The sequence below is a fragment of the Heteronotia binoei genome, chromosome 8 (assembly GCF_032191835.1).
Source record: "Heteronotia binoei isolate CCM8104 ecotype False Entrance Well chromosome 8, APGP_CSIRO_Hbin_v1, whole genome shotgun sequence".
In the NCBI taxonomy this organism is placed as follows: Eukaryota; Metazoa; Chordata; class Lepidosauria; order Squamata; family Gekkonidae; genus Heteronotia; species Heteronotia binoei.
In genome coordinates this window covers 130,877,111-130,947,577 of record NC_083230.1, presented here as the reverse complement: position 1 = coordinate 130,947,577, position 70,467 = coordinate 130,877,111, and the positions used below count along the sequence as shown (strand labels likewise).

At 48.3% G+C, this 70,467-nt stretch overlaps 5 protein-coding genes and 1 non-coding gene across 6 annotated transcripts; 5 read left to right on the top strand and 1 right to left on the bottom strand.

Moving 5' to 3' along the window:
• Positions 1–7,416: 7,416 nt before the first annotated feature.
• LOC132575835 (olfactory receptor 5V1-like) lies at positions 7,417–8,187 on the top strand. Its single transcript, XM_060244523.1, has one exon. It carries the CDS (start codon positions 7,429–7,431, stop codon positions 8,185–8,187), a length of 759 nt encoding a protein of 252 aa, XP_060100506.1. The 5' UTR covers positions 7,417–7,428.
• A 9,343-nt stretch (positions 8,188–17,530) lies between these two features.
• Positions 17,531–18,454, top strand: LOC132575834 (olfactory receptor 5V1-like). The gene has a single exon (XM_060244521.1). It carries the CDS (start codon positions 17,531–17,533, stop codon positions 18,452–18,454), a length of 924 nt encoding a protein of 307 aa, XP_060100504.1.
• Positions 18,455–26,220: 7,766 nt separating this feature from the next.
• On the top strand, positions 26,221–49,603 carry LOC132575833 (uncharacterized). The gene is made up of 5 exons (XM_060244520.1): positions 26,221–27,149; positions 37,483–37,513; positions 40,563–41,492; positions 46,275–46,309; positions 49,432–49,603. Exons 1-5 carry the CDS (start codon positions 26,221–26,223, stop codon positions 49,601–49,603), a joined length of 2,097 nt encoding a protein of 698 aa, XP_060100503.1.
• On the bottom strand, positions 43,867–43,935 carry TRNAT-AGU (transfer RNA threonine (anticodon AGU)). The gene has a single exon. It is a non-coding gene; the product is annotated as a tRNA-Thr (tRNA).
• Positions 49,604–56,438: 6,835 nt separating the features above from the next.
• On the top strand, positions 56,439–57,407 carry LOC132575832 (olfactory receptor 5AP2-like). Its single transcript, XM_060244519.1, has one exon. It carries the CDS (start codon positions 56,439–56,441, stop codon positions 57,405–57,407), a length of 969 nt encoding a protein of 322 aa, XP_060100502.1.
• Positions 57,408–68,849: 11,442 nt separating this feature from the next.
• Positions 68,850–69,820, top strand: LOC132575830 (olfactory receptor 1F1-like). Its single transcript, XM_060244518.1, has one exon. It carries the CDS (start codon positions 68,852–68,854, stop codon positions 69,818–69,820), a length of 969 nt encoding a protein of 322 aa, XP_060100501.1. The 5' UTR covers positions 68,850–68,851.
• Positions 69,821–70,467: the final 647 nt, after the last annotated feature.

Genomic DNA, 70,467 nt, shown 5'->3' with positions numbered 1-70,467 from the left:
GAATAGTGCTGAACAGCTTGTAGCCGATTTCATAAGAGACCCAGCCCAAATGAAATTCTGCCACATTCTTTTGCTGCTCCAATCGCACAGAGCTGAGAAAGAATGCTCGGCGCAGCCCCTGCTCAGCTGTCTCTGGCATCCTTCTGGAGCTAAGAAAAAAACAACGCGGAGTATCAGGGTCGGCGCAAGCGGGACAGGGAGGACCCTTTGATGAGGTGGCGCTCTAGATGGCTGCCTACATTGCCTACTCCCATGCGCCGGCCCTGCCTGCCTCTGCGTAGCAACCCTGGGCTTCCTTGGTGGTCTTCCAGCTGAGTTACTGTCCTGCTTGGTGTAGTGGTTAAGCGTGTGGACTCTTATCTGGGAGAACCGGGTTTGATTCCCCACTCCTCCACTTGCAGCTGCTGGAATGGTCTTGGGTCAGCCATAGCTCTGGCAGAGGTTGTCCTTGAAAGGGCAGCTGCTGTGAGAGCCCTCTCAGCCCCACCCACCTCACAGAGTGTCTGTTGTGGGGGAGGAAGGTAAAGGAGATTGTGAGCCGCTCTGAGACTCTTCGGAGTGGAGGGCGGGATATAAATCCAATATCTTCTTCTTCTTCTTTAATGGGCATTAATACCCTGTACTAGCCTAGCATTAGCATTTCCTGAGAAATTTTTTAAAGGCTGTTAATAATATTTAAAAAGAGATTCTCAAAGAAGTGTGCAAAGTTTTTTTTTTAAATCATTATTTTAAAAATAAAATAAAATTTTAGAGCTCCGGGGGGGGGACATTTGTAGGGGGTAGCAACAAATATGGCAGAAGAGAAACGACGTGCACTGTTGACGTTCTGGATGTCCACCATTTATACCAGAGGTGTCGAATTCCTTTCTTACGAGGGCTGGAACTGACATAAATGAGATCTTTTGGGGCCAGGCTGTGTCAGGCTGGGTCATGTGTGTACCTATTTAAGATTAGGTACCAGAGATATAAACTTTTTAAAGACACAAACATGACTAAAGATATATATTTTTAAAAAACCTTTAAAAGAACATGATTAAAACATTTAGCACTTGTTGGTCTGAAAGGTGCTTGTTTTGTATTTCTCCCATGGGATCCAGGGAACTGGGCAAAGGAATCTCTGGCTCTTTCCTTCCTTCTCCAGAGGACAAGGAGGGCGAGGAGTCTCAGCCAATAGTTAGAAGAGAGGCGTGGCTCAGCAGCTCTGCTGTGTGATTGAGAGAGCCTGGCAAAGCACGCTGAGATGCAAAAGGAAGCAAGAGAGAGAGAGAGAAGGAAGCAGACAAGAGCCTGTTACTCAGGGGGGCCTGATGCGGCCCCTGGGCCACATGTTTGACACCCCTTATTTATGCAAAGCCAAATGCTTCAGCATTGCATCTTGGGGTCTTTTGAGAGGCACTTTTTTTTTGTCTGATGTCCCTGTCTAAGTGGAATGCATTTGGGTCTTCTTACGCTAGAATGGATCCCCTTCCTTCTGTAGTTTCTGCAACTAGAGAACAATGGTGCATAATGGCATGGCAATACTAATATCATCCGTTTTCAAATCAAGATTGCAAAAGTTGTAGAAACTGGAAATAAAATCTTCCTTATTTTATTTTATTTTTATTTATTTTTGTACATTTATAGCCCGCCCTTTTCCGGGAAAGGCTCGGGGCGGATTCCAACAATGGGGGAGATCTGTGGCTCAGGGGTAGAGCCTCTGCTTGGTAAACAGAATGTCCCAGTGTCAGAGTCTGTTCATTGATACTATTGCTAATGGCTGATTACTAATCATATTGATCAATGCATACATATGTTCACTAACCCATGTCAGTAGAATTGTAGAGGGGGCGCCCGAGTAGGTAATAGCCGAAGAATAGCTTCCCAGGAATATCAAAGGCTGTTAGGCAGTCTTTGAAGTAGAGAGTGCCTGCCAGATCCTCACCTCCTCCCTAGAGGCAGCAAGGACATTGCCGCCGGGAAATGTAACCACCAACTGAAAAGATAAGGGGGGAGTCATGTGAAAACTCTCACATGCAAAAAGCAGCCTTTCTTTTGGGAATTGGGGTGTAGATGCAATTGCTTTGATGTAGAATGTTAAATACCAATTATTTGGACTGCTCGCCATCAGTTCCAATACCTATCATGTTGGAGTAACTTTGAAGTATACAATAAATGCAACTTTGTTTCAAATAACAAGTTTGCTCATTTGGAAACTTCAATGAACCTTCGCTGACACCCAGGTTCAGTCCCCGGCATCTCCAACTAAAAAAGGTCCAGGCAAATAGGTGTGAAAAACCTCAGCTGGAGACCCTGGAGAGCGGCTGCAAGTTTGCTTGCCTCAACCATAGACCTGGTGGAAAAGCTCCGTTTTACAGGCCCTCCGGAATGGTAACAAATCCAGAAGGGCTCAAATCTCTGTAGGGAGCTGATTCCACCAGGTCGGCCCTGGCCTTGGTTGAGGCAAGCCAGACGTCCTTTCGTCCAGGGATGGTCAAAAGATGTTGGCCAGCTGATTGCAATGGCCTTCAGGGCTCATATTGGGTGAGACGGTCCTGCAGGTATGCCGGTCCCAGGCCACGCAAGGCTTTAAACGTTAATACTAAAAGCTTGAAGCGGATCTGGTACTCGATAGGTAGCCAGTGCAGATGGCGCGGCATTGGCCGACTGCTTACCCATAAAGGCAGTTCAGTAAGCAGTCATACTGCTGCATTCTGCACCAGCTGGAGTTTCCAGATCAGTCTCAAGGGCAAGCCTGCGCAGAGTGAGTTATGGTAGTCCAACCTGGAAGTGACTGTTGCATGTATCACTGTAGCTAAGTCCTGAGGAGCCAGATAGGGTGCTAGTTATTTGGCCTGCCAAAGATGGTAGAAAGCAGATCGTGCAACAGCTGTGACCTGGGCCTTCATAGAAAGGGTGGCATCCAGTATCATACCCAGACTCCTCACCTTCTGAGCTGGCACCAGAGGTGCGCCATCCAGGGTGGGGAGCCGGATGCCCAAACTTGGCCCCCAGAGACTCATGAACAAGACCTCCATCTTAGTTGGATTAAGCTTCAGTTAGCTCAGTTGTAGCCAACAAGCCACTGCTTCCAATGCCCTGGTCAGATGGTCTGGAGCAGAGTCTGACTGGCCGTCCATCATCAGATAGAGCTGGGTGTCATCTGCATAGTGGCGACAACCCAGCCCAAACCCTCTGGCAATCTGAGCAAGGGGGCGCATGTAGATGTTAAACATCATTGGCGAGAGATTAGCTCCCTGTTGTACACCGCATTCTAGTGGACAACGCAGGGAGGTCTTCTCGCCGATTGCCACCCTTTGTCCCCGACCATGGAGGAAGGAGGAAAACCAATGTAAGGCTGACCCCTGAACTCTAGTGTTGGCAAGGCGGTGGGTCATTAGATCGTAATCGACCCTGTCGAATGCTGCTGTAAGATCTAGAAGCAACAGCAGCACTGATCCGCCTTGATCCAGATGCCTTCTAAGGTCATCTGTGAGGGCGACCAGAGCAGTCTCCATCGCATGACCAGGATGGAAGCCGGGCTGGTAGGGGTCATGGACGGATGTATCTTCCAAGAAAGCTTGGAACTGCTCTGCCACTGCTTTCTCAATTATCTTGCCCAGAAACGGTAAGTTTGAAACTCATCGATAATTGGCAAGGACTGTCAGGTCCAAAGATGGCTTTTTAAAAAGCGGCCGAACCACTGCCTCCTTAAGTTGGGCTGGGAATACCTCTGATGACAGGGATAAATTGACAATCTCAGCCAGGAGACCCTGAATGTCATCTCCAGCTACTTTAACAAGCCAAGATGGACATGGATCCAGAGGACAAGTGGTGGGCTTCACTGCAGCCAAGATCCTGTCCACATCCTCCTGGGAGAGACAACTGAAGTGGTCCAACACGGGACCTAAAGACGGGCAACAGGCTTCCGGTTCTTTATGGAAGACTTGGGCTGTGAAGGGGACATTTGCATCGGACCAACTGACAGATTACGGGAATGAGTTTTTGTCATTTTCTGAGCTGCGGTCTAGATTGACAACTGGCCAATCAAAATGGATCCTCCGTGTCCTCCAGCTAAAAGGCACATATCAAAACATTGGAAAGATAAAAGCCCATCTCTGGTCAATAATGGGTCCTCATTGCCCTTATTACATCTAAAAGACTCATTTCACAACACTTGCTCTGGCCACTACTGGGCCAGCTGCTCCTGAACTTTCTTCACATCTCTGAGAATCCACTGGGTTACCTGGTCCTCTTCATTTCAAAGGTTACTCATGTTGATCTGGAGTAGAATAGCTAGATTTGCGTCCAGGAGCATCTTTGAGACCCATGAGGATTTGGGGGGGCGGGGGGGGTAGGAGCAGTTAAGAGACAAGCTGGAACAGGTCCAGAGGAGGGCAATGAAGCTGGTGAGGGGTCTGGAGACCAAGTCCTATGAAGAAAGGCTGAAGGAGCTGGGCCTGTTTAGCCTGGAGAGGCCTTGGGTCAGCCATAACTCTTATCTGGGAGAACCGGGTTTGATTCCCCCCTCCTCCACTTTCACCTGCTGGAATGGCCTTGGGTCAGCCAGAGCTCTCTTATCTGGGAGAACCGGGTTTGATTCCCCACTCCTCCACTTGCAGCTGCTGGAATGGCCTTGGGTCAGCCATAGCTCTCTTATCTGGGAGAACTGGGTTTGATTCCCCCCTCCTCCACTTGCAGGTGCTGGAATGGCCTTGGGTCAGCCAGAGCTCTCTTATCTGGGAGAACCGGGTTTGATTCCCCACTCCTCCACTTGCACCTGCTGGAATGGCCTTGGGTCAGCAAAAGCTCTCTTATCTGGGAGAACTAGGTTTGATTCCCCACTCCTCCACTTGCAGCTGCTGGAATGGCCTTGGGTCAGCCATTGCTCTCTAATCTGGGAGAACCAGGTTTGATTCCCCACTCCTCCACTTGCAGCTGCTGGAATGGCCTTGGGTCAGCCTCAGCTCTCACAGAGTTGTCCTTGAAAGGGCAGCTTCTGGGAGAACTCTCTTAGCCCCACCCACCTCACAGGGTGTCTATTGTGGGGGAGGAAGGTAAAGAAGATTGGGAGCTACTCTGAGACTCTAATTCAGAGAGAAGGGCAGGGTATAAACCTACATCCGTCTTCTTCTTTCTTCTTCCAAGGGCTGAGCAATGTAGTATGGGGAAGAGTTGTAATCACAGGAGATCTCCAGGTTCCACCTGCGGGTTGGCAACCCAAGATGCCAGACACCCAGACCACTTTGTCAGCCGAGGCTGGGAAAAGCATCCTGGGCATGCAATTGGACCAGAGAGTTGATTCACTTCCATCCAGGGTGGGGTACGTCTGTTTTACAGAAGGTCCTCCCATGGATGGATGCCCAGTAGGGCCTGGTTGAAGGGGCAGCCTCTCCCCATTGTGTTTGGCTCCATCTTTTGGCTCCATGTCGCAGCCACATGGGAGACAGCCCTTCTCTGGGCTCTTCCTCCGTAAACCTGGCTCTCTGCGGGTTTCACAGCACTGAAGAGTCTCCAGGGCCCACTTACTGCATAAACCCTTCTCTCTTCCAAGTCACCTCACCCACAGCATGAGGCAGGCAGACAGGCAGCAGGTGCCCTCTTGCTCATGGAGGGACACCATTAAGACTTTCCTTGGTATGACGTTTAGCAGCTCAGAGGGGTCTCAGATCCTGCAGGCTTCCCCCTAAGCCTGATGCCTTGGGTCTCAGCCAGCAGAGGAGATTTCTGCCACATAAAGAGCCACAGATTTCTACAAGGATGGATCAGAGCTGAATGTTGCCAGTTCCTGATGTGGGTTGAAGAAATCCTTCCATGGCCAACCTGAGTAACTGATACTTCGTAGAAAGGTGAGTCCTATTAGAATCTGTTGGTAGAGATGGTACAAAATAATTCAAAATAAACTGGGGGGTAGAGAGAGAAGCATTAAAAGGATGCATTTAAACTAGGAAAATGGAGTTTATTTTTTAAAATGATACACGTGGGGGGGGCAAAATGTTTCTATTGGCAGGGAGTGACCTACCAGTGGCTGCCAGAAAAGACATTTTGGAACTGTACTGGAAAGCTCAATGAAAATAGAGCCATACATAAACCCATACATAGTAATGGGTGTATGTATAAGAGATAAGAGCTCTCTTATCTGGGAGAACCGGGTTTGATTCCCCACTCCTCCACTTGCAGCTGCTGGAATGGCCTTGGGTCAGCCAGAGCTCTCTTATCTGGGAGAACCGGGTTTGATTCCCCACTCCTCCGCTTGCAGCTGCTGGAATGGCCTTGGGTCAGCCAGAGCTCTCTTATCTGGGAGAACCGGGTTTGATTCCCCCCTCCTCCACTTGCTGCTGCTGGAATGTCCTTGGGTCAGCCATAGCTATCGCAAGAGTTGTCCTTGAAAGGGCAGCTTCTGTCAGAGCTCTCTCAACCCCACCTACCTCACAGGGTGTCTGTTGTGGGGGGAGGGGAAGGTAAAGGAGATTGTGACTGCTCTGAGACTCTGATATTCAGAGTATAGAGCAGGATGTAAATCCAATATCTTCTTCTTCATCATCATCTCTGTCTTCTGCGTCGGTTCTCAATGAGTATGTAGCATTCTCTTAGCTGTAAGCCACCCCACGGAGGTCTCTGGAGAGCCAGCATAAAACATTCCTGAACAAAGAAATAAATACAATCATATTAGAATGAATAGAATAACGTCGCTGAGTTTCTGGAAAGGCTTTTTATAAATAGAAATGTTTCAGGATAAAAGTTACTGTTCAGAAGAGCCATTTGGCTCTGTTAATGATTAGTTTCAGTCCCATAATATAAGTAAACAGTAATAAAAAGCAGAAGATGAAATAAAGTTTGGCAGCAGATGAAAGCATGACATTCATGCAGAAAGTGACACGAAGTAAGTGTGAACAAGGAGTGTGCCAACCTCTGGAAATCAAGGTATTAGCATTCATTTCAGCATGGGTTTGGGGTGGAAGGTGAGTCAGGGGTCATGCTGCCTCCCAATCCCAGTTGTATTTCCCTCCCCCCTTTGGGCAGGTTTGCTTATTATATTTCCATCTAGGCCTTCCATCACAGAGCTAAGGGCAGGATACACAGTTCTTCTCTCCCTTCAATATTACATTCACCACAATCCAGGGAGGTGACCCAGTCTTTGGCCATGAGTGGCCCAGGGTAACCACCGGAATTCAGGGGAGAGTGGGGATTTGAATCCAAATCGTGTCCTCTAACTCCTGCACCAAACTGTATCTCACGGAGCTCCCTTTCTCTCCTTACAGAGGCCTCCTCTTTGCCATGGCTGCAGTAAACGACACGCAGGTGAGAGAGTTCATCTTTATGGGCTTTGCCGGCCTCCCAAACCACCCGGCCTTTCTCTTTGTCGTGTTTCTGGCTGCCTACCTGGCCATTCTTATGGGCAACCTCATGATACTCCTCCTGGTCCTTGTGGATTCCAGCCTCCATACCCCCATGTACTTCTTCCTCAGCCACCTCTCCTGCTTGGACATTTGCGTCTCCACCGTCGTCATCCCTAAGATCCTCCACAACTTCCTGTGCCAACGGAACACAATTTCATACAAGGAATGCCTGCTGCAAACGTTCTTCCTTGTTGGCTTTGCGGGCTGTGAGCCATCCCTGATGGCCGTCATGGCCTACGACCGCTACGCCGCCATCTGCAGGCCCCTACACTACTCTCTCCTCATGAGCAAGAGGGTGTGCATCCATCTAGCCTCTGCCACTTGGGTCTGGGGCTTCCTGGACTCGGCGGTTCATGCTGCCTTGGCTTCGCAGTTGTCCTTTTGTGGAGTCAACCAGATCCCTCACATCTTCTGTGACGTCCCACCGCTGTTACAAATCGCCTGCAGCGACACACGTGTCAACGAATTGGCAAGTCATATCTCAAGTCTCTTTGTGGGTCTGGGCCCTTTCCTCTTCATCATCCTCTCCTATGTCTTCATCTTGACCTCTGTTCTGCGGATTCACTCCAAAGGCGGCAGGCGCAAAGCCTTCTCCACGTGCGCTTCTCACCTCATCGTTGTCATTCTCTGTCTTGGAAATGGCATCCTGAACTACAACTTGCCAAGTTTTGGCTCTTCCCTAGAAATAGACACGCTGGTCTCTACCATGTTCTGCATCGTCACCCCCATGCTGAACCCCCTCATCTACAGCCTCCGCAACAAGGAGGTCAAGGGGGCCTTCAGGAAGGTTCTGAAGAAGTGGACAGATTAAGTGTCACTTTCGATGACAAACTTCACTGACCTCTGCTGAGAACAGTGCTCCTCAGTCGGGGGGGGGGGGGGCGTGCATTCAGAATTCAGAGCCAAGCATGCCTTAGCTGTTGTTATACTGAGAAGGGCAACAAATCTGAAGGAAATTTCCTCTACTTGTTAACTTTGGGACTAACTAGGTCCCATCCAATATTCCCTCTACGCTGTAGAGTCTTGTGAGCAAAAATTCTACTTCGGGACTTACTGGAATTAAAGTTGTGAGCCACTGCATAAATTAGCTTGCTTTGGGGCCATATTTCCTGAACTAAAACCTAAAATGTGTAAGCTGGAGACTAAAAACTGTGAACTAGTTCACACTAAGCCAGCATAGAGTGAACTCTGGTCCCATCCGATCATCATTTTTGACAGTCCCACGAGGTCTGTAGTTTCCTTTACTTTCTATTTTGCCCGTCATCTTTAAGATTTCACTTTCTTGGTGTGGAGTGAGTTTGGTGTAGTGGTTAAGAGTGGTGGATTTTAATCTGGGAGAATCGGGTTTGATTCCCTACTAATTCACATACAGCTGCTGGGTGACCTTGGGGTCAGTCAGTCTTCTCACAGCTGTTCTCTCAAGAGCAGTTTTCTCAGAGCTCTCTCAGCCCCACCTATCTCAGAAGGTGTCTGTTGTGGGGAGAGGAAGGGAAAGATGTTGTAAACCACTCTGAGACTCCAAGTGAAGGGCAGGGAATAAATCCAATCCCTTATTAACTTCTCTTCTTCTTCTTCTTCTTGGGCAGTTAGCAGGAAGAACAGCTCAGCAGATCTATGCCTGACAGAGACCTTATCCAACCAGAACACTTATCCCATTTTTATGCCAGACCAAATCGTTCTGGTTGGCGTTTCTCTGCATGGCCTGCATTTCCTTGAATTGCTGCACTTGATGAGGGCTTGGGAGGAGGGGGCTTTCTAGAGGAGGTGTGTTTGCTGTATTTGATCAGGCTAATGCCACTGAGCTCTGCAAGCCATGGAATTATTTCAGGGACTTGAATGACATCCCTGCCTGGGTGTATCATTGGAAGGACTCATGAATGCGTTTTTCGGTTTCTGTGTTCATGAGAATTGCTGTTGAATTTATAATGAATATTATCGTGTGTCCTATGATATTTATAAAAATATTAAATTATGTTTGATTGGAAGTTAATATTAGTGATTTGGTCTTGGTTATTCATTCTAACGTAACATCTAGGCTATGGCTGGGAATCTCCTGGGATTTCAACTGATCTCCAGTTCCCCTGGAGAAAATGGCTGCTTTGGAGGGAGGACTCTCTGGCATGATGCCCTGTGGCAGAATGTGCCCCTGCTCTGGCCTGCAGGCCTTGTTCCACCCCGGCCTCCTAGGGGTTCTCAACTCCCTGGTACTACTAGGGTAGCTACTACCACCTCCTGTCCTTTTGCAAGGAATTGCCTGCTGGAAGAGACAGGACACCCAGCTTCCCTTCCAGGTTCTGAGGCCTCTCAGAGCTGGCAACCCGCTTTGTGGTGCAAACAGGGGTAGGATTGCCAAGTCCAATTCAAGAAATATCTGGGCACTTTGGGGGCGGAGCCAGGAGACATTGGGGGTGGAGCCAGAAACAAGGGTGTGACAAGCATAATTGAACTCCAAAGGGAGTTCTGGCCCTCACATTTAAAGGGACAGTACACCTTTTTAAATGTCTTCCTTCCATAGGAAATAATGAAGGATAGGGGCACCTTCTTTTGGGGCTCATAGAATTGGACTCCCTAGTCCAATCGTTTTCAACATGGGGGTTACTTTGGGGAGAGGCACTAGATACTATATTGAAAATTTGGTGCCTCTACCTCAAAAAACAGCTCCCCCAGAGCCCCCGAAACCTCCTAATCAATTCCCCATTATACCCTATGAGAATCGATCTCCACATAGGGAATAATGAAGACATTTCTGTCTCCTCCCCCCTTCCCCCCCCCCCCCCCGTTTCTGGCAAATCTGATGAAGGGATTGGCCTCTCTACTCACGAGTTGCTGCCAGCTTCTTCACAGCAACACAGACACCCCATCCCAAGTTGAAGCCTTTCAGTCAAGCCTCCGGAGGAGCAAAGGCACATGGCTCCCCCCCCTCCACCGGCCAGCTGACTGGGGGCGGGAAGCAGCCTGGGAAAACGGAAGAATGGCTGCTGCGATCAGGGCTGGGTGGGAAGGAAAGGGCAAGGAGAAGCTGCTGCGATCCGGGGTCGGAAGGGAAGGGAAGGGATGAGGAGAAGCATCGAGGATCGGTGGGAAGCAAAGGGGCGAGGAGAAGCTGCTGCAATCCGGGGGGGGGGGGGAAGGGAAGGGACGAGGAAAAGCTGCTAGGATCAAGGCTGGGTGGGAACGGCCGCCATCCCCCTCCCCCCCACTTTTCAGATTTTGGCGAGCGGGGGTAGGAGGCTCCAAATTGGGGGTCCCCCACCCAGGCAGGGGATATGGGAAGCCTAAAGAGGGGCCAATTGATCTGTCACTGAGCTGCATTTGTGCTGAGGCGCTTCCTCCCATGGTTACACTCTGAATCTCAAAGTCGGCTCACAATCTCCTTTGCCTTCCTCCCCCACGATAGACACCCTGTGAAGTGGGTGGGGCTAAGAAAGCTCTCTCAGAAGCTGCCCTTTCAGGGACAACTCTGCAAGAGCTATGGCTGACCCAAGGCCATTCCAGCAGCTGCAAGTGGAGGAGGGGGGAATCAAACCCGGTTCTCCCAGATAAGAGAGCTCTGGCTGACCCAAGGCCATTCCAGCAGCTGCAAGTGGAGGAGGGGGGAATCCAACCCAGTTCTCCCAGATAAGAGAGCTATAGCTGACCCAAGGCCATTCCAGCAGCTGCAAGTGGAGGAGGGGGGAATCAAACCCAGTTCTCCCAGATAAGAGAGCTATGGCTGACCCAAGGCCATCCCAGCAGCTGCAAGTGGAGGAGGGGGGAATCCAACCCAGTTCTCCCAGATAAGAGAGCTATGGCTGACCCAAGGCCATTCCAGCTGCTGCAAGTGGAGGAGTGGGGAATCAAACCCGGTTCTCCCAGATAAGAGAGCTATGGCTGACCCAAGGCCATTCCAGCTGCTGCAAGTGGAGGAGGGGGGAATCCAACCCAGTTCTCCCAGATAAGAGAGCTATGGCTGACCCAAGGCCATTCCAGCAGCTGCAAGTGGAGGAGGGGGGGAATCCAACCCAGTTCTCCCAGATAAGAGAGCTATGGCTGACCCAAGGCCATTCCAGCTGCTGCAAGTGGAAGAGGGGGGGAATCCAACCCAGTTCTCCCAGATAAGAGAGCTATGGCTGACCCAAGGCCATTCCAGCTGCTGCAAGTGGAGGAGGGGGGAATCCAACCCAGTTCTCCCAGATAAGAGAGCTATGGCTGACCCAAGGCCATTCCAGCAGCTGCAAGTGGAGGAGGGGGGGAATCCAACCCAGTTCTCCCAGATAAGAGAGCTATGGCTGACCCAAGGCCATTCCAGCTGCTGCAAGTGGAGGAGTGGGGAATCAAACCCGGTTCTCCCAGATAAGAGAGCTCTGGCTGACCCAACGCCGTTCCATCAGCTGCAAGGGGAGGAGTGGGGAATCCAACCCGGTTCTCCCAGATAAGAGAGCTCTGGCTGACCCAAGGCCATTCCAGCTGGGGCAAGTGGAGGAGTGGGGAATCAAACTCAGTTCTCCCAGATAAGAGAACTAGGGCTGACCCAAGGCCATTCCAGCAGGTGCAAGTGGAGGAGCGGGGAATCAAACCCGGTTCTCCCAAATAAGAGAGCTCTGGCTGACCCAAGGCCATTCCAGCAGGTGCAAGTGGAGGAGTGGGGAATCAAACCCGGTTCTCCCAAATAAGAGAGTTCTGGCTGACCCAAGGCCAATCCAGCAGGTGCAAGTGGAGGAGTGGAGAATCAAACCGGTTCTCCCAGAAGAGAGCTATGTCTGACTCAAGGCCATTCCAGCAGATAGAAGAGGAGGAGTGGGGAATCAAACCTGGTTCTCCCAGATAAGAGAGCTATGGTTGACCAAGGCTATTCCAGCAGCTGCAAGTGGAGGAGGGGGGAATCATCCCCGGTTTTCCCAGATAAGAGAGCTCTGGCTCACCCAAGGCCATTCCGGCAGGTGCAAGTGGAGGAGTGGGGAATCCAACCCGGTTCTCCCAGATAAGAGAGCTCTGGCTGACCCAAGGCCATTCTAGCAGCTGCAAGTGGAGGAGTTGGGAATCAAACCCGGTTCTCCCAGATAAGTGAGCTCTGGCTGACCCAATGCCATTCCACTAGCTGCAAGTGGAGAAGTGGGGAATCAAACCCGGTTCTCCCAGATAAGAATCCGCACACTTTACCACTGCACCAAACTACACATGAACAGGTTTGAAAAATCTGAGTTGGGGAATTCCTCGAGATTTGGAAGCTGGAGGCTGGACGGGGTGGGCTTTGGGGAGGGGAGGGAACGTAGCAGGGTATAATGCATTGCAGCTCACCCCCCAAAGCTACCACATCCTCCAAGGGAACTGAGCTCTGTAGTCTGGAGATCAGTTGTAATCCCAGGAGATCTGCAGGTTCTACCTGCAAAGTTGGTAAACCAAGATGCCAGGCACCCAGCCCATGTTGTCAGTCAAGGCCAGAAAGAGCATCCTGGGCATGCGACTGGAGTCGCATCCAGAGTGGGGTATGTGTATTTTATGGAGAGTCCTCCCATGGATAGATGCCCAGTAGTGCCTGGTTGAAGGGGCAGCCTCTCCCCATTGTGTTTGGCTCCATCTTTTGGCTCCATCTCGCAGCCACATGGGAGACAGCGCTTCTCTGGGCTCTTCCTCCATAAGCCTGGCTCCCTGCGAGCTTCACAGCACTGAAGAGTCTCCAGGGCCCACTTACTGCATAAACCCTTCTCTCTTCCAAGTCACCTCACCCACAGCATGAGGCAGGAGACAGGCAGCAGGTGCCGTCTTGCTCATGGAGGGACACCATTAAGACTTTCCTTGCTATGACGTTTAGCAGCTCAGAGGGGTCTCAGATCCTGCAGGCTTCCCCCTAAGCCTGATGGCCTGGGTCCCAGATGGCAGAGGAATTTTCTGCCACATAAAGAGCCACAGATTTCTACAAGGATGGATCAGAGCTGAATGTCATCATTTCCTGATGTGGGGAGAAGGAATCCTTCAATGACGAACCTGAGCGACTGCTGTTCCATCTAAAGGTGAGTCCCTTTAGGATCTGTTGGTACAAATGGTACCAAATAATTCAAGATGGACTGGGGGATGGGGAAGAGAAGCTTTAAAGGATGCGCCCAAACAAGGAAAATTGAGTTTATTTGAATGTATCGCCCTGTACTGAAAGGGCTGCACTGGCTTCTTCTTTTGGGGCATGATTCAAAGTGCTGTTTTTTACCTGGGTTTATTGTTACCAGGACATGAGCCCCGTGGCGCAGAGTGGTAAAGCTGCAGTACTGCAGTCCTAAGCTCTGCTCACGACTAGAATCCGATCCTGGTGGAAGCTGGGTTCAGGTAGCTGGCTTGAGGTTGACTCAGCCTTCCATCCTTCCAAGGTCGGTAAAAGGAGTCCCCAGCTTGCTGGGGGGGGGGGGGAGTGTAGATGACTGGGGAAGGCAATGGCAAACCAGCCCTTAAAAAGTCTGCCGTGAAAACGTTGTGAAAGCAGCGTCACCCCAGAGTTGAAAACGACTGGTGCTTGAATTGGGGACTACCTTGACCTTTATTGCTACCAGGCCAGCGGGGCCATTGGAGTAGATGGATGTAGTGCTTTTGGTTTTATAGAGATTATCGGCTGTGAACTTAGGTTTGGCTTTGTGCGGCAGTGGCAGGGAACCCTTGGGCCTTGGGGGTTATGTGTGGGAGAGTCCCCTGAAGCTGCCCTGATGTTTTGGGGGCTCTCCCTCAAACCCCTTGCTCCCCAGAGTCACATTTCCCACAATAATTACAGTGGGGGAAGAGGCTGATTGTTTTTCCCCCAGCATTCGGAGCAATGGGCCTTTTGGATAGATCACAGATAGGGGGACCCCCTGGTCCAATCTTTTTGGGCCATGAGTGAGTGTCCTCTGCAGCTGCCCTACAGTGTTGGGGGCTCTCCCTCAACCCCCCCTGTCCCCAACCCCCCTGCTACCTTTGATATACCCTATTTTGCCATTGCCTTCAATGGCCCATAGGGTATAATGGTGGGATAGAGGTCCCCCTGGAATCTGATCCCCTGGTCCAATCTTTTTGGGCCTTGGGGGTTCCTTGAGGGAGAGTCCCTGAAGCTGCCCCACAGTTTTGGGGGCTCTCTCCCAAGCTCCCTCTTCTCCAGGTGGCTTCCATTATACCCTATGTTGCCATTCACTTCATTGGCCCATAGGGTATAATGGAGCTAAATATCCAGATATTGCCGAATATCTCTGTATATTCAGATATACTGAAAAACCGAAAGATCTGTCACCAAATATTTCCAGATCCGGATATTTCTGATTTTTTTTTTTTTTTTTGTGCACGGCCCTAATCCTTTCGTTCACAGCACTACTCAGGTCTTGCAAACCGCGGGATTTCGGGGCTTCCTTCATCGAGTCAATCCAACTCTTACTGGGTCTTCCCCCTTTCCATCCTAGTGCCTTAAACTTTTCCTAGCATTACTATCTTTTCTAGGGATTCTTGTCTTCTTATAATCTGACCCAAATACAATAATCACAGCTGAGTCGTCTTAGCTTCTAGGGGAAAACTTGATTGGATTTGGAATCCACTTATGGGTTTTTTGAGCGATCCTTAAAATTCTCCTCCACCACCCCATTTAGAATAATGCAGCTGAATTTCTGGGAAGGCTTTATATGAATAGAAAAGTTTCAGGATAAAAGCTACTGTTAACATAAGAACATAAGAGAAGCCATGTTGGATCAGGCCAATGGCCCATCCAGTCCAACACTCTGTGTCACACAGTGGCAAAAAATTTTATATGGCTAATAGCCACTGATGGACCTCTGCTCCATATTTTTGTCTAAACCCCTCTTGAAGGTGGCTATGCTTGTGGCTGCCACCACCTCCTGTGGCAGTGAATTCCACATGTTAATCACCCTTTGGGTGAAGAAGTACTTCCTTTTATCCGTTTTAACCTGTCTGCTCAGCAATTTCATCGAATGCCCACGAGTTCTTGTATTGTGAGAAAGGGAGAAAAGTACTTCTTTCTCTACTTTCTCCATCCCATGCATTATCTTGTAAACCTCTATCATGTCACCCCTCAGTCGACGTTTCTCCAAGCTAAAGAGCCCTAAGCGTTTCAACCTTTCTTCATAGGGAAAGTGTTCCAGCCCTTTAATCATTCTAGTTGCCCTTTTCTGGACTTTCTCCAATGCTATAATATCCTTTTTGAGGTGCGGCGACCAGAACTGCACACAGTACTCCAAATGAGACCGCACCATCGATTTATACAGGGGCATTATGATACTGGCTGATTTGTTTTCAATTCCCTTCCTAATTAACGCCTTGTTTGGTGCTGTTAAGCCCAATGATTCGTTCCAGTTTCATAAGATAAGTATGCAGTAATATAGAACAGAAGATGAAACTAAGTTTGGCAGCACATGAAGCCCTGACATTTCTGCCAAAAGCGGCATGGGTTAACTGTGAACAGGGAGTACGATTGTCCTTTGTCTTGAATGCAACTGTCTGTACTGGAAATCAAGGTATATGCATTCATTTTAGCATGGGTTTGGGGTGGAAGAAGAGTCACGGACAATGTTCCCTCTTAGCTATAGTCTTGTTAGCAAAAATTCTACTTGTGAGCTACTGGCATTAAAGTTGAGAACTACTGCATAAATTATTCTGCTCTGGGGCCATTTTTCCTGAGCTAAGACAAAAATGCGTGAGCCAGTGGCTAAAAATCTGTGAGCTAGTTCATGCTAACTCAGCTTAGTGGGAAGACTAGTCAGGGGTCATGCTGCCTCCTAATTCCAGTTGCACCCCCCCCCCCTCGCTTTTGACAGGTTTGCTTCCTATATTTCTTACTGGCCCTTCCACCACAGAGCTAAGGGCAGGATACACAGTTCTTCTCTCCCTCCAATATTACATTCACCACAATCCAGGGATGCAGTAATGCAGGAGAGGCCATTGCAGTGACCATCTGCTACGCATAGCCAGACAGTGACCACACGGCATTCACTACACCGGGAGAGGAGAGGCTATGTATTGCGCATACACTTTCCCTGGGGGGGTAGGATACCTAGAGGGAGCCCACCCCTCCACCCCCTTCCATAATATAAGTAAACAGTAATAAAAGCAGAAGATGAAATAAAGTTTGGCAGCAGATGAAAGCATGACATTCGTGCAGAAAGTGACATGAGGTAAGTGTGAACAGGGAGTGCGATTTGTGTTTGCCTTAAATGCAACGGTCTGTGAACACGGACAAGACCAATCGCTGGAAATCACGTAGAACAAAGTAGGCGTCAAGTGGCACCTTTAAGACCAACAAAGTTTTATTCAGAATGGAAGCTTCCGTGTGCTAGAAGCACCCTTCATCAGAAGAGGAATCCGGTACAGTGGGCAGAGCTACATGTAGCTGGTAGGCGGCGGCTTAGAATGCAAAAGGGTACAAATTTAAGATCCAGTGACAGAATAGTAAAATTAACAAATTGAGCAAACGTTTGATCTGGGTAGCAGGAGCTGTGCTGGATTCCTCGTCTGATGAAGTGTGCTTAGAGCACACGAAACTTCCATTCTGAATAAAACTTGGTTGGTCTTAAAGGTGCACCTTGACTCCTACTTTGTTCTACTGCTTCAGACCAACACGGCTGCCTGCTTGGATCTATCTACTGGAAATCAAGGTATTTGCATTCATTTTAGCATGGCTTTGGGGTGGAAGGGGAGTCAGGCATCACGCTGCCTCCCAGTTCCAGTTGCATTTTTTTTTCCTTCTCGGCAGGTTTGCTCCTTACGTTTCTTCCTGGCCCTTCCGCCACAGAGCTAAGGGCAGGATACATACTTATCCTCCCCCCACCCTCCAATATTACATTCACCACAATCCAGGGAGGTGAGCTAGTCTTAGGCTGTAAGTGGGCCAGGGCAACCTCTGGGCTTCAGGGCAGAGTGGTGTCTTGAACCCAGGCCGTGTCGAATGCTCCCTCTAAGCTGCAGAGTCTTGTGAGCAAAAATTCTACTCTGCGAGCGACTTGCATTCAAGCTGCGAACCCCTGCGTAAGTTAGTTTGCTCTGGAGCCATCTGTCCTGAGCGAAGACAAAAAGGTGACACCTGGAGGCTAAAAAAACCTGTAAGCTAGCTCACACTAACTCAGCTTAGATTAGAAGGAACACTGGTCTCTAACCCCTGCACCAAACTGTATCTCATGGAGTTCCCTTTCTCTCCTCACAGAGGCCTCCTCTTTGCCATGGCTGCAGAAAACGACACGCAGGTGAGAGAGTTCTTCTTCTCCAGCCTCCCAAGCCACCCAGCCTTCCTCTTCGTCGTGTTTCTGGCTGCCTACCTGGCCATTGTGATGGGCAATCTCATGATTTTCCTTCTGGTCTTTATGGATTCCAGCCTCCATACCCCCATGTACTTCTTCCTCAGCCACCTCTCCTGCTTGGACATCTGCATCTCCACCGTAGTCATCCCCAAGCTCCTCATCAATTTCCTGCGCCAACAGAACACAATTTCGTACAAGGAATGCCTGGGTCAAATGTTCTTCCTGGTTGGCTTTGCCGGCTGCGAGCCATCCCTGATGGCCGTCATGGCCTACGACCGCTACGCCGCCATCTGCAGACCCATGCACTACTCTCTCCTCATGAGCAAGAGGGTGTGCATCCAGCTAGCATCTTTCACTTGGATCTGGGGCTTCCTGGACTCGGCAATTCATGCTGCCTTGGCTTCACAGTTGTCCTTTTGTGGAGCCAACCAGATCCCTCACATCTTCTGTGACGTCCCGCCGCTGTTACAAATCGCCTGCAGCGACACACGTGTCAACGAACTGGCCTGTCACATCACAAGTCTCTTTGTGGGCTTGGGCCCTCTCCTCTTCATCATCTTCTCCTACGTCTGCATCTTGACCTCTGTTCTGCGGATTCACTCCAAAGGCGGCCGGCGCAAAGCCTTCTCCACATGCGCTTCTCACCTCCTCGTTGTTTTTTTCTGTCTTGGAAATGCATTCCTGAACTACAACAAGCCGAGCGCTGGCTATTCCCTGGAGATAGACACCCTGGTCTCTGCCATGTTCCTCATCGTCGCCCCTATGCTGAACCCCCTCATCTACAGCCTCCGCAACAAGGAGGTGAAGGGGGCCTTCAGGAAGGTTGTGAAGAAGTGGACAGATTAAGTGTCACTTTTGGTGGCAAACTTCAGTGAGTTCTGCTGAGAACAGTGTTCTTCAGTAAGGGGACGTTCATTCAGAGAAGGGCAACAAATCTGAAGGAAAAGGAAATGTCCTTTGCTTGTTAACTTTGGAACTAACTAGGTTGACAGTTCCACCATACCTGCATCTGTAATTTCCTTTCGTTTCCATTTTGTCCACTACACTTTTTGGTGTTGGGAAGCAAGAAGAAAGAATGGTTCGGCAGACAAATGGCTGACAGAGATGTAATCCAACCAGTACACTTATCCCATGTTTATGCCACACAAGATCATTCTGGTTGACAAGAGCTCCTTTGCATATTAAGCCACACACCCCTGATGCAGCCAATCCTCCTGGAACTTACAGTGGACTCTGTCAGAAGAGCCCTGCAAGCTCTTGGAGGATTGGCTACATCAGGGAGGTGTGGCCAAATATGCAAAGGAATTCCTGCTACAAGAAAAGCCCTGATGCACCCCTGATGCAGCCAATCCTCCTGGAGCTTACAGTAGACCATGTAAGAAGAGCCCTGCAAGTTCTTAGAGGATTGGCTACATCATGGGTGTGTGGCCCAGGGCTCTTTTGGTAGAGAAAGCCCAGCACGAACTCATTTGCATATTAGACCACACCCCATGACATCACTTTTTGTATAAAAAGCCCAGCGGGGACTCATTTGCATATTAGGCCACACCCCCTGGTATCCAGCCAGTCAGAACTGTGTTCCTGTGTGTTCCTGCTCAAAAAAAAAAAAAGCCCTGGTGTGGCCCAATTTGCAAAGGAGTTCCTGCTACAAAAAAGGCCCTGTGGATTGGCATTCCTTTGCACAGCCTGCGTTTCCTTCATGAGGTCTGGGGAGGGGAGCTTTTGAGAGGAGGTGTGTTTGCTTGAGATATTTAAGGCTGTGCACCTTCTAAGATAAGGGGGGTAGATTGTCACGTTCACGGGACGCAGGCAGGGAGGCGTCAAAGCCAGTCCAAGGTCAGAGTCCAGGAGGTCAAGCAGGAGTCAAGTCACCAAAGCAAAATTGCAAACCAGAATCAGAAGTCAGGGTCCAGAAGCTAGAGGGTCAGGGTGCCAAGGAATTCAAGCAGGTCAGGATCAGGAGGGAGCGTGGATGCAAGCCAGAGAATAGACTTGTTGCTTCCACAAGGCTACCAGGCCCTGGGTGAGAGCTATATGGGAGCCTCCATCAGCCTGCTCCCTGGGTGGCAGCGACTCTGCTAGAACTCAGGGCTGAGAGAGCTGAAGCATTAGCATGCCTCATGTCTCTGAACTCCTGAGATGGGATGGGGAGAGCTCGGAGGAGACTGATTGTCAACAGCCGGCACTAGTGCCTGGAATGTGGGGAGAGTGATTGATGGGCCAGCTGCTGGTTGATTGGCTGAGGAGGTGGTAGGCAACTCTTCCAGGTCTGTTAACCCTTCCAGCTCCCCCTCGTCAGGGCTCATGACATAAACCGTTTTCGCACACAGCTCACCTCGCAGTCACAATCCTGTTCCCTCTGCAGCATCTAGTCGGATTTCCCACCATCTGCGCCGCAGTTACAGGAAGTGCCGCAGCTTTGCGTAGCAAACTTAGAGTGAGGTCAGACATTCATAAAATCCCACTACGGGCATGAGTGGAGTCTGGAAGCATGTCGTATTTTAAGTGGTTGTCCAAACGTCAGCATCTGCGAATGGTGGTTAGCTCGTTCGAGTCCCGTGTTGAGAATACTGGGGCGTGGACTAATTTGATACTGCTTTAAATCAGGAACAAAATTCTTCTGATGGTTCCTGAGCGGAATTTCTCTGTTTGAACGCTCCATCATTGGCGACTTGTCGGAAGCACACCACCGCTTCCCTCCCAAAGCCCCCTGAAAGTGAGATCACTGCGTCAGTGAATGAGCGAGCGAATGTTGGCTCGATAAATCGTTTACCCACCCCATGTCCGGAAACAAAACTCACTTTTGAAAGTAGATGTGAACTAGATGTGAACTGATTTGAATTCCTGGGTTTTTTTCTGCACACGTAGTGCTCGTGCTGGAAAAGTAGTGCCAGCGGACTAGCAAAACTGTTAGTGATCCGACCCATTTAAAAGCGACACGCTGCAGATAGCGGGCATCACTGCGCCTGCGCTAATGCAGATTGACATCTCATGAAACGAGGTCCGGTAGAGCACTCTGATCGACCAGCAACAGGACCCACATGGGATAGAACGGGAGCCTGGCTGTTGTCTGATCAGAAAATTGGTTGTGCGGCTTATAACAGAGGCGCATTGCAGATGGATTTATTGGTGAGTGTGACCACACCCATAAACTGCTAAAACCCAGTTTACATTTGCTACGCAAAAGCCGCAGCACTTCCTGTAACTCCGGTGCAGATGGTGGGAAATCCAACAGACGCTGCGGAGGGAACAGGATTGTGACTGCGAGGTAAGCTGTGTGCGAAAACGGTTATAGAGTGCCATTCCCTTATAATACAAAGTAAGCTAAGCACAGTCACACAGAAACATGAGGGAGGCCAGTGATGAAGAAGAATAAGGTTATCTTACGCGGCCTGGGACCAACATACCTGTGGGACTGTCTCTTTCCAAATATGCCCAGGAGGTCATTATGTTCGGCCTCCCAACATCTGTTGGCCATCCGTGGCCCAAGAGACGCCCGCCTCGCCTCAACTAGGGCCAGGGCTTTCACAATCCTGACCCCAACCTGGTGGAATCAGCTCCCTATTGAGATCCGGGTCCTATCTGGCTTATTAGCCTTCCGTAGGGCCTGTAAAACGGAGCTGTTTCACCAGGCTTTTAGCTGAGGCTGCGGGCATCTATTCTTGATCTGGTTGGCCTCCCCAGCCAGCACTGTCATCTGTGTTAGGAATTGGAATAAAAACTGCCATCCCTATGAGATATCATGATGTGAGATGGGTAGGCTGGGCAATATGTGATGTTGTGGTAATCTGAGTGCTGTTGAGTCGTCTGTTTTAAAATGTTTTTTATTGTATTTTATTGTTTTATTATATGTTGTACTCCGCCCCAAGCCCTACGGGGAATGGGCAGAATAATTTACTAAAATAATAATAATAATCTCTGTGGGAGTGAATGACTCAACATGCCTTGACAATGGGGGCGCTACAGCACTCTAGGGAAGGCCAATGGTAGCTTTCCAGATGTTTTTGCCTACAACTCCCATCAGCCCCAGCCAACATGGCCAATGGCGGGGGGTGATGGGAGTTGTAGGCAAAAAACATCTGGAGAGCTACCGTTAGCCATCCCTGCTCTAGATGTGTTTAGCTGTTAATTCCTTGAATGGGGATGCCTCTCTTCATCTTAATCTGGGAGCTGCATTCTGACCCTCCTCTCCCCCCCCCCCACTTTGTCTTCTCACTTCTGCACATGGCCTTCCATGGAGACAAATGTCTCTGCAGGTCTCTCCTGTAGAGGCAATGCCAGGTCTCTCCTGTAAAGGAGAGCCAGTTTGGTGTAGTGGTTAAGTGTGCGAACTCTTATCTGGGAGAACTGGGTTTGATTCCCCACTCCTCTACTTGCACCTGCTAGCATGGCCTTGGGTCAGCCATAGCTCTGGCAGAGGTTGTCCTTGAAAGGGCAGCTGCTGTGAGAGCCCTCTCCAGCCCCACCCACCTCACAGGGTGTCTGTTGTGGGGGAGGAAGGTAAAGGAGATTGTGAGCCACTCTGAGACTCTTCGGAGTGGAGGGCGGGATATAAATCCAATATCATCATCATCATCATCATCATCTTCTTCTTCTTCTTCTTCTTCTTCTTCTTCTTCTTCTTCTTCTTCTTCTTCTTCTTCTTCTTCTTCTTCTTCTTCTTCTTCTCATACTCCCACACACACGATGTTGGCTGAGTTGCCATTTGTATGATGGGGAAAGCACTCTTTGGATTAATCTTCTCTCTCTCCTTCCAACTGCAACCTGAGTGTAAACAAGATCTACTTCAATAAATGTAAGTTTACATTTTTTGCAATATACACCTTTGGAGAGTTATTCACACTCTGCATGACATTTGTATGACTGGGCAAAACTCTGCTATATTTCACATCCCAGCCACAAGAAATGGTTAGTGTCTGTGACAGGTTAAAATGGATAAAAGGAAGTACTTCTTCACGCAAAGGGTGATTAACATGTGGAATTCACTGCCACAGGAGGTGGTGGCGGCCACAAGCATAGCCACCTTCAAGAGGGGTTTAGATAAAAATTTGGAGCAGAGGTCCATCAGTGGCTATTAGCCACAGTGTATGTGAATATATAAATTTTTTTGCCACTGTGTGACACAGAGTGTTGGACTGGATGGGCCATTGGCCTGATCCAACATGGCTTCTCTTATGTTCTTATGTGACAACAAAGGAAAAAAAAATATTGCAGAAGACAGAAGGGGATTTTCTGAAGCTCAATGTCTAACATATCCTAGAGGGTTAAAGCCCATTCAGGGGGGACCAATTCCCATAGATTCCCGCAGGGACACCATCATTTCCCCTCCAGCAGCCTCCTCAAATCCCCCAGGTCAAAGGAAGGCAACTTCAGCCTTACACAACACCATCTGCAGAGACTCGCTCTGGGCGTTGGAGATGGAGAGAGACCATTCCCTGCCACCCTGCAGCTTCCAGCTCTGTGCAAGATGTGATCCTCTCACTGGGTGGCAAAGACAGCGAAAAGACCACGAGATTCCCCATTGCAACACAGAGCTGAGAGTCTGGAGAAGGGATTCATCCTGGGTTAGTCATCCATGGTAAGTGGGAAGGAAAAGGAGACTAAGAGGGACATGAACAGACTGATAAAATCATGCGTGATGTGAGGAAAGTGGGCAGAGACAACTTTTTCCTTTCTCCCGTAATATTAGAATGAATATTCTTATTTCTGGAGCCGAAAGACCCAGGGTAGGGAGGGCAGAGAAGAGACCTTGTCTCCTTGGCACTGAGCAGACAATTAGGGATGCTGGAAAGAGCAGATTTAGTTGAGTAGGCAGGGAGAAACCAGAAAAGGGATGAATCAGGAATGCATCTACGTGGGGTAGTATTCCAAGAACATAAGAGAAGCCAGGTCTGATCAGGTCAATGGCCCATCTAGTCCAACTCTCGGTGTCATACAGTGGCCAAAAAAACCCAGGTGCCATCAGGAGGTCCACCAGTGGGGCCAGGACACTAAAAGCCCTCCCACTGTGTCCCCTCCCAAGCAGCAAGAATACAGAGAATCACTGCCCCAGACATAAGAACATAAGAGAAGCCATGTTGGATCAGGTCAATGGCCCCTCCAGTCCAACACTCTGTGTCACACAGTGGCCAAAAAACCCAGGGGCCATCAGAAGGTCCACCAGTGGGGCCAGACATCAGAAGCCCTCACTCTGTTGCCCCACTTCTTCCACATGACTGAGATTCAAACTGCCTGGATGCTGATTATTTTTATTTTTTTTTAGAATCATAGAGTTTGAAGACATCTCCAGGGTCATCTAGTCTAACCCTCTGCACAATGCAGGAAACTCACAAATACCTCCCCCTAAATTCACAGGATCTTCATTGCTTCAGATGGCCACCTAGCCTCTATTTAAAAACCTCGAAGGAAGGAGAGCCCACCACCTACCGAGGAAGCCTGTTCCACTGAGGAACTTCTGTAACTGTCAGGACATTCTTCCTAATGTTGAGCCGGAAACTCTTTTGATTTACTTTCAACCCATTCGTTCTGGTCCTACCTTCTGGGGCCACAGAAAACAATTCCACCCCATCCCCTATATGACAACCCACCCCATATGACAATTCCATATGACACCCTATATGACAATTCCACCCCATCCTCTATATGACAACCCTTCAAGGGCTTGGTGATCGTATCACCTCTCAGCCGCTTCCTCTCCAGGCTAAACATCCCGAGCTCCTTCAACCTTTCTTCAAAGGACTTGGTCTCCAGACCCCTCACCATCTTCTTCACCAACCTCTGGACCCGTTCCAGCTGGTCTATATCCTTCTTAAAATGTGGTGCCCAAATGCACATTTTGAATTTTGCAACCCAAATACACATTTTGTGACTCCAGCACCAAGGGGAGGGGCAGAGGTGGGCACCTAGGACAAAAGTTCTATTAGACTCACAAATTCTAATCTAAATTACAGTCTCTATTGAAATTTATTTTATTTTATTTATTTAGTAGGCTTATATTCCGCCCTTTCCTGTAAACGGGCTCAGGGCTGATCACAACGTACAATAATAACAATAAAAACATACAGATCAAAGTTAAAACACTACATTAAAATTAAACAAGTAAAAACAATAAAACAGTAAATAGAGTGCACCACTGGCAGGAAGGGCACATCATACAAGGTAAACAGTTATAGCCCCAGATAAAATGATGGTAGCAGTAGCAGGATAGAACTGCAATAGGACACAAGGTCAGCACAAAGGAGGCCAACTGATGGAAATAACACACACACACAATTTTTTCAGAAAGAGTGGAATAAAATTGGCCACAACTTTATTGGTTACAGATCTAATGAGCCTCGGCACAGCATGGGGTAAGGATCCTGCTCATGGTCACCTTGGAATGGCAGGTTCTGGATCCCACTAGGGCGGAAGCCCAGAGGTGGTCTCTATCGGTGCGTGTGTGTGCAGAGTGAGAAATGAGATATGTACAATAATGAGCTCCGGTAAGGAAGTGAGCCAGACACTTGCACCTAGTATTAAAACAGTGTATTTACAAGCTATATACAAAGTAATTACTAGTGCAGTGACAAACATCAACCTCAGCGACAAAGTGCTCCGCCAGCATTCACCTCTCCAGTGAGAGAACTCTACACAGGTAATGCAGTCCTTATATATTTACATCAGCCAATCAAGGCAGTCCATAATCTTGCTGACTCCAGCAGGTGCTTTCCCCTTGTCCTTAACCAGCCAGAACCGGCTTGCTGACAAGACCACTGTGACCTGACCTGTCAGTTAGATCACCTGCTGGCACGTTGCATCTGTCAGGCTGTGTAAAGGAGGACTAATATCAACAGTCTCCCCTCCCACCTGAGCATGAGGATGATCCTTGGAAATGTCTCCAGGCTGGGCATACCAGTGTCAAGACCCCAGCGGTCCAGTGATCACAAACAGTCCACTTCAGCAATGGATATTTATTGACTCATGACAGCTATAGGCAGGATGGACTTTGAGAAAACTGGCTTGGCGGGCTTTTGTCCCTCTCGTATAGCTTTGGCTAAAACCGTTACGTTTTCAAAGAAAATGAGACTAGGCAGAAAGAATGTGATGACTGTTACCCAGACAGGCGCAATTCGAAGCAGAGAAGCAGGAAAGTAAAAATACTTCAGACAACAGGAAAAAATGGCAAGGCATCTTGACAATCAGTCGCCCCTCATGCCAGCATTCCTCAGGGCAGGGGTGGCTAACGGTAGCTCTCCAGATTTTTTTTGCCTACAACTCCCATCAGCCCCAGCCAGCATGGCCAATGGCTAGGGCTGATGAGAGTTGTAGGCAAAAAAACATCTGGAGAGCTACCGTTGGCCACCCCTGGCGTAGGGGGATCCCCACTCACAGGAAATGGGCACAAAGGCTGGCTTTCCTGAGAATGGATCCAGCCCCAGGCTGATACCACCAAGTTGTGACGAGAAAGAAAGTAAAGAGAACCACATGCAACTCCGGCTAAACAACTAAATAAAGGGACAGGAATGTGGGCCAAGCTGTCGGATAGCCAAAGCGGCACTCTAAATAGCCATCGGGTGCCCCTGCCCCTTCTTTCAGTGGATTATCTTTCCTTGCAGGGGAGTTCTGAGCTCTTAATGGGAGGGAGAAATCAGACACGAGTGGTGGAGTTCGTCTTCCTGGGTTTCTCCGGCATTCCAAACAGCCACATCTACCTCTTCCTGCCGTTCCTAGCCATTTACTCGGTCACCGTACTGGGAAACCTCGTGATATTTGCTCTGATTCAACTGGATTCCAGCCTCCGTACCCCCATGTATTACTTCCTCAGCCATCTCTCCTCCTTAGATATCTGCATCTCCTCCGTCACGGTCCCCAAGGTCCTGGTGAACTTCTTGTGCCAACGACAGACCATCAGCTACAACCAGTGCATGGCCCAGATGTTCTTCTTGATCTCTTTTACAGGGGCAGAGGGAGCACTGCTGGCCGTCATGGCCTATGACCGCTATGCTGCCATCTGTAAACCTTTGCAGTACTCCCGCCTCATGAGGCCCAAGGTGTGCACCATCCTAGCCTTGACCACTTGGATTTGGGGTGCCCTAGACTCCGCTCTCCATACAGCGCTCAGCAGCACGTTGTCCTTTTGTGGAGTCAGCCAGATCCCTCACATCTTGTGCGATGTCCCCCCACTCCTGAAAATTGCTTGCAGTGATACTCGTGTCAATGAAATAGCAATCCGCACAGCAAGCTATTTTGTGGGCGGGGGACCCTTCCTCTTCATTATTCTCTCCTACTCCTTAATTCTGTCCTCCATCCTGAAGATGCATTCCACCACTGGGAAACACAAAGCTTTTTCAACATGCGGTTCTCACTTGATCGTTGTTGTCATTTACTATGGAAATGCAATAGTTAACTACAACCGTTCAAGCACTGGTGACTCTTTGGAGACTGACACTTTGGTCTCCATCATGTATTGCATGGTCTCCCCCATGCTGAACCCCCTCATCTACAGCCTCCGCAACAAGGAGGTGAAGGGGGCGTTCAGGAAGGTTCTGAAGAAGTGGACAGTGTAAGTGTCACTTTTGGTGGCAAACTTCAGTGAGCTCTGCTGAGAACAGTGTTCTTCAGTAAGCGGTGGGGGGGGGGGCGTGTATTCTGAATTCAGAGCGAAGCATGCCCTAGCTGTTGTTATACTGAGAAGGGCAACTAATCTGATGGAAATTTCCTCTACTTATTAACTTTGGAACTAACTAGGTTGACAGTCCCACAATATCTGCGCCTGTAATTTCCTTTAGTTTTCATTTTGTCCACCATCTTTAAAATTTCATGGGTTTTTGCGCTGGGCAGCAAGAAGGAAGAATGGCTCAGCAGACTTATGCCTGACAGAGATGTCATCCAACCAGAACACTTATCCCATCTTTATGCCACACAATATCATTCCGATTGCCAGGGCTTTTTTTGTAGCAGGAACTCCTTTGCATATTAAGCCGCACACCCCTGATGTAGCCAATCCTCCTGGAGCTTACAGTAAGCCCTGTAAGAAGAGCCTTGTAAGTTCTTAGAGGACTGGCTATATCATGGGTGTGTGGCCCAGGACTCTTTTGGTAGAAAAAGCCCAGAAGGAACTAATTTGCATATTAGGCCACACCCCTGACATCACCATTGTTTCGCGCAGGAGATTTTTGTAAAAAAAGCCCAGCAGGAACTCATTTGTGTATTAGGCCACACCCCCTAGCACCCAGCCAGACGGAATTATGTTCCTGTGCGTTCCTGCTCAAAAAAAAGCCCTAGTGTGGCCTAATTTGCAAAGGAGTTTCTGCTACAAAAAAAGCCCTGTGGATTGGCATTCCTTTGCACAGCCTGCATTTCCTTGAATTGTTGCACTTCATGAGGTCTGGGGAGGGGGACTTTCGAGAGGAGGTGTGTTTGCTTGAGATTTTTAAGGCTGTGCACATTCTAAGATAAGGGGGTAGATTGTCACGTTAACGGGACGCAGGCAGGCATCAAAGCCAGTCCAAGGTCAGAGTCCAGGAGGTCAAGCAGGAGTCAAGTCACCAAAGCAAAATTGCAAACTGGAATCAGAAGTCAGGGTCCAGAAGCCAGAGGGTCAGGGTGCCAAGGAATTCAAGCAGGTCGGGATCAGGAGGGAGCGTGGATGCAAGCCAGAGAATAGGCTTGTTGCTTCCACAAGGTTACCAGGCCCTGGGTGAGAGCTATATGGGAGCGTCCATCAGCCTGCTCCCTGGGTGGCAGCGACTCTGCTAGAACTCAGGGCTGAGAGATCTGAAGCATTAGCATGCCTCATGTCTCTGAACTCCTGAGATGGGAGGGGGAGAGCTCGGAGGAGACTGATTGTCAACAGCCGGCACTGGTGCCTGGAATGTGGGGAGAGTGATTGATGGGCCAGCTGCTGGTTGTTCGGCTGAGGAGCTGGTAGGCAACTCTTCCAGGTCTGTTAACCCTTCCAGCTCCCCCTCGTCAGGGCTCATCACATAAACCGTTTTCGCACACAGCTCACCTCGCAGTCACAATCCTGTTCCTTCCGCAGCATCTAGTCGGATTTCCCACCATCTGCGCTGAAGTTACAGGAAGTGCCGCAGCTTTTGCGTAGCAAACGTAGGGTGAGGTCAGACGTTCATAAAATCCCGCTTCAGGCATGAGTGGAGTCCGGAAGCATGTCGGATTTTAAGCGGTTGTCCAAACGTCAGCATCTGTGAATGTTGGTTAGCTCGTTCGAGTCCCGTGTTGAGACGACTGGAGCGCGGACTAATTTGATACTGCTTTAAATCAGGAACAAAATTCTTCTGATGGTTCCTGAGCGGAATTTCTCTGTTTGAACGCTCCATCGTTGGCGACTTGTCGGAAGCGCACCACCGCTTCCCTCCCAAAGCCCCCTGCAAGTGATATCACTGCGCCAATGAGCGAGCGAATGTTGGCTCGATAAATCGTTTACCCGCCCCATGTCCAGAAACAAAACTCATTTTTGAAAGTAGATGTGAACTAGATGTGAACTGATTTGAATTCCTGGGTTTTTTTCTGCACACGTAGTACTCGTGCTGGAAAAGTAGTGCCAACGGACTAGCAAAACTGTTAGTGATCCGACCCATTTAAAATCATGGCTAATGGCTGGGGCTGATGGGAGTTGTAGGCAAAAAACATCTGGAGAGCTACCGTTGGCCACCCCTGGTATATACCATCTGAGGTGGAACCCTGGCTTCAAAAATCTTCATTGCGAAAGGGTAGGGTTGCCAGTTCCAATTCCAGAAAAATCTTGGGACTTTGGAGGTGGAACCAGGAGACTTTGGGTGGAGCCAGGAGCAAGATTGTGACAAGCACAGTTAAACTCCAAAGGGAGATCTGGCCATCACATTTAAAGGGACCACACACCTTTTAAATGCTTTCCCTTCATTGGAAATAATGAAGGGTAGGGGCACCTTATTTTGGGGCTCACCGAATTGGACCCCCTGGTCCAATCTTTTTGAAACTTGGAAGGTATTTTGAAGAGAGGCACTGAATTCTATGCTGAAAATTTAATACTTCTACCTCAAAAAAACAGCCCCCTCCCCAGAGCCCCAGATAGCCACAGTTCAATTCTCCATTACACCCTATGGGAATTGATCTCTATAGGGAATAATGGAGTGCCCAGCAGACATTTTCCCCGCCCCCGCTTTCTGATGACCCTGAAGTGGGAGGAGGGCCTCCAAACCAGGGGATCCCCTGCCCCCACCTGGGGATTGGCAACCCTACGGCAATGCCATGTTGGTCTCCACTGGTGAAAAATATTTTTTTACGCTAGGAAGCTGCCCACTTAGCTGCATTGCTGATTGGAGATCGATGAGTTGCCCAGTTTAAATTATACTGAAAAATGATGCCTAGGTATTTAATGTTTTTTACTGGGGTGAGTTCTGTGTTACCTATAGTCTATTTTTTGGGGTTCCAACCAGTGTCCTCACAAAGCTGAGAGTGTGAGCTAGCTCACAATTTTTTACCCACCAGTTCACACATTTTTGTCTTCGCTCAGGAAGGAGGGCCCCAGAGCAAACTGATTTCACAACTTAAATGCCAATAGCTTACAAAGTAGAATTTTTGCTCACAAGACTCCGTAGCTTAGAGCAGGGGCGTCAAACGTGCAGTTCGGGGACCGAATCAGGCCCTCAAAGTCGGAGGGCTCCTATCAGGCCCCCGAGCAACTGGCTGTCAGCTACTTCCTTCTCTGTATATCTTGCTTCCTTCTGCATAACAGCCTGCTTTGCAAGGCTTGCTCAATTGCACAGGAGTGACAGAGCAAAACCTCTGTTTTCTCCATTGGCTGAGGCTCCTCCCTTGGGGAGGAAGGGGGGAGGAATAGCTTGCTTTTCCAGGCTCTCTCAATTGCACAGCAGAGCTACTGAGCCAAGCGTCTCTTCCTTCTATTGACTGAGGCTTCCCCCCAGTCCCCTGGAGAAGGAAGGAAGGAAGGAAGGAAGGAAGGAAGGAAGGAAGGAAGGAAGGAAGGAAGGAAGGAAGGAAGGAAGGAAGGAAGGAAGGAAGGAAGGAAGGAAGGAAGGAAGGAAGGAAGGAAGGAAGGAAAGAGACAGAACTTCCTTTGCCCAGTTCCCTGGATCCCGTGGGAGAAATACAAAGAAAGCTTCTTTAGGACCAATAAGTGCTAATGTTTTAAGCATGTTTTAATTGTGTTTATCTGTGTCCTTTATAAAGTTTATATCTCTGCTATCTAATCTTAAATAGGCAACACACAAGGCCCGGCCCGACATGGCCCAGCCCGAGAAGGTCTCACTGATGTCAGATCTGGCCCTCATTTATGTCAGATCCAGCCCTGGAGACAGTTTGGTGTAGTGGTTAAGTGTGCGGGCTCTTATCTGGGAGAACCGGGTTTGATTCCCCACTCCTCCACTTGCACCTGCTGGAATGGCCTTGGGTCAGCCAGAGCTCTGTTATCTGGGAGAACCGGGTTTGATTCCCCACTCCTCCACTTGCACCTGCTGGAATGGCCTTGGGTCAGCCATAGCCCTGGCAGAGGTTGTCCTTGAAAGGGCAGCTGCTGTGAAAGCCCTCTCAGCCCCACCACAAGAGAGCCAGTTTGGTGTAGTGGTTAAGTGTGCGGACTCTTATCCGGGAGAACTGGGTTTGATTCCCCCCTCCTCACACTTGCACCTGCTGGAATGGCCTTGGGTCAGCCATAGCTCTGTTATCTGGGAGAACCGGGTTTGATTCCCCACTCCTCCACTTGCACCTGGTAGCATGGCCTTGGTTCAACCATAGCTCTGGCAGAGGTTGTACTTGAAAGGGCAGCTGCTGTGAGAGCCCTCTCCAGCCCCACCCACCTCACAGGGTGTCTGTTGTGGGGGGGGGGGGAAGGGAAAGGAGATTGTGAGCCACTCTGAGACTCTTCGGAGTGGAGGGCGGGATATAAATCCAATATCTTCATCTACCTCACAGGGTGTCTGTTGAGGGGCAGGAAGGTAAAGGAGATTGTGAGCCACTCTGAGACTCTTCGGAGTGGAGGGCGGGATATAAATCCAATATCTTCATCTACCTCACAGGGTGTCTGTTGTGAGGGAGGAAGGGAAAGGAGATTATGAGCCGCTCTGAGACTCTTCGGAGTGGAGGGCGGGATATAAATCCAATATCTTCATCTACCTCACAGGGTGTCTGCTGAGGGGCAGGAAGGTAAAGGAGATTGTGAGCCACTCTGAGACTCTTCGGAGTGGAGGGCGGGATATAAATCCAATATCTTCATCAACCTCACAGGGTGTCTGTTGTGGGGGAGGAAGGGAAAGGAGATTGTGAGCCGCTCTGAGGCTCTTTGGAGTGGAGGGCGGGATATAAATCCAATATCTTCATCTACCTCACAGGGTGTCTGTTGTGGGGAAGGAAGGTAAGGGAGATTGTGAGCCACTCTGAGACTCTTCGGAGTGGAGGGCGGGATATAAACCCAATATCTTCATCTACCACACAGGGTGTCTGTTGTGCGGGAGGAAGGTAAAGGAGATTGTGAGCCACTCTGAGACTCTTCGGAGTGGAGGGCGGGATATAAATCCAATATCTTCATCTACCTCACAGGGTGTCTGTTGATGGGCAGGAAGGTAAAGGAGATTGTGAGCCACTCTGAGACTCTTCGGAGTGGAGGGCGGGATATAAATCCAATATCTTCATCTACCTCACAGGGTATCTGTTGTGGGGGAGGAAGGGAAAGGAGATTGTGAGCCATTCTGAGACTCTTTGGAGTGGAGGGTGGGATGTAAGAAGAAGAAGATATTGGATTTATATCCCGCCCTCCACTCCGAAGAGTATCTTCTTCTTCTAACCCGACTGGGGATTGGCAACTCTAATTACAAGACTGAGTTGCAAGCCCAGGGCACAAATCTCATCCATTGAGGCATTCTGCAGGTCCAAGATGGGGGTAGCCAAGTGGACCTCTCATGAGTGCGGCACCACCACCAAGTTATCCAATGATTAGCCTTCAAGGCCATCCTTCTCCCTATTCAAAATCCACCTCACGTCATGTACACTAAGGAAACACATTTCAAGGCACCATCCATTGTGCGCGGCTCCGTCAAGCCCCCAAGAGGGTTGTAGCCCATTCGGGGGGGGGGGGGGGCAATTCCCCGCGCTTTCCGCAGGGACACCGTCATTTCCCTTCCAGCAGCCTCCTCAAATCCCCCAGGTCAATTGAAGGCAACCTCAGCCTCACACAACGCCAGGTGCAGAGTCTCCTTCTGGGCGTTGGAGATGGAGAGAGACCACTCCCTGCCACCCCGCAGCTTCCACGATGTGATCCTGTGACCGGGTGGCAAAGACAGCAAAAAGATCATGAGATTTCCCTCCGCAAGACAGAGCAGAGAGTCTGGAGAAGGGATTCATCCTGGGTTAGTCAACCATGGTAAGTGGGAAGGAAAAGGGGATTAAGAGGGATATGAACAGGTTTATGAAATCATGCATGATGTGAGGAAAGTGGGCAGAGACAACCTTTTCTTCTTTCTCCCATAATATTAGAATTCAGGGTCCCCCAGTGAAGCTGATGGGCGGTAGATTCTGGATGGACAAACGGAAGTTGTTGTTCCCTTAAAGAGAAGGGGGCAAGGCTCTGAGGCAGAACACCTGTTTGATTCCAGGATGTCCCATGTCCATTCCCTGGCATCTCCAGTTCAAAAGATTAGGTGATTTGAAAGACCTTTTTTTCCGTTGGAGACCCTGGACAGCACTGCCAGTCCGGGAAGACAACACTGGCTCTGATAGACAATGGTCCTACTCAACATGGAACAGATTTATCTATTCATATATAGCTTAAAGTAGGTAGCCTTGTTGGTCTGAAAAAGGCAAGCCTCGCTGAGCGATGGTCTCAGTGATTTTCAAAACAGTCCGGTAGAACAGAACGGAGACCACATATGTTTTTCCTTGGACAGTGCAATATGCAAGGAAGAAGGGCAACAATTAGTGTCTTTGCCACTTTAAGAAGAAGAAGAAGATGATATTGGATTTGTATCCCGCCCTCCACTCCGAAGAGTCTCAGAGCAGTTCACAATCTCCTTTACCTTCCTCCCCCACAACAGACACCCTGTGAGGTGGGTGGGGCTGGAGAGGGCTCTCACAGCAGCTGCCCTTTCAAGGACAACCTCTGCCAGAGCTATGGCTGACCCAAAGCCATCCTAGCAGGTGCAAGTGGAGGAGTGGGGCATCAAACCCAGTTCTCCCAGATAAGAGTCCGCACACTTAACCACTACACCAAACTGGCTCTCTTTGGCAGATTGAACTGATGTAATCAAGATAGTGCTGCAATAAAATAACAGTAGCACATGGTTGATATCTGCTTAGAATCATAGAGTTGGAAGGGACCTCCAGGGTCATCTAGTCCAACCCCTGCACAATGCAGGAAATTCACAGATACCTCCCCCTAAATTCACAGGATCTTCATTGCTGTCAGATGGCCCTCTAGCCTCTCTTTAAAAACCTCCAAGGAAGGAGAGCCCACCACCTCCCGAGGAAGCCTGTTCCACTGAGGAACCACTCTAACAGTCTGGAACGTCTTCTTTTGATTTAATTACAACCCATTGGTTCTGGTCGTACCTTCTGGGGCCATAGAAAACAATTCCACACCACCCTCTATGTGACAGCCCTTCAAGTACTTGAAGATGGTGATCCTATCAACTCGTCTCCAGGCTAAACATCCCTAACTCCTTCAATCTTTCCTCATAGGATTTTGTCTCCAGATCCCTCACCATCTTTGTGGCCTCCTCTGGACCCATTCCAGCTTGTCTATAACCTTCTTAAAATGTGGTGCCCAAAACTGAATACTCCAGTTGAGGTCTTACCAGAGCAGAGTAAAGCAATATCATCACTTTACGTGATCTGGACACTAGACTTCTGTTGATACAGCCCAAAATTGCATTGGCCTTTTTAGCCACCACTTCACACGTTTGACTCATGTTGTGAGCCATTTTGCTTTCCAATGTAAAGTAAGCAGAACACCCTACCAATGAAGCCTGTTCCAAGGATACTGTAGTCGAAATGTCAGTGGGAAGATGAGAATGAGAATAGAGAGGGAAAAGGAAGAGACAGAGACAGAAATGAATGTGAATAGATGCCATGAACCTATTGAAGGTTCATTTGCCAAGGAAGGGAAGGAAAGAGAGAGCACTCCTTTGGGGTGCATTGAACAGTTCTCCAACTCCATGCTGAACACTGACGTTCATTAAAATGATTCGACATGGAACAGAGGTCTTCTTTGGGTTGAATAGACTACCTCCCCCACAAAAAAAATCACACCACCCACTACTGCTACCTAGATAATTACAGGAGACCAGTTACACAAGCCTAGAAAAAATATCTTAGCCAGAGATAAGCAGATATTCTACGAAAAAAACTCCCAATCCATTCATCTTCCCCTATTTTTGGAATACTGTGTACAGTACTGGTCACTGCACCTCAAGGATATTCTAGCATTGGAAAAAGTCCAGAAAAGGGCAACTAGAATGATTAAAGGGTTGGAACACTTTCCCTATGAAGAAAGGTTAAAACGCTTGGGGCTCTTTAGCTTGGAGAAACGTCGACTGCGGGGTGACATGATAGAGGTTTACAAGATAATGCATGGGATGGAGAAAGTAGAGAAAGAAGTCCTTTTCTCCCTTTCTCACAATACAAGAACTTGTGGGCATTCAATGAAATTGCTGAGCAGTCAGGGTAAAATGGATAAAAGGAAGTCCTTCTTCACCCAAAGGGTGATTAACATGTGAAATTCACTGCCACAGGAGGTGGTGGCGGCTACAAGCATAGCCAGCTTTAAGAGGGGGTGAGATTAAAAATATGGAGCAGAGGTCCATCAGTGGCTATTAGCCATAGTGTGTGTGTATATATACATATATATATATATATATATATATATATATATATATATATATATATATATATATATATATATATATATATATATATATAATTTTTTTGGCCACTGTGTGCCACAGAGTGTTGGACTGGATGGGCCATTGGCCTGATCCAACAGGGCTTCTCTTATGTTCTTATGTGACACAGAGTGTTGGACTGGATGGGCCATTGGCCTGATCCAACAGGGCTTCTCTTATGTTCTTATGTGACACAGAGTGTTGGACTGGATGGGCCATTGGCCTGATCCAACAGGGCTTCTCTTATGTTCTTATGTGACATAGAGTGTTGGACTGGATGGGCCATTGGCCTGATCCAACAGGGCTTCTCTTATGTTCTTATGTGACACAGAGTGTTGGACTGGATGGGCCATTGGCCTGATCCAACAGGGCTTCTCTTATGTTCTTATGTGACACAGAGTGTTGGACTGGATGGGCCATTGGCCTGATCCAACATGGCTTCTCTTATGTTCTTATGTGACACAGAGTGTTGGACTGGATGGGCCATTGGCCTGATCCAACAGGGCTTCTCTTATGTTCTTATGTGACACAGAGTGTTGGACTGGATGGGCCATTGGCCTGATCCAACAGGGCTTCTCTTATGTTCTTATGTGACACAGAGTGTTGGACTGGAGGGGCCATTGGCCTGATCCAACATGGCTTCTCTTATGTTCTTCTGTGACACAGAGTGTTGGACGGGAGGGGCCACTGGCCTGATCCAACATGGCTTCTCTGATGTTCTTATGTGACACAGAGTGTTGGACTGGAGGGGCCACTGGCCTGATCCAACAGGGCTTCTCTTATGTTCTTATGTGACATGGAGTGTTGGACTGGATGGGCCACTGGCCTGATCCGACATGGCTTCTCTTATGTTCTTATGTGACACAGAGTGTTGGACTGCATGGGCCACTGGCCTGATCCAACATGGCTTCCCTTATGTTCTTATGTGACACAAAGTGTTGGACTGGATGGGCCATTGGCCTGATCCAACATGGCTTCTCTTATGTGACACAGAGTGTTGGACTGCATGGGCCACTGGCCTGATCCAACATGGCTTCTCTTATGTTCTTATGTGACACAAAGTGTTGGACTGGATGGGCCATTGGCCTGATCCAACATGGCTTCCCTTATGTTCTTATGTGACACAAAGTGTTGGACTGGATGGGCCATTGGCCTGATCCAACATGGCTTCTCTTATGTTCTTATGTGACACAGAGTGTTGGACTGCATGGGCCACTGGCCTGATCCAACATGGCTTCTCTTATGTTCTTATGTGACACAGAGTGTTGGACTGGAGGGGCCATTGGCCTGATCCAACAGGGCTTCTCTTATGTTCTTATGTGACACAAAGTGTTGGACTGGATGGGCCATTGGCCTGATCCAACATGGCTTCTCTTATGTTCTTATTAGCATCCCCAACCAACATCTACCTGTCCCAGCTGAGAAGGGGGCACATTCTTGGTTTACTAATTTACAATTTGCAAACACCATACAAAGTTATCTGTCCTTGAATAATGACCCTTTTGGTTCATTCTTGCTACTTTTTCCCATAACCAGGTCTGCTGAAAAATAGTGCCCGCGCATTTGTCAGACGTAAGCATCTGTTGGTCCGCAGCGAACATGCCCCAACTTACGTTAACTCCTGTGATGCTGGAAATTCTTGCCTTTCTCTGCTGCTTCAGCACCTGAGCCCCAACATATAATTAATACCCCCTGACTTGGGTTAGACTGTTTCTAACTGACCATTTTATTGTGCTACTCCTTTGTTTCTTAGCCTCCTGATGGCAATTCTATTCCGGGTCTCTAAATTTTTCGCTGAGAGACTAGGTCACCTCTGTTTCTGAGCTGCAAAAACATCTTCCATGGTCGTTTGGCCAAGGCCAGCAACTATTCCCCTAAATTCCTGGTCATACCTGTGACAGAAGTGCCTTACTGCACAATCCTGAACCAACTAATATGTTTCTAAATAAATTACCAGTTGTTGGGCTTAGATGGGTGGGACTCTTCTTTTGATTGTACCATAAGACTTGCTGTTCACTTTGTGCTGTCTGATAAGGTGAGTGACTCGTACCTTTTTGTGGTCATGTGTACAGTGTAACGTTTCTGTGGACATGTGTACAGACAGCCCTTTTGTGGTACATGTGTAACAGTGGTCATGTATATTGACTTGAGACAGAGAACCTGGGAGGAAGGAAGAGAAGTACAGACTGCAATAAATGTATTAGGTCTGAGAAGACAATGAGTCGAAATCTCAGACAGGCAATTAGAGGGGAAGGATTGGACGGACGGAGTTCTGAGGCAGTGCTGGGTGTCCTCTGGGAGCCTCTCCTCCGAAAGCCAGTTTAGTATTGTTGTTAATGCTGCTGGACTCAGCAATACCAGGTTTGACTCCCCCCTCCTCCTCCACATGCAGCTCCTGGGTGACCATGGGTCAGTCACAAGTTATTTCAGAGCTGATCTGCTCAAGAGCAGGTCTTGAAAGAGGTCTCTCAGCCCTGCCTGCCTTACAGGGTGTTTGTTGTGGGGAGGGGAAGGAGACTGTAAGCCTCTCCAAGATTCCAAGTGAAATGCAGGGTATAAATCCAACTATTCTCATCCTGCTGCTGTTCAGAGCCAGTGTAAGCCGCCCTGAGCCACTCCGATGGGAAGGGCGGGGTATAAATCGAAATATAAATAAATGAATGAATGAATGAATGAATGAATGAATGAATGAATGAATAAGTGTTGAGTCTCAGAGCAGGATCTGATAGAATCATAGAGTTGGAAAGGACCTCTAGGGTCATCTAGTCCAACCCCCTGCACAATGGAGGAAACTCACAAATACTTCCCCCAAAATTCACAGGATCTTCATTGGTGTCAGATGGCCATCTAGCCTCTGTTTAAAAACCTCCAAGGAAGGAGAGCCCACCACCTCCCAAGGAGGAAGCCTGTTCCATTGAGGGATCGCTCTAACGGTCAGGAAGTTCTTCCTAATGTTGTTGAGCCGGAAACTCTTTTGATTTAATTTCAACCCATTGGTTCTGGTCTGACCTTCCGGGGCCACAGGAAACAATTCCACACCACCCTCTATGTGACAGCCCTTCAAATACTTGAAGATGGTGATCCTATCACCTCTCAGCCACCTCCTGTCCAGGCTAGACATGCCCAAATCCTTCAACCTTTCCTCATAGGACTTGGTCTCCAGACCCCTCACCATCTTCATCGCCCTCCTCTGGACCCATTCCAGCTTGTCTATATCCTTCTTAAAATGTGGTGCCCAAAGCTGAACACAGTAATCCAGTTGAGGTCTTACCAGAGCAGAGTAAAGTGATATCATCACTTCATGTGATCTGGACACTAGACTTCTGTTGATACAGCCCAAAATTGCATTGGCCTTTTTAGCCACCACATTACACTGTTGACTCATGTTGTGAGCCATTTTGCTTTCCAATGTAAAGTAAGCAGAACACCCTACCAATGAAGCCTGTTCCAAGGATACTGTAGTCGAAATGTCAGTGGGGAAGATGAGAAAGAGAATAGAGAGGGAAAAGGAAGAGACAGAGACAGAAATGAATGTGAATAGATGCCATGAACCTATTGAAGGTTCGTTTGCCAAGGAGGGGAAGGAAAGAGAGAGCGCTCCTTTGGGGTGCATTGAACAGTTCTCCAACTCCATGCTGAACACTGACGTTCATTAAAATGATTCGACATGGAACAGAGGTCTTATTTGGGTTGAATAGACTACCTCCCCCACAAAAAAAATCACACCACCCACTACTGCTACCTAGATAATTACAGGAGACCAATTACACAAGCCTAGAGAAAATATCTTAGCCAGAGATAAGCAGATATTCTATGAAAAAAGCTCCCAATCCATTCATCTTCCCCTATTTTTGGAATACTGTGTACAATACTGGTCACAACATCACCGGAATGTTGTGAGAATGGTATGAAAGAGACTAGAACCTTTAAGGCAAACAACGTTTAATTCTGGGTACAAGGTTTTGTGCATATGCTCTCCTTCCGATCTAGACGCAGTGCATAATGAACGCATTGAAAGGGCCAAGGCCAGATCTCTGGGAGTTACTCAGAAACAAGCAAAACAACAGGAAGTGGTTCTCCTCCCCGCAACTTCAAACAGCGTGCAACCATTACAGATAGGAAGAGAACCAACTGAGGAGAATGTTGTGAAACCCTTCTTGTTAAGAAGATAAAGGAGATTGTAAGCCACCCTAAAACTCTGATTTAGAGAGAAGGGTGGGTTATAAATCTGCAATTCGTCTTCCTCTTCTTCCTCCTCCTCCTCCTCCTCCTCTTCTTCTTCTATCAAGGGAGAGATCCCCTGTATAAAAGTCCCAGGGTGAGGAGGATAGAGAAGAAACCTCATCTCTTTGGTATTGAGGATATAATCAGGGATGCTGGAGAGAAGAAGAAAAAGAAGAAGATATAGGCTTTATATCCCGCTCTATACTCTGAATCTCAGAGCGGTTACAATTCCTTTACCTACCCCACCCTCAACAGACACCCTGTGGGGTGGGTGGGGCTGAGAGGGCTCTTACAACAGCTTCCCTTTCAAGGACAACCCCTATGAGAGCTCTGGCTGACCCAAGGCCATTCCAGCAGCTGCAAGTGGAGGACTGGGGGAATCAAACCCGGTTCTCCCAGATCAGAGTCCGCATACTTAACCCCTACACCAAACTGGCTCTTGAGAGAGCAGTTTTAGTTCAGTAGGGAGGGAGATACCAGAGAAGAAGTCATAAATCAGTGACACATCAAGGGTCCACATGGGGTAGCATTTCACATGGCAATAATATGAGTGATATTGAAAGTGCCCGGATGCATCCCAAATACACATATTGTGCAAAATGTCTTCTCACTTACGAACCTCCTGTTTTTTTGGCCCCTGTGTGACACAGAGTGTTGGACTGGATGGGTCATTGGCCTGATCCAACATGGCTTCTCTTCTGTTCTTATGTGACACAGAGTGTTGGGCTGGATGGGCCACTGGCCTGACCCAACATGGCTTCTCTTATGTTCTTACGTGACACAGAGTGTTGGACTGGATGGGTCATTGGCCTGATCCAACATGGCTTCTCTTATGTTTTTATGATTATTTTTCCTTGCAGGTGAGTTCTGTGGTCCCCATGGGAGTGAGGAACCAGACACAAGTAGTGGAGTTCGTCTTCCTGGGTTTCTCCGGCATTCCAAACAGCCACATCTACCTCTTCCTGCCGTTCCTAGCCATTTACTCGGTCACCGTGCTGGGGAACCTCATGATATTTGCACTGATTCAACTGGATTCCAGCCTCCATACGCCCATGTATTACTTCCTCAGCCATCTCTCCTCCATAGATATCTGCATCTCCTCCGTCACGGTCCCCAAGATCCTGGTGAACTTCTTGCGCCAGCGACAGACCATCTCCTACAACCAGTGCATGGCCCAGATGTTCTTCCTGGCCTCTTTCACGGGGACAGAGGCTGCAATGCTGGCCATCATGGCCTGTGACCGCTATGCTGCCATCTGTAAACCTCTGCATTACTCCCACCTCATGAGCTCCAAGGTGTGCACCATCCTAGCCTTTGCCACCTGGATCTGGGGCTTCCTAGACTCCGCTCTCCACACAGCACTCATTACCACCTTGTCCTTTTGTGGAGTCAACCAGATCCCTCACATCTTGTGCGATGTCCCCCCACTGATAAAAATTGCTTGCAGTAATACACGCATCAATGAAATAGCAATCCGGACAGCGAGCTATTTTGTGGGTGGGGGACCCTTCCTCTTCATCCTTGTCTCCTACTCCTTAATTCTGTCCTCCATCCTGAAGATGCATTCGACCACCGGCAAGCACAAAGCTTTTTCCACTTGCGCTTCTCATCTCATCATTGTCATCATTTACTATGGGAATGCACTAGTTAACTACAACCTTTCCAGCGCAGGTGACTCCCCAGAGACTGCCGCTCTGGTCTCCATCATGTTTTGCATGGTCTCCCCCATGCTGAACCCGATCATCTACAGCCTCCGCAACAAGGAGGTGAAGGGGGCCCTGAAGAAGGTTGTGGGAAGCCAGAAGAAGCCTCTGTGTTTTCATCACACTGCAAGTTGGGGCAAGTGAGAGACGTTTTGTGTTCCCCTTGGGAGCGACGTAGCTTTAGAACTCTGCCTACTGTGCCTGGACTATTATTTTGTTATAGTGGGCCATATTGAAGGGGTAAGGAAGACACAGATTCAATAGCTGAACAGGGACAAAGGACACTGGGTACTGAAACACGAGAAGTGCATTACACAATAAGCCCAAGTCAAGAATGAAGACAGCAAGAAAGGCGAAAGAATGAAAGAACAATAGCCATATGGAAGAGCACACAACACTCACACTTCGTGTCATGTAATGAATTTACTGATTAGTGCAGTTTGCACTGAACTGTGGGAAACTGTGGATCACCTGGACAGATTCACAGAAGTCTGTGAATGAACCAATGAGCGGTGGGGGCTCGAAACTTGACCACAGTGATTTGGCATGGACTCAGGGGGGTGTTCTCGGGTGCATGTATATAAGCGGGGTCCCGGTCTGCCATCTTGTCTTGTTGTAGGGTTGCCAAGTCCAATTCAAGAAATATCTGGGGACTTTGGGGGTGGAGCCAGGAGACATTAGGGGTGGAGCCAAGATCAAGGCTGTGACAAGCAGAATTGAACTCCAAAGGGAGTTCTGGCCATCACATTTAAAGGGACGGCACACCTTTTCAATTCCTTCCTTCCTTAGGAAATAATGAAGGATAGGGGCTCCTTCTTTTGGGGCTCACAGAATTGGACCCCCTGGTCCAAACTTTTTGAAACTTGGGGGGGTATTTTGGGGAGAGGCACTAGATGCTATACTGAAAATTTGGTGTCCCTACCCAAAAAAACAGCCCCCCCCCAGAGCCCCAGATTCCCATGGATCAATTCTCCATGATTTTCTATGGGAATAAATCTCCATAGGGAATAATAGAGTTCCCAGAAGACATTTCCCTTCCCTCCCCTCGCTTTCTGACGACCCTGAAGCGGGGGGAGGGCCTCCAAGCCGGGGGATCCCCTGCCCCCACCTGGGGATTGGCAACCCTATCTTGTTGGTATGTAGTAGCAATAAAGCATGTTCCTTGTTGAACTCCACAGCATCGGACTCACTATTTAACACTGTCTCAGTAAAAGGACACAGGAATAGCTTATGTTGTAATAAAATGTTGTGAGCTTCTGACATGTCCCAAGACCCATGTGTATTTCTGCTCACTGCCTAACACAGCAGCTCCCCCTCCGGAAGAAGAAGCCCGGAAAACTGGATCAGTCATGAAGCCCCTTTTCTCATTGATGCTTTATTCTTCATGGTTACTAGAAAACCAAAAATGGGTTCTAAGAATGGCAAACTGGGGGCGGGGGGGGGGGGGAAGGAGGTGTTTGTGGTTTGACAGACAGTGGGTGTGACAGAGTGCCACGGGAGACAGTCTGAGAGAGCGTGGGGAAGGCAGGCACCCACGACAGTAACACAGCCTTACCTTCAGGCAGGTCAAAGAGAGAGAGGGGAAAAAGCCTTCCCAGGGGAGGGAGGGGAAGAACAAGAGGTGGGGGAGAGAAAAGGAACCTCCACGTGCTCCAATTCCTGCTGCCAGGGTTGCGGCAAAAGCAATCTGCACAGTTGTTCTCTTTGTCTATACGGTTCATAGAACTCTTCAAACATATTCTATATACTTGTGCTTTAGATGCCATTTTTAACGTCCTGATGGTATCGTGCTGAATTTTGGCTTATTTATTGTATTAATTCGATTTCTATTCCACCCTTTCTTGAGGGTGCTGAGCCCCTGGGCTGGTCCAGTGATGCCATGCACCGGCCACTCTAGGCGTTTCTGGGAAAACTCTATGGTTTCCCCAGACGCTTTAGCAATTCGGAAGGGGAAAACTCTATGGTACAATCGAGGCAGCGGGAGACTTGGGAACCCTATCAAAGGCTCAGGGCAGATTATAACAAAATGACTGCACATAAAATACGTGGCGTATAACGTAATAAAATCAGACACTGACCATTCATAAATAATCTATGAAATACAGGGCAGGGAATGGGGGGAGGAGTTCGGGGGGGAGGGCAACAAAACAGGATCAGAAAAAGGCTTCCCTGGGCAAGACTAAGTTGCAAGCCAAGTGGAAGTTTTGAATGTCCTGCAGGGCCCGGCTTTCATCCATCGAGGCATTCTACCAGGACGGGGCCAAGATGGAAAAGGCCCTTCTCCTGAGGGTAGCCTGGCCGCACCACTAAGTTGAGCAATGACATATGAACCTATGAAGCTGCCTTCTACTGAATCGGACCCTCAGTCCATCAAAGTCAGTCTTGTCTACTCAGACTGGCAGCGGCTCTCCAGGGTCTAAAGCTGAGGTTTTTCACACCTACTTGCCTGGACCCTTTTAGTTGGAGATGCCGGGGATTGAACCTGGGACCTTCTGCTTACTAAGCAGATGCTCTTACCACTGAGCCACCCTCTCTCCCCTGACCAGCAGTGGTTCTCCAGGGTCTCAAGCGGAGGTTTTTTACGCCTTCTTGGCCTGGACCCTTTTGAGTTGGAGATGCTGGAGATGGAACCTGGGACCTTCTGCTTACCAAGTAATAATAATAATAATAATAAATTTTATTTCTATCCCGCCCTCCCCACCTTAGCGGGCTCAGGGCGGCTAACAGCATATTACAAAACATACAGTGATATTATAAAAACATTTAAATCCAACAATATAAAACATCAACAATAAAACTACTAACATTAAAAACCAGTTCAATGATATAATTATTCTGCGGTGTGAATCTTCAGACCGCATTGGCGGCTCCTTAATTCTTGATCTTCCTAACAGTCCGGATGTGCCAGTTTAAAAAGGACGGTCTTGCAGGCCCTGCGGAACTGCTCAAGGTTCCGCAGGGCCCGCACCTCCTCGGGGAGTCGGTTCCACAGAGTAGGAGCCGCACTCGAGAATGCCCGTACTCTGGTGCTCTGATGTTTAATCTCCTTCGGCCCGGGGATGGTCATCAGATTTTTCCCGACTGACCTCAGTGCTCTCTGGGGTTCGTATGGGGAAAGACGGTCCCTCAGGTAGGTGGGTCCTCGGCCATATAAGGCTTTAAAGGTAACGACCAACACTTTGTACTGGACTCGGTATATAATTGGCAGCCAGTGCAGTTCACGTAGCCCCGGCTGTATATGCTCCCGTTTTGGAAGTCCCAACAACAGCCTGGCCGCCGCGTTCTGCACTAGCTGCAGCTTCCGAGTCCGGCACAGAGGTAGCCCCAAGTAGAGGGCATTACAGTAGTCTAGTCTTGAGGTGACCGTTGCGTGGATCACCGTTGCGAGGTCCCGGCGCTCGAGGAAAGGGGCCAACTGCCTTGCCTGCTTCAGATGGAAGAATGCTGACTTGGCAGTGGCTGCTATCTGGGCCTCCATTGATAGTGAAGGCTCCAGTAAAACACCTAGGCTCTTTACCTGGCGCGCTGCTTTCAATAGCGCACCGTCGAAGGCCGGGAGAGCTATTTCCCTTCCCAGGGCGCCGCGGCCCACGCACAGGACCTCTGTCTTCGCTGGGTTCAGCTTCAGCCCGCTCAGCCTGAGCCATGTCGCGACAGCCTGTAAAGCCCGGTCGAGATTCCCTGGTGCGGAGTTGGGCCAGCCGTCCATTAGCAGATAGAGCTGGGTGTCGTCTGCATATTGATGGCAACCCAGCCCAAACCGCCGGGCAATCTGGGCGAGGGGGCGCATATAGATGTTGAACAACATCGGGGAGAGAACTGCTCCCTGAGGCACCCCACAATCCAGTGTGCGCCTCCGGGATCGTTCTCCCCCAATAGCCACCCTCTGTCCCCGACCTAGGAGAAAGGAGGAAAGCCATTGTAGGGCCGACCCCTCAACCCCAATGTCGGCGAGGCGGCGCGTCAGTAGCCGATGGTCGACTGTATCAAATGCAGCCGACAGATCTAACAGCATCAGCACTGCAACGCCGCCTCGATCCAGTTGCCGTTGGAGGTCATCCACTAAGGCGACCAGCACCGTCTCCGTCCCATGGCCCGGCCGGAAGCCTGACTGACATGGGTCCAGGACAGAAGCGTCATCCAGAAACCTCTGAAGCTGCTGCGCCACAGCCCTCTCAATAATTTTACCTAAAAACGGTAAATTAGACACCGGTCGATAGTTCGCCAATTCGGCCGGGTCTGCTGTAGCTTTTTTCAAGAGAGGGCGGACCAAGGCCTCTTTTAGGGGTGTTGGAAATTGCCCCTCTGAGAGGGACCTATTTATGATGTCCCGTAAAGGACATCTAAGCTCCCCCTGGCAGGATTTAATCAGCCAAGAGGGGCAGGGGTCCAGATCGCATGTTGTCGGGCGAGCAGCGGAGAGGATTCTGTCGACTTCCTCCAGGCTGAGCGGGTCGAAGTGGTCCAGCACTAAACCTGAAGACAGGCACGGAGCCTCAATTTCACTCACTGTATCCAAGGTGGTAGGCAGGTCTTGGCGGAGCAACGAGATTTTATCTGCAAAATATCTCGCAAATGCCTCACAGCCTATTTCCAATTCTCTAACATTTGGTTTGCCTTGAGGCAACGTTATAAGATCCCCAATTATTCTAAATAATTGTGCTGGGCGCGAGTTTGCAGATGCAATCTTGGTAGATGCTCTACCACTGAGCCACCGTCCCTCCCCAATGATGAGCACAGTATATGAGGGGTTTGCAGGGAGACCAGCTCTCCAAGGTTTCAGAGGGAGGTTTTCTCTACATCACCTACCACCTGGTCCTTTCAAACTGGAGATGGCAGGGATTGAACACAGGACCTTCTCCATGACAGGTGGAGGCTCTGTCATTGAGCAAAGGCCACTGTCTGTGTGTGGCAGGCAGGGGTTTTTTTGAGCAGGGACGCAGAGGAATGCAGTTCCGGCCGGTTTGGTGTCAGAGGGGTATGGCTTAATATGCAAATGAGTCTCTGCTGGGCTTTTCTACAAAAAAACCCTGCGTGAATCGATGGTGATGTCAGAGGGTGTGGCCTAATTTGCAAATGAGTTCCTGCTGGGCTTTTTTTACCCCAAAAACCCTGGTGTCGGGTAAGTCCACACGCACCTGTTTGACCCATCGGAGCATCCCACTGAAGTCCGTTTCTGTACTATCACTCACTAGGACCTTTATTTATTTACAAAATTAGTATTCTACATTTGTGCCCTTACAAAGGCCACCGAGGTGGATAATATTTTAAAACACATATTGTTAAAAATAACATTTTAAAACTGTTAAGATTAAACCGCTCCTCCACACACACGTAATTCAAACAATTCAAAAAACACAGTTAAAATATATGTTGCTGTTGTTCAGTCACATCGTCGAGTCCAACTCTTTGCGACCCCCTGGACAAAGTCATGCCAGGCCCTCCTGTCTTCCACCATCCTCCAAAATCTGCTCAAACTCATGTTTGTTACATCAGTAACGCTGTCCAGCCATCTCATCTTTTGCCATCCCCTTCTTCTTTGGCCTTCTGTCTTTCCCAGCATCAGGGTCTTCTCCAGGGAGTGCTCCCTTCTCATTTGTGGGCCAAAGTATTTGAGCTTCAGCTTCAGCATCTGACCTTCCAGGGAACAGTCTGGGTTGATTTCCCTTAGAACTGACTGATTTGATCTTCTTGCAGTCCAAGGGACTCTTGAGTCTTCTCCAGCACCACAGCTCAAAAGCATCTATTCTTCTGCTCTTGGCCTTCCTTATGGTCCAGCTCTCACGGCCATACATGAGGTGACAAAAGAGGAGGTCCTACAACTGAGAGACTAATTAAAAACTAATAAGTCACCGGGTCCGGATGGCATACATCCGAGAGTTCTGAAAGAACTCAAAGTTGAACTTGTGGATCTTCTAACAAAAATCTGTAATCTTTCATTTAAATCTGCCTCCGTTCCTGAGGACTGGAAGGTAGCAAATGTCACCCCCATCTTTAAAAAGGGTTCCAGAGGAGATCCGGGAAATTACAGGCCAGTCAGTCTGACTTCAATACCAGGAAAGTTGGTAGAAAGCATTATCAAGGACAGAATGAGTAGGCACATTGATGAACATGGGTTATTGAGGAAGACTCAGCATGGGTTCTGCAAGGGAAGATCTTGCCTCACTAACCTGTTACATTTCTTTGAGGGGGTGAACAAACATGTGGACAAAGGAGACCCGATAGATGTTGTTTACCTTGACTTCCAGAAAGCTTTTGATAAAGTTCCTCATCAAAGGCTCCTTAGAAAGCTTGAGAGTCATGGAGTAAAAGGACAGGTCCTCTTGTGGATCAAAAACTGGCTGAGTAATAGGAAGCAGAGAGTGAGTATAAATGGGCAGTCTTCGCAGTGGAGGACGGTAAGCAGTGGGGTGCCGCAGGGCTCGGTACTGGGTCCCATGCTCTTTAACTTGTTCATAAATGATTTAGAGTTGGGAGTGAGCAGTGAAGTGGCCAAGTTTGCGGATGACACTAAATTGTTCAGGGTGGTGAGAACCAGAGAGGATTGTGAGGAACTCCAAAGGGATCTGTTGAGGCTGGGTGAGTGAGCGTCAACATGGCAGATGCGGTTCAATGTGGCCAAGTGCAAAGTAATGCACATTGGGGCCAAGAATCCCAGCTACAAATACAAGTTGATGGGGTGTGAACTGGCAGAGACTGACCAAGAGAGAGATCTTGGGGTCGTGGTAGATAATTCACTGAAAATGTCAAGACAGTGTGCGTTTGCAATAAAAAAGGCCAATGCCATGCTGGGAATTATTAGGAAGGGAATTGAAAACAAATCAGCCAGTATTATCATGCCCCTGTATAAATCGATGGTGCGGTCTCATTTGGAGTACTGTTTGCAGTTCTGGTCACCGCACCTCAAAAAGGATATTATAGCATTGGAGAAAGTCCAGAAAAGGGCAACTAGAATGATTAAAGGGCTGCAACACTTTCGCTATGAAGAAAGGTTGAAACGCTTGGGACTCTTTAGCTTGGAGAAACGTCGACTGCGGGGTGACATGATTGAGGTTTACAAGATGATGCATGGGATGGAGAAAGTAGAGAAAGAAGTACTTTTCTCCCTTTCTCACAATACAAGAACTTGTGGGCATTCGATGAAATTGCTGAGCAGACAGGTTAAAATGGATAAAAGGAAGTCCTTCTTCACCCAAAGGGTGATTAACATGTGGAATTCACTGCCACAGGAGGTGGTGGCGGCCACAAGCATAGCCACCTTCAAGAGGGGTTTAGATAAAAATATGGAGCAGAGGTCCATCAGTGGCTATTAGCCACAGTGTGTTGCATCAGCCATCACCAGTGGTCTGACCTAGCCTCAGATCGCAAAGCATGGAGGCACACCATCCACCAGGCTGTCTCTTCCTTTGAGAACGCACGCATAGCTGGTCTTAAGGACATAAGGAGATTGAGGAAGAATCACCCTGCTACAGCACCAACCCCGAATCAGACTTTTCCCTGCAGCCACTGTGGCCGGATCTGCCTGTCCCGCATTGGTCTTGTCAGCCACCAGCGAGCCTGCAGCAGACGTGGACTACTGCACCCTTCTTAAATCTTCGTTCACGAAGTCAAGCCGAGAGAGAGAGAGAGAGTGTATATATAAAATTTTTTGCCACTGTGTGACACAGAGTGTTGGACTGGATGGGCCATTGGCCTGATCCAACATGGCTTCTCTTATGTTCTTATAAATTACTACTGGGAATACAATTGCTTTGGCTTTATGGACTTTTGTTGGCAGGTGATGTCTCTACTTTTTATTATAAAAAATATACAAATCATTAAAATCAAAAACAAAAAATGGGAAGAGCCCTGGGTGTTAGCCTGTCTCTCTTCCAGGTCAGCCTTCTCCCTATTCAAAATCCATGTCATATGCAGTCTTCACTAAGGAAACTTATTTCAAGACACCATCCATTGTTCACGGTTTTGTCATGCCCCCAAGTGGGTTAAAGCCCATTCAGGGGGGACCAATTCCCTGAGCTTTCCGCAGGGACACCGTCATTCCTGCTCCCAGCAGCCTCCTCAAATCCCCAGGAACAAATGAAGGCAACTTCAGCCTCACGCAACACCGGCTGCAGAGACTCCTTCTGGGAGTTGAGATGGAGAGAGACCATTCCCTGCCGTCTGCAGCTGCCAGCTATGTGTGCTGTGTGATCCTGTGACCTGGTGACAAAGACAGCAAAAAGAGCGTGAGATTCCCCTTTGCAAGAGAGAGCTGAGAGTCTGGAGAAGGGTTCATCCTGGGCTAGTCATCCATGGTAAGTGGGAAGGAAAAGGGAACTAAGAGGGACATATATAGATTTATGAAATTATGCATGATGCAGGGAATGACTTGACTACCTCCAGAAAAACTACACCATCCACCACTGCTACATAGATAATTGCAGGAGACCAATTACAAAAGTCCAGGAAAATATCTTGCCCAAATATCGTACCTAAAGATAAGCAGGTCTCAAACAAGGAGCTGCTTCTAAGTGTAATTAAAACCCCCTGATATGGGTTAGACTGTTTCTAACTGACCAAGGGCCCCATTATTATGCTATTCCTTTGTTTCTTAGCCCACCCCAAGGCAAATCCATTCTGGGTCTACAACCTGTTTGGGTGAGAGAGCAGGCCACCTCTGCTTCTGAGCTGCAGAAACATCTTCCATGGTCTTTTATTCAAGGCCAGCAACTGTTCCCCTAAATTCCTGGTCATACCTGTGACAGAAGCGTCTTACAGCACAATCCAGAACAGAGTTGTACCCTTCTAAATAAGTTGCAGTTGAGGACTTAGAAGAATGGAACTCTTCGTAGGATTGCACCTTAGGGCTTGTCTCTCATTTGTGCTGTCTGATAAGACGAGTGATTCGTGCCTGGTTTAGGGTGACACTTGTCATCTATACAGAGTAGAGACAGAGAGCCTGGGAGGAAAGGAGAGAAGTACAGTGTGTAATATCTGCATTAGGATTGAGACGGACAATGAGTTGAAATCTCAGACAGGAAATGAAAGGGGAAGGACTGGAGGGAGAAAATTCTGAGGCAGTGCTGGGTGTCCTCTCCTTTAGTGTAGTTGTTAAGACTGGTGGACTCTGCAGAAACAAGGTTTATTCACCACTCCTCCTCCACATGCAGCTGCCGGGTGACCGTGGGTCAGTCAGAGTTCTCTCAAGAATAGTTCTCTCAGAGCTCAGCCCCACCTTCTTCACAGGATGTCTGTTCTGAGGAGAGGAATGGAAGGATATGGTAAGCCACTCTGAGTAAATCCAATATCATCATCTTCTTCTTCTTCTCCTCCTTCTCCTTCTTCTTCCTCTCCTTCTCCTTCTCCTCCTTCTCCTCCTCCTTCTCCTTCTCCTTCTTCTTCTTCTTCTTCTTCTTCTTCTTCTTCTTCTTCTTCTTCTTCTTCTTCTTCTTCTTCTTCTTCTTCTTTCCTTCTTCTCCTTCTCCTCCTCCTCTTCCTACTCCTCCTGGTGTTGAAAGCCTAGTGGGAGACTCTGACAAACTTGCATCCAGATACTCAACTGAGTTTTGTGAGTGACCTTGGGCCATTCCTCTCTAAGCTGGACGTTTTATCCCATTCTTCTTTCAAGGAGCTCAGTGTGACTTATGTAAATCTACCTTCCTTCATTTCATCCTCACCACAACCTCACAGGAATCTTGTGAGGACGAAATGAAGGAGAGTAGAACCTACAGGAAGTACTCTGAGGATGAGCGGGAGAAAATGTAGTTTGAAGAACTCATCTAGACTCATTCATGTGGGTAGCCGTGTTGGTCTGAAGCAGCAGAACAAACTTTGAGTCTTAAAGGGACACCTATAAGGCAGGGTAGCTCTCCAAATGGTAGCTCTCCAGATGTTTTTTGCCTACAACTCCCATCAGCACCAGCCAGCATGACCAATGGCTGGGGCTGATGGGAGTTGTAGCCAAAAAACATCTGGAGAGCTACCGTTGGCCACCCCTGCTATAAGGCAAACAAATTTAATTCTGGATATAAGCCTTTTGTGCACACACACTCCTTCAGATCTAGACGCAGTGTATTCAGATTCAGATTATTTATTATTATGGCACATAGCCAATAAAAACAATTTAAGAACTGTGGTCAAAAATTTTATATATATATATATATATATGTATGTATATATATATATATACATACATACATACACATACACGCACACACAGAGACACTGTGGCTAATAGCCACTGATGGACCTCTGCTCCATATATTTATCTAACCCCCTCTTGAAGCTGGCTATGCTTGTAGCTACTACCACGTCCCGTGGCAGTGAATTCCCCATGTTAATCACCCTTTGGGTGAAGAAGTACCCCATCAACTTGTATTTGCAGCTGGAATTCTTGGCCCCAATGTGCATTACTTTGCACTTGGTCACATTGAACCTCATCTGCCACGTTGACACCCACGCACCCAGCCTCAACAGATCCCTTTGGAGGTCCTCACAATCCTCTCTGGTTCTCACCACCCTGAACAATTCAGTGTCATCCGCAAACTTGGCCACTTCACTGCTCACTCCCAACTCTAAATCATTTATGAACAAGTTAAAGAGCATGGGACCCAGCACCAAGCCCTTTGGCACCCCACTGCTTACCGTCCTCCACTGCGAAGACTGCCCATTTATACTCACTCTCTGCTTCCTATTACTCAGCCAGTTTTTGATCCACAAGAGGACCTGTCCTTTTACTCCATGACTCTCAAGCTTTCTAAGGAGCCTTTGATGAGGAACTTTATCAAAAGCTTTCTGGAAGTCAAGGTAAACAACATCTATCGGGTCTCCTTTGTCCACATGTTTGTTCACCCCCTCAAAGAAATGTAACAGGTTAGTGAGGCAAGATCTTCCCTTGCAGAACCCATGCTGAGTCTTCCTCAATAACCCATGTTCATCAATGTGCCTACTCATTCTGTCCTTGATAATGCTTTCTACCAACTTTCCTGGTATTGAAGTCAGACTGACTGGCCTGTAATTTCCCGGATCTCCTCTGGAACCCTTTTTAAAGATGGGGGTGACATTTGCTACCTTCCAGTCCTCAGGAACGGAGGCAGATTTAAATGAAAGATTACAGATTTTTGTTAGAAGATCCACAAGTTCAACTTTGAGTTCTTTCAGAATTCTCAGATGTATGCCATCCGGACCCGGTGACTTATTAGTTTTTAATTTGTGTATCCGTTGTAGGACCTCCTCTTTTGTCACCTCAATCTGACTCAGGTCTTTCAACACCCCTTCCAAAATTAGTGGTTCTGGGGTGGGCAAAAAGTTCTCGTCTTCCACAGTGAAGACGGAGGCAAAAAATTCATTTAGCTTCTCAGCCTTTTCCCTATCCTCCTTCAGTAATCCTTTTACCCCATGGTCATCCAAGGGCCCCACTGCCTCCCTGGCTGGTTTCCTACTTCTAATATATTTGAAGAAATTTTTATTGTTGGTCTTTATGTTTTTTGCTATATGCTCCTCATAGTCCCTTTTTGCCTGCCTGATCACAGTCTTGCATTTGATTTGCCACTGCCTGTGTTCCCTTTTACTAATCTCACTTGGACTGGTTTTCCACCGCTTAAAGGAGTCCTTCTTACCTTTTACAGCTTCCATTGCTTTGTGTGTTAACCATGCAGGCCTTTTCTTATGCCTGTTTGTGCCTTTCCTAACTTGTGGTTTGTATTTTATCTGAGCTTCTAGGATTATAGTTTTAAATAGTCTCCAAGCTTCCCCAAGGTTTTGACCGTATGTACCTTTCCTTTCAGTTTCCTCCTCACATGCCTCCTCATCTCAGTGTATTTACCCCTTTTAAAGTTAAACGTGGTTGTGGCGGTCTTTTTGGACAACTCCCTGTTTATACAAACGGTGAAATCAATAAGATTATGGTCACTGCTCCCAAGTGGCGCAATCACTTTTACATCTCTCACCAAGTCTTGGGCATTACTTAGGACCAAATCCAGGATCATCCCACCCTGGTAGATTCTGAGACCATCTGCTCCATAGCACAGTCATTGAGGGCATCAAGAAACTCTCGACCAGAACACATATTGACCCAATCAATCTGCGGGTAGTTAAAATCACCTATTACGACACAGTTTTTACATTTAGCCGCTATCTTTAAGCCTTCCATAATATTATAATCATCCTCTCTCTTTTGATTTGGTGGGCGATAACAAACTCCCAAAGTTAAATTTCCTTTTGGGCCCTCTATTTCAACCCAAAGCATTTCTAAAAGTGAATCTAATTCTCTGACCTCAGTCTTACTGGACCGTATATCCTCTTTGACATACAGAGCCACCCCACCTCCAACCCTTCCCTCCCTATCCTTCCGATATAACTTATATCCAGGAATCACCGTGTCCCACGGATTCTCCTCATTCCACCAAGTTTCTGAAATTCCCACAATGTCTATGTTTTCTCCCAACACTAAACATTCCAATTCACCAATTTTACTTCGAACACTTCTAGCATTTGCATACAAACATCTATAATTTCCCAGGCAAGCTAGGCCCGCCACCTTCCTCCTGCCACCTCGAGACTCTGGCAGACAGTCCATACTGTTTGTCACCTTCACAGTGGACAACTCTGGTCCGTTACCCGGTAGAAAAATAGCAGCCAACCCTTCATCTCTTTGAGACGAGTCCTCCCGAACCAGAGACATTTCATCTCTTGTCGGCCTTCCCCCAAGATTTAGTTTAAAAACTGCTCTGCCGCCTTTTTGATTTTAAGCACAAATCTAAGCAAGAGAGCGGTTGCATCAAAGGCATCAGTGACTCAGGGTGAGGAGGACAGAGAAGAGACCTCGTCTCTTTGGTACTGAGGACATAATCAGGAATGCTGGAGATAGAAGTTTTAGTTGAGCTGGGAGTCAGAAACCAGATAAGTCATAAATCAGTAACACAAACAGTATCCACATGGGGTAGTTCTTCTACTTGGCAGTAATATGAGTGAGATCCAAACTGCCCGGGGACATCCCAAATGCACATATTGTGCAAGACGTCTTCTCTCAGGGGATTATTTTTCCTTGCAGGGGAGTGTGGAATGAAACTTTATTGCTCTGGTAGGTGCTTTCTGACCAGGAAAGGGGATGGTGCAGTATATAAAGGGTTCCTACTGTTTTAGCCCTACACACCAAAGGCTCTTTCAAAGGATCGTGCTGGGTGAACTTAAAGAAAAGACCCTCTTAAGAAAAAAAAGAGAAGAAGATGATGATATTGGATTTATATCCCGCCCTCCACTCTGAAGAGTCTCAGAGTGGCTCACAATCTCCTTTCCCTTCCTCCCCCACAACAGACACCCTGTGAGGTAGATGAAGATATTGGATTTATATCCCGCCCTCCACTCCGAAGAGTCTCAGAGCAGCTCACAATCTCCTTTCCCTTCCTCCCCCAAAACAGACACCTTGTGAGGTAGATGAAGATATTGGATTTATATTCCGCCCTCCACTCCGAAGAGTCTCAGAGCAGCTCACAATCTCCTTTCCCCTCCTCCCCCACAACAGACACCTGTGAGGTGGGTGGGGCTGGAGAGGGCTCTCACAGCAGCTGCCCTTTCAAGGACAAGCTCTGCCAGAGCTCTGGCTGACCCAAGGCCATTCCAGCAGCTACAAGTGGAGGAGTGGGGAATCAAACCCGGTTCTCCCAGATAAGAGAGCTCTGGCTGACCCAAGGCCATTCCAGCAGCTGCAAGTGGAGGAGTGGGGATTCAAACCCGGTTCTCTCAGATAAGAGTCCGCACACTTTGCCACTACACCAAACTGGCTCTCTTAAGAAGACTATCTTAAGAAGGAAAGGAAAGGAAAGGAAAGGAAAGGAAAGGAAAGGAAAGGAAAGGAAAGGAAAGGAAAGGAAAGGAAAGGAAAGGAAAGGAAAGGAAAGGAAAGGAAAGGAAAGGAAAGGAAAGGAAAGGAAAGGAAAGGAAAGGAAAGGAAAGGAAAGGAAAGGAAAGGCCCCCTGTGCGAGCAACAGTCGTTTCCGATTCTGGGGTGACGTTGCTCTCACCTTTTCACGGCAGACTTTTGAAGGGGTGGTTTGCAATTGCCTTCCCCAGTCTTTTACACTTTCCTTCCAGCAAGCTGGGTACTCATTTGACCGACCTCGGAAGGATGGAAGGCTGAGTCAACCTTGGGCCGGCGACCTGAACCAGCTTTCGCTGGGATAGAACTCAGGTCGTGACCAGAGAGTTCAGACCACAGTACTGCAGTACTGCTGCTTTACTACTCTGCACCACGGGGCTACTATCTTAAGAAAGTCAAAGTTTATTCCTAAGTACAACCTTCTGTAACATCAGCTAGTACACCTTGGACCAGCAACCAGGGCTGGCGCTGGTCCTAAATAAAACAATAACTTCACTTGATGCTTATCTAAATTCCCCAAAAACACAGAAAATAAACAAACCCTGGAATAAGCAAAGACAGACAAACATAAAAACAAGACTTTCTTGAGGTGCCCCTAGTTGCTGTCAACGAGCAATGAACTCTCTGCTGAACTGCTCAAAGGGGGACGTCTAACAGACATTTTGTACAGTTTTTATAGGCAAAGATCAAACAAGTCACCCTGTTCGATGACGACTTCATTACGTTTGGCACCTCTCACAAGAAATTCTTTGCGAAGGAGACGTCCCCATCGTCAGACGTTTTGAGATGTTACTGATGTACTAATACAGCAGGATACAGGATTTATTTACACTTCCAGATGGATAACAGGATAGCATACACTTTTACATTTTAGAGAGGAAAGGGGGCTATTTACATTTTATGGCAGAGGATCTGAGTAGTTAAATGTTAACTTTAGGGTCTGGGGTCTTGGTGTCAAAGGCAGAAATCTGCATAAAATTCCATTGATTGTTTATGTGCTTTCTTCCTTGCTGGGAGATGGGGTGCTTGTGGTCACATAGGCCCAAAGGTAAAGAAAGGTCAAGAAACAGGCATAAGGAATTCTGGAATCTTCATACTGACTATAGCATATCTTTTATTTCCCAAAGCACCATTCTGATTAAGATTTTTTTTCCCCCACAGTGAGTTCTGAGCTCTCAATGGGAGTGCGGAACCAGACGCAAGTGGTGGAGTTCATCTTCCTGGGTTTCTCCACCGTTCCAAACAGCCACATCTACCTCTTCCTGCCGTTCCTAGCCATTTACTCGGTCACCGTGTTGGGGAACCTCATGATATTTACTCTGATTCAACTGGATCCCAGCCTCCGGACCCCCATGTATTACTTCCTCAGCCATCTCTCCTTCCTAGATATCTGCATCTCCTCCGTCACGGTCCCCAAAATCCTGGTGAACTTCTTGCGCCAGCGACAGACCATCTCCTACAACCAGTGCATGGCCCAGATGTTCTTCCTGGGCTCATTCACAGGGACAGAGGCTGGACTGCTGGCCGTCATGGCCTATGACCGATATGCTGCCATCTGTAAACCTTTGCATTACTCCCGCCTCATGAGCCCCAAGGTGTGCACCATCCTAGCCTTGGCCACTTGGATCGGGGGAGCCCTAAACTCTGCTCTTCATACAGCTCTCTGCACCACATTGTCCTTTTGTGGAGTCAACGAGATTCCTCACATCTTGTGTGATATCCCCCCACTATTGAAAATTGCTTGCAGTGATGTACACGTCAATGAAATAACAGCTCACATAACAACCTGTTTTGTGGCTGGAGGACCCTTCTTCTTCATCCTTCTCTCCTACTCCTTAATTCTGTCCTCCATCCTGAAGATGCATTCCACCACTGGGAAACACAAAGCTTTTTCCACCTGCACTTCTCACCTGATCATTGTCATCATTTACTATGGAAACGCAATAGTTAACTACAACCATTCAAGCGCTGGGGACTCTTTGGAGACTGACACTTTGGTCTCCATCATGTATTGCATGGTGTCCCCCATGCTGAACCCCCTCATCTACAGCCTCCGCAACAAGGAGGTGAAAGGGGCCCTGAAGAAGGTTGCGGGAGGTCAGAGAAAGTCTCTGTGTTTTCATCACGCTACAAGTTGGGGCGAGTGAGAAACGTTTTGTGTTCCCCATGAGAGCTACGTAGCTTTAGAACTTTGCTAAGTGTACCGTTAACTGAGCTGTTATTTTACAATAGTGGGACATATTGAAATGGTAAGGAAGACAGACTGAATTGCTGAACGCAGACAAAGGAAACTGGGATACGGAAACATAAGCAATGCACTACACACCAAGCCTAAGTCAAGAATTAAAACTGCAAGAAAGGTAAAAGAATGAAAAGAACGAAAGAACAATAGCCTTGTGGTGTGCCACAGAGGGCAATCTTTCCCCCATGCTGTTTAACATCTACATGCGTCCCCTCACCCAGATGGCCTGGAGATATGGGCTGGGTTGTCACCCGCATGCCATTGACACCTGACTCTATCTGCTTACGGATGGCTGCCCGAACTCCGCGTCTGATGAACTGGGCGAGGCTTTGCAAACTGTGACTGGTTGGTTGCAATAGAGCCCATTGAAGTTAAATTTAACTAAGATGGAAATCCTGTAATTGGTGGGGGGGGGGAGCAGGAAGTGGGATCAGGCTCCCACCCTTCGATGGTACTCTGTGCCGTTGACAGAGGTGAAGAGCTTGGGAGTATTCTTGAATGCCTCTTTATCTATGGAGTGCAGAATGCAGCAGCTCGGTTATTAGCATCGAGGCCTATATGGGGAGCTACTTTGGTGTAGTGGCTAAGTGTGCGGACTCTTATCTGGTAGAACTGGGTTTGATTCTCGACTCCTTCACTTGCACCTGCTGGAATGGCTTTGGGTCAGCCAGAGCTCTGGCAGAGGTTGTCCTTGAAAGGGCAGCTGCTGTGAGAGCCCTCTCCAGCCCCACCCACCTCACAGGGTGTCTGTTGTGGGGGGAGGAAGGTAAAGGAGATTGTGAACCGCTCTGAGACTCTTCGGAGTGGATGGTGGGATATAAATCCAATATCTTCATCTACCTCACAGGGTGTCTGTTGTGGGGGAGGAAGGGAAAGGAGATTGTGAGCCGCTCTGACACTCTTTGGAGTGGAGGGCAGGATATAAATCCGTCTTCTTCTATATGGGTGTGGATGCATCTGGTGCTATCCCTTGAGTTTCGCATCCAAATCATGGCGCTGCTCTTTACCTTTAAGACCCCTTTACAGAATAGAGCCTGCATTTCTCTGGAACCACCTCTCCCCATATGAGCACCGCCCCCCCGGGCTCTGAGGTCCACTATGCAACATCTTCTCATGATCTCTGGTCCTAAGGGCGCCCAGCTGGCTTCAACGAAGGCCAGGGCCTTTTCAGTCTGGGCCCCTACCTGGTGGAATGAGCTCCCGCTGGTGATCCGGGCCCTGTGGGACTTATCCAAGTTCCACAGGGCCTCCAAGACAGAGCTCTTCCCCCAGGTTTTTAGTTGATCCAGCGGATGTTGCCTGAAGTCATCGCTTCCCCCAGCGCCGTACTAGGTGCTCAAGTAATGCTGAATGTTTCCAGCCTATATGTGGTTTTATGATTTGTTGGCAAAGATGTGGGTTTTTTGATCTAAATCTTGTAATTATGACACTGTTTGGATTGGATGTGGTTTTTAATGTCGTCAACCGCCCTGAGCCCTCTTGCGGGATAGTGCTAAATAAAAAAAAAAAAATTAAATTAAATTAATAGGGAAGAGCACACAACACTCACGCTTTGTGTCCGTAGAAGGATGCAGGAATAGCTTATGTTGTAATAAAATGTTGTGAGCTTCTGACATGTCCCAAGACCCGTGTGTATTTCTGCCCACTGCCTAACACAGCAGCTCCCCCTCCGGAAGAAGAAGCCCGGAAGACAGGATCAGTCATGAAGCCCCTTTTCTCATCGATGCTTTATTCTTCATGGTTACTAGAAAACCAAAAATGGGTTCTAAGAATGTCAAACTGGGCGGGGGGGGGGGGGAGGCGGGGTTGGGGTTTGTAAGACAGTGGGTGTGACAGAGTACCGTGGGAGACAGTCCAAGGCAACATGGGAAAGGCAGGCACCCATGAGAGCTACACTGCCTTAAGCTCAGGCAAGTCAAGAAAGAGAGAGGAAAAGGCCTTCCCAGATGGAGGGAGTGGAAGAACAAGAGGTGGGGGAGAGAAAAGGAACCTCCACATGCTGTCATGGAAGCCCCTCCAATTCCTGCTGCCAGGAATGGTCCGGAAGCAATTCGTACAGTTGTTCTCTGTGTCTATATGGTCCATATAAATGTTCAAAGATATTCTAGTGATAAGGCCCGTTGTGAAGAAAAATACAACGGGTTCTAGAAAGAGGCTCTGGGCAAGTGCCTCCCCCATCCTTGCTGTGTTCCACCTACCCAAGTGAAGGTCTGCACTCCTCCCACACACTTGAAGCGAAACTGATATCTGTCGTCTGGAGAGCAGTTGTAATTCTGAATGGTCTCCAGCCCTCACTTGGAGATTGGCAACAGTTGGTCCCCCTTGAGGAAATTGCATTGTATCTGTCTGAGGTCTCCTTCCTCTTCAAGCCCCATCCCTTAAATCTACAGGAATTTCCTAACCTGGTGTTGGCAACCTTATCTCCTTTCCTTTATGTGTCCCTATTTCAGTTTTCCATTGCCTTCCCCCTCTCTGCAGTTTCTACATAGGAGAAGGACAATCTTTCTTCACACTGGTGGTGGTGGGGAGACCAAAGCAGTTTCCATCATTCTCTTCTCCCCGCTTTGATCTGCACAACCTTGTAAGTTAGGTTAGGCTGAAAGTCTGTGACTGGGCCAAATCACTCAGTCTGCTTCCACAGCAAAAACCTGGGTCTGGCAGACCCCACTCTGAAGCCAGCCTCCCCCCCCACCCACCCACCTTGGCTTTCACTCACGTCTTCACACTTGCTGTCTTCTCATCCAACCTGCAGCTGAAACAGACACCGGCTGTCCATTCCCCCCACATATGTGTGTGTGTGTGTGTGTCCTCATGTCTGGGGTGTCTCAAAGCCCTAAAACAGGTCCAGAATGTTGAGAAGGAAGAATAATGGGGGGGAGGGGGGTGCAGGGGGAGCATGATGACGGTCACACAGACATTGAAGCACATCATTCCTTTTGTTTGCAGTGCATTGTTGGCACCTTTTCCTGTCATACCACCCTTGTGGTGTTTAGCATCAGCATGAGCTTGTGGCATTTTTTTTGTAGGGGGAGGGGCTGGCCTGGTTTTATTATAGAGTATGCACCTCAAGGCAGGTATTTTCTATAGGGGAATTTATCTGATTTCAGTTTTCCATCTTCTCCCTCCTCCCTGCAGCATCTACCTAGGAAAAGTATAGTCTTTCTCCACAATGGGGACAAAAGCAGGAAGCAAGCGACCTCAGCAGGGTACAATGACACAGCCCTCACCTGGAGAATGAAGAAAAATGACAAATGAACTCAGTGTACAAAATAATTCTCTGTGTAATCCACAAAATACAATTTTTAGTCTTGAATAACAAATCAATGGTACAGAAGAAAGACCATCCAATGCACAACACAACTATGGTCCAAAAAACATATTGACGTTTAAACTGTACCCCAACGATGAAAAGAACGGGTTCGATTTTGTTTTGGATATGAACTATCGTTCCTGGAGATATAGACAGACAGACAGACAGACGATGATAGATAGATAGATAGATAGATAGACAGACAGACAGACAGACAGATAGATGTAGATAGATGATAGATAACCATTGTCATGCTCTGACCACCTAGTCTCCCTCACTCTGCACATTACCAAGAAAGTTAACGAAACCCTGGGAAGAGAAAGGAGAGGCCTGTTTTTGGGTTGCCAACTTTACAGGAGCACCCCAAAGATTGGAGATTTCACCTCCAAAAAAGGAGATTCAGCCAGAGGGGTCTCACTGTCACTCTGCCAAATTCAGTGAGTGGTGGCAATGAATTAAGGAGTATATTAAGGAAAGGTTAAACCCACTGGGAGTGGGGGTGGCAGTGGGAGCTACTAGCCACAGACGGCTGCACAGCTGCAAGGACTGAGGGCAGGCTCCCATTCCACCACACAGCCCTTCAAAGGGGGCGCAGACCAGGAGGAGTGGAAAACTAACCTGTCAGCTAGACTCGACCTGCTTAAACCACACAAGCAAAAGAAAAGTCATTCTGTCTTGAATGTTTCATTGGATATGAGAAGTCTGTGTCCAAGATATTTCAATTAGTTAGTTGCAAAAATGTGTGCTCCTGGGAAGAGCTCCGAGTGTCTGCCTATCTCTCTTCCAGATCATCCTTCTCCCTATTCAAAATCCACCTCATGTCATGTACAGTTTTCACTAAGGAAACTTATTTCAAGGCACCATCCATTGTGCACGGCTCCGTCAAGCCCCCAAGAGGGTTAAAGCCCATTCAGGGGGGACCAATTCCCTGAGCTTTCCCCAGGGACACCATCATTTCCCCTCCAACAGCCTCCTCAAATCCCCCAGGGCCAATGAAGGCAACTTCAGCTTCACACAAGGCCGGCTGCAGAGACTCCTTCTGGGCCTTGGAGATGGAGAGAGACCATTCCCCGCCGTCTGCGGCTTCCAGCTTTGTGCACAATGTGATCCTGTGATTGGGTGGCAAAGACAGCAAAAAGACCATGAGATTTCTCTTCGCAAGACAGAGCTGAGAGTCTGGAGAAGGGATTCCTCCTTGGTTAGTCATCCATGGTAAGTGGGAAGGAAAAGGGGACTAAGAGGGACATAAAGAGATGGATAAAATTAGGTGTGATGCATGGAATGAGAGCCAGTTTGGTGTAGTGGTTAAGTGTGCGGACTCTTATCTGGGAGAACCGGGTTTGATTCCCCACTCCTCCACTTGCAGCTGCTGGAATGGCCTTGGGTCAGCCATAGCCCTGGCAGAGGTTGTCCTTGAAAGGGCAGCTGCTGGGAGAGCCCTCTCCAGCCCCACCCACCTCACAGGGTGTCTGTTGCGGGGGAGGAAGGGAAAGGAGATTGTGAGCCACCCTGAGACTCTTCAGAGTGGAGGGCGGGATATAAATCCAATATCTTCTTCTTCTATCTTCTTCTTATGAATTGACTACGTCCTGAAAAACTACACCACCCACCTCTGCTACATAGATAATTGCAGGAGACCAATTACACAAGTCCAGAGAAAATACCTTGCCTGAATATCGTACCTAAAGATAAGCAGGTCTCAAACAAGGAGCTGCTTCTAAGTGTAATTAAAAACCCCTGACACGGGTTAGACTGTTTCTAACGGACCAAGGGCCCCGTTATTATGCTATTCCTTTGTTTCTTAGCCCTTCCCAAGGCAACTCCATTCTGGGTCTACAACTTGTTTGGGTGAGAGAGCAGGCCACCTCTGCTTCTGAGCTGCAGAAACATCTTCCATGGTCTTTTGGCCAAGGCCAGCAACTGTTCCCCTAAATTCCTGGTCATACCTGTGACAGAAGCTTCTTACAGAACAATCCAGAACAGAGTTGTACACTTCTAAATAAGTTGCAATTGTTTGGCTTAGAAGAATGGAACTCTTTGTAGGATTGCACCTTAGGACTTGTCTCTCATTTGTGCTGTCTGATAAGGCGAGTGATTCGTGCTTTTTTTAGTGTAACAGTAATCATGTACAGAGAGTAGAGACAGAGAGACTGGAAGGAAGGAAGAAAAGTACAGACTGCAAAAAATGTATTAGGTCTGAAAAGACGAGTCGAAATCTCAGACAGGCAATTAAAAGGGAAGGACTGGAGGGAGAAAGTTCTGAGGCAGCGCTGGGTGTCCTCTCCTTCAGTGTAGCTGTTAAGACTGGTGGACTCTACAGAAACAAGTTTGATTCCCTCCCTCCTCCTCCACACGCAGCTGCCGGGTGACCTTAGGTCAGTCGCAAATTCTTTCAGGGCTATTCTGCTCAAGAGACCTCTCGGCCACTCCTGCCTAACCGGGTGTTTGTTGTGGGGAGGGGAAGGAAAGGAGATTGTAAGCCACTCCAAGATTCCAAGTGAAATGCAGGGTATAAATCCAACTTCAACTCCTCCCCCTCCCCCTCCTGTTGAAAGCCAGTGCTGTGTACTAGCCACAACGTCAGAGCAGGATCTCATAATCTTGCATCCTGATACTCAGACAACACTGATCTTGTGAGTGACCTTGGGCCGTTCTTCTCTCAGCTGCTTCTTCTTTCAAGGAGCTCACTCTGACTTGAGAACATAAGAACATAAGAGAAGTCATGTTGGATCAGACCAAAGGCCCATCCAGTCCAACGTTCTGTCACACAGTGGCCAAAAAACCTCCCACTGTGCCCCCCCCGCAAGCACCAAGAGTACAGAGCATCCCTGCCCCAGACAGAGAGTTCCTACAATACACTGTGTCTAATAGCCACTGATGGACCTCTGCTCCAGATGTTTATCCAATCCCCTCTTGAAGCTGGCTATGCTTGTAGCCGCCACCACCTCCTGTGGCAGTGAATTCCATGTGTTAATCACCCTTTGGGTGAAGAAGGACTTCCTTTTATTCATCTTAACAGAAGTGTTCAGCAATTTTATTGAGTGTCCACGAGCTCTTGTATTGTGAAAAGGACTTCTTTCTCTACCTTCTCTATCCTATGCATAATCTTGTAATATCATCTCACCCCTTGGTCCACATTTCTCCAAGCTAAAGAGCCCCAAGCGTTTAAACCTTTCTTCATAGGGAAAGTTTTCCAAATCTTGAATCATTTTAGTTGTCTTTGTCTGGACTTTTTCCAATACTATAATATATATATTTTTGAGGTGCGGTGACCAGAATTGTACACAATACAAATGAGGCTGCCCCATCGATTTATACAGGGGCATTATGATACTGCCTGATTTGTTCTCAATTCCCTTTCTAATAATCCCCAGCATAGCGTTGGCCCTATTTATTGCAGACGCACACCATCTCAACATTTTCAGTGAGTTATCTACCACAGCTCCAAGATCTCTCCCTACACTCCTTCATTTTGTCCTTGCCACAACATCACCAGAATGTTGTGAGACTGAAATGAAGAAGACTAGAACCTTTAAGGCAAACAAAGTTTAATTCTGGGTACAAGGTTTTGTGCACACGCGCATTCCTTCCGATCTAGACCCAGTGCATAACGAAAGCGTTGAAAGGGGCAGGGCCACATCTCTGGGAGCAACCCAGAGACAAACAAAACAACAAGAGGTGAATTTTTTAGTTTATTTTTATTTATTTATTTATGATTTCTATCCCGCCCTTCCCACGAAGGTGGCTCAGGGCGGCTCACAACAGATAGTCGAACATAAAAGTAAACTAGCACTTAAATATATAAACATTCAAAACATTTAAAACCTTAAAACATTAAACAGTACAACAATATATACAGTATTTTTTGCACCATAAGACTCACTTTCCCCCCCCAAAAAAGTGGAGGGAAAAGTGTGTGCGTCTTAAGGAGCGAATACTGCAAAAAATTCACACAAATGCCTCTAAATTCACACAAACGGCTCTAAAAACTAGGTGCGTCTTATGCTCAGGTGCGTCTTATGGAGCGAAAAATACGGGTATATAGCAGGAATCTGGTAAAGCTACATTTAATTTCCCATATCAGTTAGGTGTAAGCTAGGTGTAAGCCAGCCGGAAGAGGGTTGTCTTACAGGCCCTGCGGAACTGAACAAGGTCCCGCAGGGCCCTCACCTCCTCCGGCAGCTGATTCCACCATGTAGGGGCCATAACAGAGAAGGCCCTGTCTCTAGTGGATTTTAGGCGGGCTTCTTTTGGCCCAGGGATAGCGAGAAGATTTTGAGTTCCCGATCTCAGTACTCTCTGGGGAACATGTGGGGAGAGACGGTCCTTCAGGTAGGAAGGTCCCAGGTGATGACCAGCACGTTGTACCGAACTCGGTATATTATTGGGAGCCAGTACAGAGCCCGAAGACCCGGTCGAATGTGCCCCCATCTTGGGAGGCCCAATAACAGCCGGGCCGCGGCATTCTGCACCAGCTGCAATTTCCGAGTTCGGCACAGGGGCAGCCCCATGTAGAGGGCATTGCAGTAGTCCAACCTCGAGGTGACCGTAGCATGGATCACTGTTGCTAGGTCGTCGCGATCCAGGAAGGTAGCCAACTGCCTTGCCCGCCTAAGATGAAAGAATGCGGACTTGGCAGTGGCTGCTATCTGAGCCTCCATCTTTAAGGAAGGCTCCAACAGTAACCCCAGGCTCTTGACCCTGTCCGCCGCCGTCAGCAGCGCACCGTCAAAAACTGGCAGGGGGATTCCCCCCCCGGTCCCCCACGACCCAAGCAAAGGACCTCTGTCTTCGCAGGATTTAGCCTCAGTCCACTCAGTCTGAGCCACTCAGCCACAGCCTGTTATGCCCGATCCAGGTTTTGCAGGGCGCAGACCGGTCGGTCGTCCATAAGCAGATAGAGCTGGGTGTCATCAGCATACTGATACCACTACCACCACCACCCGAAACAGTGTGCAGCCATTAAGGATAGGAAGAGAACCAACTGAAGAGAATGTCATGAAAGCCTTACTCCTAAAGAAGAAGAAGAAGATATTGGATTTATATCCTGCCCTCCACTCCAAAGAGTCTCAGAGCAGCTCACAATCTCTTTTACCAGACACCCTGTGAGGTGGGTGGGGCTGGAGAGGGCTCTCACAGCAGCTGCCCTTTCAAGGACAGCTCTGCGAGAGCTATGGCAGACTCAACGTCATTCCAGCAAGTGCAAGTGGAGGAGTGGGGAATCAAACCCAGTTCTCCCAGATAAGAGAGCTCTGGCTGACCCAAGGCCATTCCAGAAGTTGCAAGTGGAGGAGTGGGGAATTAAACCCGGTTCTCCCAGATAAGAGAGCTCTGGCTGACCCAAGGCCATTCCAGCAGCTGCAAGTGGAGGAGTGGGGAATCAAACCCGGTTCTCCCAGATAAGAGAGCTCTGGCTGACCCAAGGCCATTCCAGCAGCTGCAAGTGGAGGAGTGGGGAATCAAACCCGGTTCTCCCAGATAAGAGAGCTCTGGCTGACCCAAGGCCATTCCAGCAGCTACAAGTGGAGGAGTGGGGAATCAAACCCGGTTCTCCCAGATAAGAGAGCTCTGGCTGACCCAAGGCCATTCCAGCGGCTGCAAGGGGAGGAGTGGGGAATCAAACCCGGTTCTCCCAGATAAGAGTCCGCACACTTAACCACTACACCAAACTGGCTTTCCAGTTTGGCAAGGGAGAGACCAGCTGCATCAAAGGCAGCAGAGAGACCCAGGATAGGGAGGACAGAGAAGAGACCTCTTGTCTCTTTGGTACTGAGGATATAATCAGGAATGCTGGAGAGAGCAGTTTTAGTTGAGCTGGGAGGAAGAAACCAGAGGAGAAGTCATAAATCAGTAACACCTCCAGTGTCCACTTGGGGTAGTATTGCAAGAAACCTTAGCAGTAGTTCTGAAAGTTCCTCCTCCTCCTTCTGAGAGTCCCACCTCCTTGTCCATTGAATAGTAGGTGCAGCTGCATAACAGTCCCTGGATGAGCTCCACCACCTATTTTTCTACAAAACGACCCCTGGCGAAAAGGATCTTGGGGTCTTAGTGGACTATACACTGAACATGAGTCAACAGTGTGATGTGGTGGCTAAAAAGGAAAATGCAATTGTGGGCTGTATCAACAGAAGTCTAGTGTCCAGATCACGTGAAGTGATGGTATCGCTTTACTCTGCTCTGGTAAGACCTCACCTGGAGTATTGTGTTCAGTTTTGGGCACCACATTTTAAGAAGGATATAGACAAGCTGGGCAACGAAGATGGTGAGGAGGTCTGGAGACCAAGTCCTATGAGGAAAGGTTGAAGGAGCTGGGGATGTTTAGCCTGGAGAGGATATGGCTGAGAGGTGATAAGATCACCATCTTCAAGTTCTTGAAGGGCTGTCATATAGAGGATGGAGTGGAATTGTTTTCTGTGGCCCCAGAAGGTAGAACCAGAACCAATGGGTTGAAATTAAATCAAAAGAGTTTCTGACTCATGTTCAGCATACGATCCACTAAGACCTCTGGATAATTTTTGGACATACTACTGCTAAGACAAGTCTCTCACATCCTATAACCATGCATTGGATTTTTCCTACCTAAATGCAGAGCTTTTCATTTTTGTTGTTGTTCAGTCGCACAGTCGAGTCCGACTCTTTGCGACCCCATGGACAAAGTCACGCCAGGTTCTCCTGTCTTCCACCATCTTCCAAAGCCTGTTCAGATTTGTTTTTGTTACATCAATAACACTGTCCAGCCATCTGATTTTTTGCCTTTCCCTTCTTCTTTGGCCTTCTGTCTTTTCCAGCATCAGGATCTTCTCCAGGGAGTGCTTCCTTCTCATTTGGTGGCCAAAGTATTTGAGCTTCAGCTTCAGCATCTGACCTTCCAGGGAACAGTCTTGGCTCTCAAGAGTCTTCTCCAGCACCACAGCTCAAATGCATCTATTCTTCTGAGCTCTGCCTTCCTTATGGTCCAGCTCTCACACCCATACATTACTACTGGGAATACCATCGCTTTGACTATACGGATTTTACATTTATCCCTGTTAAAATTCATTTTATTGGTTTTAGCCCAGTTTTCCAGTCTGTCAAGGTCATCCTGTATCCTGTTTCTGTCTTCTACTCTATTTACAACCCCTCCCAATTTAGCATCATCAGCAAATTTAATAAGCATTCTCTCTATTCCTTCATCCAAATCATTTATAAAGAAATGGAACAGTGAAACAGGATTCACTGTTCCATTTCTTTATAAATGATTTGGATGAAGGAATAGAGAGAATGCTTATTAAATTTGCTGATGATGCTAAATTGGGAGGGGTTGAAACAGGATTCCTCCACAGGAAGTGGTGGGCTCTCCTTCCTTGGAGGTTTTTAAACAGAGGCTGGATGGCCTCTGACAGCAATGAAGATCCCGTGAAGGATACAGACAAGCTGGAACGGGTCCAGAGGAGGGCGACGAAGATGGTGAGGGGTCTGGAGACCAAGTCCTATGAAGAAAGGTTGAAGGAGCTGGGGATGTTTAGCCTGGAGAGGTGGCGGCTGAGAGGTGATAGGATCACCATCTTCAAGTACTTGAAGGGCTGTCCTATAGAGGATGGGGTGGAATTGTTTTCTGTGGCCTCAGAAGATAGGACCAAAACCAATAGGTTGAAATTAAATCAAAAGAGTGGAGTGGAGTTTGGGAGTGGAGTTAGGAAGAACTTTCTGACCATTAGAGTGATTCCTCAGTGGAACAGGCTTCCTTGGGAGGTGATGGGCTCTCCTTCCTTGGAGGTTTTTAAACAGAGGCTAGATGGCCATCTGACAGCAATGAAGATCCTGTGAATTTAGGGGGAGGCGTTTGTGAGTTTCCTGCATTGTGCAGGGGGTTGGACTAGATGACCCTGGAGGTCCCTTTGAACTCTATGATTCTATTCTATTATTCTAATCCTACTTTGTCCACATGATTTTAATATGAGTGAGGTTCAACTGCCTGGATGCATCACAAATACACATATTGTGGGAGATGTTTTCTCTCAGTGGACTATTTTTCCTTGCAGGTGAGTTCTGAGCTCTCAATGGGAGGGAGGAACCAGACGCAAGTGATGGAGTTCGTCTTCCTGGGTTTCTCCGGCATTCCCAACAGGCACATCTACCTCTTCCTGCCATTCCTAGCCATTTACTTGGTCACCGTGCTGGGGAACCTCATGATATTTACTCTGATTCAACTGGATTCCAGCCTCCGGACCCCCATGTATTACTTCCTCAGCCATCTCTCCAGCTTAGATATTTGCCTTTCCTCTGTCACAATCCCTAAGATCCTGGTGAACTTCTTGCGCCAGCGACAGACCATCTCCTACAACCAGTGCATGGCACAGTTGTTCTTCCTGGCCTCTTTCACGGCGACAGAGGCTGCATTGCTGGCCGTCATGGCCTGTGACCGCTATGCTGCCATCTGTAAACCTCTGCATTACTCTCGCCTCATGAGCCCCAAGGTGTGTGCCATCCTAGCATTTGCCACCTGGGTCTGGGGCTTCCTAGACTCCGCTCTCCATACAGCACTCATTACCACGTTGTCCTTTTGTGGAGCCAACCAGATTCCTCACATCTTCTGCGATGCCCCCCCACTCCTGAAAATTGCTTGTAGTGATACACGCATCAATGAAATAGCAATTCGCACAGCGAGCAACGTTATGGGTGGGGGACCCTTCCTCTTCATTATTTTCTCCTACTCCTTTATTTTGTCCTCCGTCCTGAAGATCCGCTCCGCCAGCGGCAAGCACAAAGCTTTTTCCACCTGCACTTCTCACCTGATCATCGTTGTCCTTTACTACGGAAATGGACTAATTAATTACAACCGTTCCAGCGCGGGTGACTCCCCAGAGACTGCTGCTCTGGTCTCCATCATGTTTTGCATGGTCTCCCCCATGCTAAACCCCCTCATCTACAGCCTTCGCAACAAGGAGGTGAAAGGGGCCCTGAAGAAGGTTGTGGGAACTCAGAGGAAGCCTCTGTGTTTTCATAACAATGCAAGTTGGAGCAAGTGAGAGATGTTTTGTGTTCCTCCCGAGAGCTCTGTAGTTTCAGAACTATCCAAGCGGGCAGGCGTGTTGGTCTGAAGCGGTTGAACAAATCAGGAGTCAAGTGGCACCTTGAAGACCAACCCATTTTTATCTAGAACGTCAGCTTTTGTGTGCTCTTAAGCACACTTCATCAGACGAGGAATCCAGCACAGTGAGCAAAGCTCACTATGCTCTGTGTGAGCTATGTGAACTGTGCTATTAACTGGAGAGTCAGTTTGGTGTAGTGGTTAAGTGTGCGGACTCTTATCTGGGAGAGCCGGGTTTGATTCCCCCCTCCTCCACTTGCACCTGCTGGAATGGCCTTGGGTCAGCCATAGCTCTGGCAGAGGTTGTCCTTGAAAGGGCAGCTGCTGTGAGAGACCTCTCCAGCCCCACCCACCTCACAGGGTGTTTGTTGTGGGGGAGGAAGGGAAAGGAGATTGTGAGCCGCTCTGAGACTCTTCGGAGTGGAGGGCGGGATATAAATCCAATATCTTCTATCTTCTTCTTCATTCTTCTATAGTAGGACATATTGAAGCGGTAGGGAAGACAGATTCAATAGCTGAGCAGAGACAAAGGAAACGGGGGACTGAAACAGGAGCAATGCGTTACACCATAAGCCCAAGTCAAGA

Excerpts from the sequence above, each read along its gene's own strand:
- LOC132575835 (XM_060244523.1), top strand. The coding sequence starts at position 7,429 with ATGTACTTCTTCCTCAGCCACCTCTCCTGCTTGGACATTTGCGTCTCC.
- LOC132575834 (XM_060244521.1), top strand. The coding sequence starts at position 17,531 with ATGGCTGCAGAAAACGACACGCAGGTGAGAGAGTTCTTCTTCTCCAGC.
- LOC132575833 (XM_060244520.1), top strand. The coding sequence starts at position 26,221 with ATGGGAGGGAGAAATCAGACACGAGTGGTGGAGTTCGTCTTCCTGGGT. Across the intron at positions 37,514-40,562 it reads ACTTTGTGCTGTCTGATAAG|GTGAGTTCTGTGGTCCCCAT; the intron begins GTGAGTGACTCG and ends TTTTCCTTGCAG. Across the intron at positions 41,493-46,274 it reads AGGGGGCCCTGAAGAAGGTT|GTGGAGGCTCTGTCATTGAG; the intron begins GTGGGAAGCCAG and ends TCTCCATGACAG.
- LOC132575832 (XM_060244519.1), top strand. The coding sequence starts at position 56,439 with ATGGGAGTGCGGAACCAGACGCAAGTGGTGGAGTTCATCTTCCTGGGT.
- LOC132575830 (XM_060244518.1), top strand. The coding sequence starts at position 68,852 with ATGGGAGGGAGGAACCAGACGCAAGTGATGGAGTTCGTCTTCCTGGGT.